Genomic DNA, 72089 nt, shown 5'->3' with positions numbered 1-72089 from the left:
AATAACAGGCTCCCTATGGAAACTGGGTTATGGCCAAATCCAAAATTCTGTATCATCAAAGGAAATGTCCGTTTTACAAGCAGTACAATAATGGTGATATTTTTCACTTTATCCTCCGCTGTCCACCTTTTGATAATGAAAGAAAGCGATTTATTAAACCATACTTCTACAGGCTTCAAGTCATTAAGTTCGCAAAATTATTTTCCTCAGATTCATTAACTATCTTAACACCATTAGGCATAATGACCGGAAAAGTCATAACATACTTTAATCTTCTTAGATAATCAAACATTACTAGCATTTTCAAAACAAGTAAAGAGATACTGGTGCAACAGCATTTTTAAACTTAATTTCAACAAAAAATATTTCCATCTCGCCTTATTATACCGTTTTATAAACAACTCAAGCGAAGGATTCCGCGTTACTTAAAATAGAACGGTTGTGTTCTGTTACTTAATATAGACTGGGTATATGTCACGCGAATATAGGTCACAGGCTACACGCGCATTAGCTTGTAAATAGATAAATAGGAACGTTACATTAACGCTTGATTGACATAACAAGAAAAATGGAAATAAAAATCGTTCGGAGTACATTAATTTCGTATCAGTCAACTTTTTCCGCCTATGAGCTTTTTATTATTTTATAAGTTTTCAATCAATTTGTCTAATTTGAATATATTTCCTAACACTTTCTCGGAAATAACATTTAGCTTGAAATTGTATACACAAGAAGAATCTCAACTTTTTCTTTTCTTTATGAAAGGATCCTCACTTTTCTAAAATCCGATCTTTGCTAGCCTATTTATGTACTACTTTTACCAATGTTAAATGTTTTCTTAATGGACAACGCCATATGAACACATCTACGGATGTTTCAAAATTCAAAATTGTACCAGTTCATGTTAAATGTTTAATTCTGCTTAAGCCGGTGCTAGGGGGCGTGGACGGTAGTTTGCACTTGACAGTACCGTCAATAAACAGGCTCAATCAAACCGAACTTGCAACATTTTCAATTTTGCCGTGTTGGGCTGGCTTTCTTAAGGGATTCTTATTTTCTCTATTTTATTCTTAATTTTTGGAATGTATCATGTCGCCATTTTTGTTAACTAATGAAAAATAAAGATATTTTGACTTTGACTTTGACCAAAAAAATCGGTAATATCCTTTTAAAAGAAACATGTTTAAAATACTCAAGAGAGAAATAGTGATATTCAATCATATTTCACAAAGATCTTTGGTAAAACGTTCTCATGTATTGAGAATATCTTTACATTAATGACCGACTAAATTTTATTTTACATAAGAAGAAATATTTTAATCAAGTAAAGTATTTCACATTTGCTGTAAAACTTGGTACTATGTTAGTGTTATTATATATTTCCCGAAACTCACATTTCATGTCTTCAAAAACGTATCATTTTACAGAAGCAGTGGATTTGCAATAATTAAAGCGATCAAATCTTTTGGGATTTCTTTCATTGATTTTGTTTGTCAGAAATATCTTTTAATCATAATTTTACCGAAACAAACTTTATTTTCAAATGAATTTAAATATATACATTCATGGTGATGCCTTCTTTTGCAAAGATTGCATCCTCTTATTTGTTTACAAGAAGAATCTCATTTTCAATACTAGAATAGTGTGAATAATTGTGGAGAATATATCAAAATATTCCATGTCCCAAACAAAAAAATAAGAGCATGTGATAGATAATACAAGAAATCAGTCATTTGATTTTGATACAATACCCTTAACATTCAATATTAAAAATGTTACGTGTCCCTGATCATTCTTTCCGTCATGTTAACCTACCTTAGATTTTAGGTCATGGAAATTTGTCACCCGTTTGTAGTAACATTATTAAACGTGTTGTTAAAAAAAAAGGTTATGACTCAACTGTATTGAAACATACTGCATATTTAATATTTAAACCCATTAACAGTTGGACGTTACGCTTACTTATTTCGATTACCTAAGAATAGACACTATGATTGTTTTACTTCCCATTCTACACTATCCTACAAAGATATTGTCGACACAGCGTACTGTGAACGTCGCTGTCCATGTTTATCTATTTCCCATATATATATAATAACCTGGAAAAAAAATACGGTACAATGTATATACATTGGTCATCTTGTTTTTGTTTGTATTGTTTTTACAAAGCACCAACACTGGAGCCGAAACAGAAAAGATGATTTTGGCTTTGAGAATAAAGAACTGAGTACTGCTCAACCCGGTGCTATGGGGGTGAGGGATGTTGCTCTTCTTCATTATCCCTCGTGTACATACTCAATCAAACCGAGTCTGCAATTTTTGTGTAATTTTGTTGTGACTGATGCTTCCGAGGGATCACTTTTCCGCATTTTTTACCTTGGGTGTTACAAACTTAAAGCAACACCGTGGGTCAAAACGATCTCAACTGCTGAAATTTATAGATACTTTCGATATTCGAGCCCATATCGTCTCCTCTTTCGATCAGATACGGATACATGGTGGTTGTTATTCTAATGACTTAACCCTCAAAAGAAAACCCCTCAGCCACAAGGAGGAAAATCTTGTTTTCATAAAATAGCTTATCATATGACAATTATGCTGATTTGCCTTTTCCTTAAAGCTTATCATTGTGGTCAGTAATGTCTTTCCGTTGTCTAAAACTGATTTAAAATGTATAGGTATACATTTCTAACGGTTTTCTGGAATTAAATTTCTTTCTGCCATAGCGTTTTGGTCAGAGCACGTGATCTATGGTTGAATTATTTTGTGTGATTCTTCCTATCAAAATACACGAGACTATTGCATTATCATCAAGCCAAAGGCACCATGTGCAATAATCAAATTTTTGTTGTATTTAATCAACCGAACATTATTGAGAAAAGATTGTTTGCTTGAACCCCAGGCTCTCTGACATTTTTTCTGCCTTCGTTCCTGTAATGTAATATTATTATGTTAAACATAAAGTTAAGAAGTAATTTACTTTTGTATGTTACTTGGCTGTTTTCTATCCTGTGATGTAGATGATAATATTACTTTCACTGTATGTTGCAAATTGAACATAGCGTTTCAAAGATGTTTTATTTGGAAAATCGTTATGCACTTCGTTATTGTTGTGAGTGCATGTTTTCGTACTTACAGGTCTTTCCAATTTGGTGTTGTTTTTTGTTGTTGTTTTTTGTAGTCGGGTGGTTCAGGTGTTCCTCAATTGAATAATGTTTAATCACCCTTAGGATATGTTGCCTGCTTTTTAATTTCATCGCTTGCGTATCTGTGATTTGCACTGTAATTGATCCCCTTTCAAAATTCCATTTATTTAGTTCTGCCCATTACTCGTTTAGTTTAATCAATATTTCATTTCAATTAAACATATATACGCAATATAATTACAATCATATGCAAAAAGGATTGAGTAGAAAGCTAGAAGCCTTTTAAAAATTCTCTCCTTTCTAGTGTCTCGTTTAGAACACAGGCATTTTTTACTTGGGGACAACATGCCGCTTTTCATGAATGGAACACATTATAACATAACATAGCATTTATTTTATTCATCATAAAAATTGATACATTTTATAGTCATGCAGTTCAAAAATAATGTTGTGTAAAGTGATATAAATTACAGTACGTTAGCTGAGAGGTTTTGTTGACAAGGATAACAATGGTATGACCTATCTAATAGAATTTGTATCAATACGTTACTCGTAAGTTGTTTTTTTTTTCCTTCTTTTAAGGATTAGAAAGATGCCGATCTTGTTAAAGGCCAATCATATCCCAGAAATGCTTTTATTTTTATTTCTCAAAAAAAGCTTTTCATTTTGAGTGTCCTTTAATGATTTTCTAAAAAAATGTTTCTGACTGGGGAAGTACCTGAGTGTACTATATTTTGATTCTGTCTTCTTTTTTCTTTTTTCTTTATATTCACAATGAATAGTGCGGCGTTCATGTCCTGCTTGCATACCCCTATGATTTTGGCTGAAATAACTGTTGTGTTGGGCCTGCGTTCTGTGAACATCGGCATACCTCGTTAAACTTTGTTCTTATTCATTTTTATGTAAGGAACATAAATGTCAAAATAGTAGATTCTTTTAATCTTGTATATGTTAATGATGTACATATAGAAAAATTGTTTGCTTCCAAATCCCCATATGAACAACAACAGTCTGTTTTATGCTAAGAAGCACTTTGGCCCTGACACAAAAAAAACTAGTACGATTGTGACAGTACGGTTGTGACAATACAATTGTGACAGTACAACAGGGCGATAGTGACAATACGAAAGTACGATTGTGACAGTACGATTGTGACAGTACGGTTGTGACAGTACGATTGTGACAGTACAACAGGGCGATAGTAACAATACGAAAGTACGATTGTGACAGTACGGTTGTGACAGTACGGTTGTGACAGAACGATTGTGAGAGTACAACAGGGCGATAGTATCAATACGAAAGTACGATTGTGACAGTACGGTTGTGACAGTACGGTTGTGATAATACGACTGTGACAGTACAACAGGGCGTAAGTGACAATACGAAAACACGATTGTGACAGTACGATTGTGACAGTACGGTTGTGACAGTACGATTGTGAGAGTACAACAGGGCGATAGTAACAATACGAAAAACGAGTGTGACAGTACGGTTGTGACAGTACGATTGTGACAGTACGATTGTGACAGTACGATTGTGACAGTACAACAGGGCGATAGTGACAATACGAAAGTACGATTGTGACAGTACGATTGTGACAGTACGGTTGTGACAGTACGATTGTGACAGTACAACAGGGCGATAAGAACAAGACAAAAAACGATTGTGACAGTACGGTTGTGACAGTACAGTTGTGACAGTACGGTTGTGACAGTATGATTGTGACAGTACGCTTGTGACAGTACAGTTGTGACAGTACGATTGTGACAGTACGATTGTGACAGTACGGTTGTGACAGTACGGTTGTGACCGTACATATGTGGCAGTACGGCTGTGACAGTACGATTGTGGCAGTACGGTTGTGACAGTACGATTGTGACAGTACGCTTGTGACAGTACGGTTGTGGCAGTACGGCTGTGACAGTACGATTGTGGCAGTACGATTGTGGCAGTACGATTGTGACAGTACGGTTGTGACAGTACGGTTGTGACAGTACGATTGTGACAGTACGGTTGTGACAGTACGATTGTGACAGTACGGTTGTGACAGTACGGTTGTGACAGTACGATTGTGACAGTACGATTGTGACAGTACGGTTGTGACAGTACGATTGTGGCAGTACGGCTGTGACAGTACGATTGTGGCAATACGATTGTTACAGTACGGTTGTGACAGTACAGTTGTGACAGTAAGAGTGTGACAGTACGATTGTGACAGTACGATTGTGACAACATCTCAATACAATTCTGTACTATACAATGTTATTCAATTTTTATTCTCCTTAACACTGAAAAATGATGGTTAAAAAGTATAGGCAATAACAATTTTGTATCCTTTCGGAATATAAAATATTTTAATCAAGTGATAACTCGTGTTGTCATTAAACGTTAAATGTCACATCGGTTTTGATTGATTGGTTTTACGACACACAAACACAGTATAAGTCATATGATGCCGAAAAAAATAGAGGCGAAGTAATGGTTATTTTCCAATAATATAATAAATAAAGGACATATCATTAGAATGACACAACTGTTTACTTCCGGGGGTTTTATGTTATATATTGCATGGTAAATCTCAAGAAAAATAGATGTCGGTAACCTTTGGTATTTAACTTGATACATTTAACGAGTATCAAATCACATTTTCAATTTCCATCAGAATTACATCTTTGTTTATTACAATTTTGTATAATCTGAAGATATTCTTAACTTTAGTCATATTATTTTTTATTATATAGACACGACTTTGGTCACTTATGAAAATACAAAACTATTAACATGTATTTCACAGGGGGAACATGAAATAAAACTAGCTTCACACTATTAAAATATAAAAGAACAGCCCAAAACGGCAAAATTACAAATGTCACGGGCCTGGAGTGCAAATATATATACCCGTTCATGAACATGCAATATATCGCCATCGCCCATAAAACCAAACATCAGATATGAAACCCAAGTTATGCAGTAAATTGATTTCCAATAGATAACTATATGAATTTACCTAGAAAATTCAATGGTTTTACTTCAACCATATATAACTCCACTGCATGCATTTAAAACTTTTATCTCACTGCTTTTTGAAGAAAAAAGTATGAATAATAATATCTGTCATATTTTGCAGTTCGGATCGGAATATCCGTCCCGAGGTGACCCGCCCGTTGGGCGGTACCGAGGCTTGTCGAGTTACCGCCCATGGGCGGGTGACCGAGTGACGGATATTCCGATCCGAACCGCAAACATATGTCAGATGTTTTTTCTTGCATATTCTACCATATTCGATTATATTTTAAATTCTGTACCTTTATTTTCAATGAAAATTTATATCATTACAACGGTAACTACGTTTTTACAGCGTATGAATTCATAACGGTAAAATGACGTCATCCTAACCGTGCCATTGACCAGCGCGCGACTCATCTGGAACCCCCCCATACCAGATGAAATTTCCGGCATGGGTAAAACTCACGGAAACGCCAGTCTGATATGCAAGAATTGTGTTTCTTGTTTGAAAGATTTTACTGTATGGCGGCATAATAAAAGCAGGATTTTTTTTTATTCTAAGTTATATTTTCTGACTACTGTTTTCTGCAATAACTTAATCAGAATAATCAGAATTAAATCTGCGATGGATAATTTGACATAATTTCCTTTATTCATCGTGAAGTAAATATATTTGAATATTTGTGACAAAAAATACTTTTAATAGTAATGTAAAAAAATAATATATTCTACTTGGAATTTGCCATTACGTACTATTGCTTTTCATATGTAAATTATAGGGAAATACTCTTTTTGTGCAAAATATCTTCTACATTTCTCAAAGGATTTCAAACAATAATAGTATGCGGAAGCCTTGTTTTTGTGACAAACTTGTTTCCTTACGGTTTATTATACCTGCGATATGATATCAAGATGTAATGGTCCTCTTAAACTGCTGCTTGCAAGTCGCATTTTCATCATCATTCACTTTCCTTAACGACATCTGTCTAACAGCAATGTCTTTGATGAAGAAAGTAATAGGAAACGCCAAGACATATTATTTTGCCATGCTCGGGTTTCACAAGTAATTACACGTTAAAGTTTAATAGAGACTGGGTAAAAGTCAAACCAATTGGAAGTGTTAGAAACAGACGATGCAATTGGAAACAAGCGATATAAAATAAGAAATAAACGATATTATTTGAAACCGACGATAGTATAAAAACCGACGATATTCTTAGAAACCGACGATAGTCTTAGAAACCGACGATATGAATAGAAACCGACGATGGTATAAGAAACCGTCGATAGTATTACAAACCGACGATAGTCTAAGAAACCAACGATATTATCAGAAACCAACGATAGTATAAAAAACCGACGAAAGTCTAAGAAACCGACGATAATATCGACGAAAGTATAAGAAACCGACGATAGTATCGACGATAGTATCAGAAACCGACGATAGTATCGGCGATAGTCTAAAAACCGATGATAGTATCGACGATAGTATAAGAAACCGACGATAGTATAAGAAACCGACGATAGTATCGACGATAGTATAAGAAACCGACGATAGTATCGACGAAAGTATAAGAAACCGACGATAGTATCAACGATAGTATAAGAAATCGACGATAGTGTAAGAAACCGACGATAGTATCGACGATGGTATAAGAAACCGTCGATAGTATTATAAACCGACGATAGTATAAGAAACCAACGATATTATCAGAAACCAACGATAGTATAAGAAACCGACGAAAGTCTAAGAAACCGACGATAATATCGACGATAGTATAAGAAACCGACGATAGTATTATAAACCGACGATAGTATAAGAAACCAACGATATTATCAGAAACCAACGATAGTATAAGAAACCGACGAAAGTCTAAGAAACCGACGATAATATCGACGATAGTATAAGAAACCGACGATAGTATCGACGATAGTATAAGAAACCGACGATAGTATCGACGATAGTCTAAAAACCGATGATAGTATCGACGATAGTATAAGAAACCGACGATAGTATCGACGATAGTATAAGAAACCGACGATAGTATCGACGATAGTACAAGAAACCGACGATAGTATCGGCGATAGTATAAGAAACCGCCGATAGTATCGACGATAGTATCAGAAATCGGCGATAGTGTAAGAAACCGACGATAGTTTCAGAAATCGACGATAGTATAAGAAATCGACGATAGTATCAGAAATCGACGATAGTATCAGATACCGACGATAGTATAAGAAACCGACGATAATATAGACGATAGTATCAGAAATCGACGATAGTATATTTCAAACATAAGCTTTAAAATATTTCTCCAGATCTCAAATGAGACACTATTGACTAACATTCTTTTCAACCTCTAAGATCACAATCATTTATACAAAGACACTTCATTATTTATTGATTCTTATCTTAAGCGCTTCCCCAGGAAACCCAACGCCATTACACTTAACAGTTTGACCACGCCAAAACCCCATGAAATGAAAAGATGGCCAGTCTGTTCAAGTCATACCCTTTTGGTTATAGAAGTTTTGACCCATTGCCAACCTGTTTTCTTTAATGACGAACCCTTTGCTCCTGAGCACCATGCCTTATTTCTATGATCAATAAATGTCTTTAAGTGACTGTATATTCTTATCAAATTGCTTAGAAAAAATTCCCTAATGGTGACAACCAACACAGTGAATTAACCACTTTTTGGTAAGATGGCGGTCCCAATTTATCATATGTCAATAAGCTAGGTGACACTTGCTGCCTTACTGAACTCCATATGACTGGTGTCGGGTTTGTCTTCTCATGGTACTTCTCTGTTGATTTAGTGAAAATTTTATGTGACTTGTCATCTGATTTGCATTCTAAAAGCATCCGTTTAAAATCAGCAAAAAGAAAAGCCATTTGATATTCTTCTTCTTCTTTTAAAATTGATTCTGCCATCTCTTCAGCAAAGTTTAACATCTCATCTTCATTTGTGAATTGCTTTCTTGCACTTAAGTTGTCAGTTCTATAGGATCAAGGCCAAAAAAATTTCTCTTGAGCCGCACCACATCACGAAAACATGCCATTATTATAATCCCGGACGAGCCCCCAAATGTTAGCCGGGTCAAATTGCTGATATGATACGGGAGTCTAAAAAGAAAAGAATATGTTGTTAATTCATTGCCTTTATTCTTTCTAATTAAAACATGGCGGAGACTGCGCCAAATTACCGCAAAGAATTACTAACGCAGAGAACGCTCAACATTTTTTATAGGGGTGCCTTCATCAACCTCACATACATGTATAAAAAATAAGCGATACAATAAAAGATAAGAGATTGTATAAAAAAAACGGCGATTTTATAGTAATACGAAATAGGCGATTAATAAACATATAATCTCTAAAGTAAGCGTTACACGTCAAAATTTAAAAATGTTGCAGGCTCGATTTAATTGAGCCTGTTGATGTTCAATGTAAGACAAAGAAAATATACAATTGTGTAAAACAACTTAATCATAAATTTGACAATATGGTATACAATCTCGTGCATACACAATGCCTCTTGTGAAAGACATTTTTTATACTTAACAAAGAATATAAAATTTCATATCAAAAAGTACTTATAACTTAAAAATGTTTTCTGCAATAATATAAATGTACTATTATATACATCCCTATTCCAGCTACTAAAAGTAATTCATTACTATAATAAGAAATAATGTGCATGCATTGTAAAGGCTATAAATAATCTTTTTACATAAAAAATACTATTGTATTATTCTTTTCTCGGCTAAATGATGTATTTTCATCGAATATTTACAGTATATTTTGCCAAGCCATTTAATGGTATGTAAGATTGCAACGGCATGTTTTCGTTTTAAAAAGTGAAAGGTCATTATTTTGCTTCTGTAATGAAAAGAACAACTCAAATGTTATCATTAAAACACTACTTGAGGTGGGGCGTGGACGAAAGCTTGCATTTACTACTGCTGTCCATGAACAAGCTCAATGGAACCGGACCTGCATCATTTTCGATATTGTCGTTTTGGGCGTTCCGGGGGATTCCGTTCATCTTTATCTTAACAAAGACTTCTTAAAAATCTAAATAAATGGGCATACAACATCTTGCTTTTCTAACTGTTTACTACAATGTCACAATAATGTCATCCCATGCCATTAAAAACCAAGCTTCAGGCATCAGAAGCCATAAACAACCTCACATAATTTCATATAAGAAAAATAGAATTATTCAGTCGGCCTTCAGGCGTATTGATGTTCCACTCACTTCTTGGCAACGTCGAGAGATGATTATTTATAACACAGCGATAATTTTACTTACACATGTCACATGCATGTTGGCGATTTGCTGCTCCTTAGGTTTAAAATTGACGTCGTAACATCAACAACAAAATAAGTTGAAGTTAGGAACTATTCCATATTGCATATACTATACTTGCATATTCCACTTTCGTCAATAAATATGCTTAATCTTATCAAACCGAGCCTGCAACATTTTCAAAATTATGGTTTCGGGCGTTGTTTACGGGTTCCGGTTTTGTTTTCCTATTTTGTCAAGCTTCCGTTTTTGAAACTGTCCATTATCTATCGCGATAAATCAATATGATGTAAGTAAGTGAACAGTGAATAGCTAAGACAGATTGCATTTGGGTCTTTACTGATGGTTAAAGCTGATCATTTCCGGTTCAAACAGGCTTGAGCGGTTATCAATTTTTAACATTTAAATGCTGAAATCAATGATCCCAAAAGACCAGAAGAATATATTGATTGCCAGCAATCCCAAATATAAACGAGAAATAAATATTTTCTATCATTGGACCTTATCATAGATATTTCAGTAAGATTTATTTAGATCTTACTTTTTATATTTAATGTTAACGCTAAGAAAAAAGTTTCGAACAATCTTAATAAAACAGGCAACTGAAACTGAGCTTCGGCCTCAAAGTCGATTTTTTAACATTTCTGCAACATTTTCAAAATTATGGTTTCGGGCGTTGTTAACGGATTTCGGTTTTGTTTTCCTATTTTGTCGAGCTTCCGTTTTTGAAGCTGTCCATTACCTATCGCGATAAATCAATATGATGTAAGTAAGTGAACAGTGAATAGCTAAGACAGATTGCATTTGGGTCTTTACTGATGGTTAAAGCTGATCATTTCCGGTTCAAACAGGCTTGAGCGGTAATCAATTTTTAACACTTAAATGCTGAAATCAATGATCCCAAAAGACCAGAAGAAATCCACAAATCTAAAGTGAAGTACAGGGCTACTATTAACAGTTGCCCAACGTCACTTGACTCCTGCTGTTATGAAGTAGAAAATTCTGGAAAAAAGGGTAAAGAAAGAAGCAAAATATATTGATTGTTAGCAATCCCAAATATAAACAATAAGTATATATTTTCTATCATTGGACCTTATCATAGATATTTCAGATAATTTTTTTTTATCTTACTTTTTATATTTAATGTTTACGCTAAGAAAAAAGTTTCGAAAATCTTCATAAAACAGGCAACTGAAACTGAGCTTCGGCCTCAAAGTCGAATTTTGACATTTCTTCAAAGCAACTAGAACAAAAATGAAGAGATTTAAATGTTTTTGGGGGTTTTTTTTGTTTTTTTTTTTTTTTGTTTTTTTGTTTTTTTGTTTGTTTTTTTTTGTCAGATAAAAATTCTGCGAATGTTTTTAAGTTTAAAATTGCACGGGGTGGGTGCTTCACGGTAACTTGCACTTTTCAGTTACTACCATAAACAGTCTCAATTGAACCGAGTCTGTGACATTTAAAATATTTTAGAGTTCTTTAACGCGATACTGAAAACAACTCCGCCAGAAAAGACTTCAAAACGAATTGAAAGAGAATTTTGATTTCTTTGGTCAAGTTAAAATAGAGAAAAACAGAAACCTTTTTATAAATTATTCTTGTTCCTTTCATTTTCGACATTGTGGTTGTTTTGCTTTGTGTTTTATTCCCGCCATACCTTTTGTGTACCAAAATCTGCAGATATGGTTACACTCAAATACCTTTTAAAAGCTTACATTTACAACAGAGTGCCTAGTGAGCCAAATTCTGTTAGAAAATTCGGAAATTTTAGACGTTATCCGTAAAAATTAAAGGATAAATCCCATAATAGATATAAGGAAATCAGCACCCTAATGGACCTTTTGTGTTGATTTACTAGCAAAAACCACGGGGTAATATCATATATAGAGTTAAAAGATGTCGATGCTTAATTACTCCTATAGTAAAACGACATCGAGAACCTATGTGGTGTTGTTTTGTTTTTTGTATGGATTTACTTACGCTCCCTTCGCAGCTTACTGAATACACTCCCGTTACTTCAGACAGTGAGCGATGGCGGAACATTCGACCGATGCGCAGGAGAGTAGGATTTACTGAGCACCAACACAGTTAAGGTCATATGGCGCCGAAACAGGAAAGATGTTTTAGGCTAACCTCGGGTGTTACAAACTTTAAGCAACACCATGGGTCAAAACCACTGCTGGAGCTAAGAGATGCATAGATTCCAATAATTCGAATCCATTAAGTCGCATCTTACGATCACGAAGCATTAAACGGTGGCTGCAATTACAAAATAATTTCAATAAAGCATTTATAAACTATTTATTACTTGTATAGCATTTTTCTTAAAATTTTCTTAAAATTATTTTTATCCTAATTATCTTTAATCACATCACCTTTAATTTTGTCACGTTTTTTGGTCAAGTTTTGAATACTGAAGACAACACAAAAAACAATCATATGGCTTTTTTATAATGTCTTTTTTTCGAGAAATACGTTGTACTGAGTATGAATTTAAGATCAATAAGGTAGGGCGCAAGCTTTTCTGTTGAATTGAGGGAAAAAGACATCTCAAAATAGTCAGCTGTTCTTTAATCAAAGGGAGAGTCATATTAACATCTTTAAAAATGCGGATCCTTTGAAGCTTTTGTTTGTGTCCCTTGTTGTTTTCTCGTCTACAGCAAGTTTCTTCCCTTTTGCCCCTAGTTTAATTTCTTTAATTTTGCGCGCGCCCCACCCCTTCCCCGATTCTCCTCCTATCCCCTTCCCCTTTGCCCTTATACTTTGCGGACCTATTTATCGATCATTTATTTGTTTTCTTTGATTTGATTTCCTTGTCGGTAAATACCTTGAGTACTGCCCGGTTGTTTTTGTTCGGGGTCCTCCTGGGGCCCTTGCTACTGGTTCTTATGGCTGGATCGTGTGTGACAGCCTTTACTTGTTGATCTTGGTTTTAAATATATTAAAATGTCGAGTAGTGTTTGCTAAATTATGTGACAGCAAACTATGTCGGGAAATTCCGTTACGGTACACTAAGGAAATTCATTTATTCATGTATGCCACAATTGTCATGAGTGATATTTTTACGTCAAATAGACTAAGGAAAAGGGAACTCTTACTCAGTCAAACCAAATATTGAAATGTAAAAATTGAAAGGAGAGTCTGGGAAATAAAGATAGTTATGAGATAAATAATGAAAGGCCCTAAACAGTATTCTGCAATACTTAAGGTGGAACTTTCACCAGGAACAGATTTGGCTGCTTCAGGTGTTGACTGTTTAGGTTTTGTGTCAGGAATAAGAGCCTTAACAGCATTTTTGTTGAAAGGAAATATTCCTGTATATTTAAAAGCTGATGCTACAGTTCTGCCTAAAGTTTTATTGAAAGCCTGCATTAACACCCTTGGGAAAAGATGTCTATGTAGTGTTTTGATTCCAAGATAACCTAGCTGGTGAAAATGTCAGCAACTTTTTGCTTCAAAATATGAAAATATCCTGCATCTAGGGGTTGTAAAAGATGGGAAGAATGTGCTGGTAGATATAGCAAGTATACAGTATGTCTACGTGCTGCATCAATAAATACTTTGGATACATGTGTTGCATGATTGTCTAGTATGAGAAGAACAGAACGCTTGTCACCAATATATGGTACAAAACTATGCTCAAACCATTGGACAAATAGATCTGTAGTTATGTAACTCTTTTCAGTTGTAACAAATGTCCAGCTATCAGGCATACCATCACAGACCATCCGAGGTAGACACTTAGAAAAGATAAGCATTGGTGGAGTGGTCTGACCTGCTGCTGATATTGCATTTAAAAGTGTAACATGACCAGAAAGGTTTACCATAAAGGGTTACACAAGGGTTTGTTTCCAGATTTTTTACCATACTTTGGTATGCATGCCTTGTACCTTTTGGCACAATAACCTTTTTGCTTGGATTTAGCTTGCCTGAAAATCCAGATTCATCGCAATCAAATAGCCGGGATGGTTCATTACTTAAATTCAATTCGTTCAGAGTATTTCCAAGAAAGTTAAAATAATCATTAACAATACTTTGAGACAAACTGACTCTATTTTGCTCAAGAGGGTGTGCTATACGCACTGATAAAGTGTGATGCCTCTGAAGAAACTTCCGTACCCATTTATCAGAAGGTCCAGTTGTAACATTAACCCTAGAATCTCCCCCTCTTTGCAAAATAATCTCTAGGGCAATTCTTTTAAGAACAGGTCTTGTCAGGGATACACCCCTTGAAGCCATATATGTTGCATAATTAACTACAGTCAATTCATCTGCAGCATCTAATAATGGACTTTAGTGTACTGTAGGGAATATCTAACTCATTTGCAGCGCTATGTAAAGAATATCCCTCTTTTAAAAGCTTTCTTGCCTTTTCAAACGTCTCAGATCATAAATGTTTTGTTGCCTGGGCATACTGATCACTCTGAAGAGGATGGTGAAAAATTACTAGACCTAGAGGTTATATTTAGTAACTTCTGATAAAAAAGGAAAAATGTAATTTATTTTTTTTTATTTAAAGCTGCAGTTTTCGTTAATTATCTACTTAGTTGTTAATATATCAATGTCTAACCAAAAAAGGCACCATAAATGCATCAAAAACGACAGATTTAATGGAAAAGCCAACTATTGTGGCGGTCCTTGAAATTGCATACAGAAAAACAATATGACAGCTGGTGTCAATATGACTGTTTATGACTGTTTGAAATATATCGGAACGACTAAACCTTTTCAAAAAGTAAGAACAATGTTTAATTGTTATTTTAAGTTGATTTTTATTAAGATTTTATTAAAAAGTCATACATAATTCGTTGTTTTTATTAGCATCACGGACTTTCATTTGTACTTCCGTTTTCGTTTTCGTCTGCTTTATTATGATAACAACTTCCGATAAACTCTTCAAAAACAAGGTGAGAAACTGGGACACTTGCAGCATCAAGAAACAACAACACATGATTCAGATAATATTTTTATTCATGAGTTTATATCATAAAAATAAAAAAAACTGGGCGAGCATGCGCCTGGGCGAGCATAGGTCCGGTGAGTCTAACCTGAATTCAACCATGTGATATCTCAAATTAGTGGATTTCATGAAGATTCAACTGATTTAAGTTACAGAAAAACTATTCTTTTAAAAGATTATGCGAGATTGTATTATTAATGCATGTTCTAACGGAACGCATTTCGAAACTGGATAGTAAAAAGAAGTCCTTAAAGACCTCCCAAAACAGCAAACATTGAAAATGTTCTTTGATGAAGCCTATTAATAGGCACGCTAACGACCACGCCCTAAGCAACGGCTTAAGTAGAATTTTCCATTTAAACGTAAATTGAGAAACATCCGCAAATTTGTTCATACAAGGCGGATTTCATTAAACCTTTAATGTAACACGCGCGTGCCAGTTAATGGTCCCAAAGAAAAGAAAAGCTAGTACTCTTATGGCAAACCAAATAAAACAGACCATTGAAAGGGATCGTAGCTTATGCTAACAGCACAAAATCAAAATACTTAAAATACAAAGGGCTCACAAATAAGCTGAAAAACAGAATCTTATTGCTGCTTCCCGATTATTCCTTCGGATTAATGTTCTTATTTTTCGTTAAAAGCTGAGGATCGTGTTTCGTGTTACTTTAGAAACATTGTGTTTTACTTGCAATGCTTAATGGAGTAAATAAAGTAAGAGGATAACGTCATTGTAGAAAGCTTATAGGTACGACGTGAAAAAGAAATAAGTGAATATTGAGACCTCGCCATACAATGAATTATTGAAAATGTTATTCAATTTAGCCTAGATTGATATGGCCTATGCCTTGTATCATTTACATTGACGTTTGAATCATTAACATTGACGTTTGAATCATTTACATTGACGTTTGAATCATTTACATTGACGTTTAAATCATTTACATCGACGTTTGCATCATTTACATTTACGTTTGAATAATTTACATTGATGTTTGAATAATTTACATTGACGTTTGAATCACTTACATTGACGTTTGAATCATTTAAATTTGCGTTTGAGTCATTTACGTTGACGTTTGAATCATTTACATTGACGTTTGAATCATTTACATTGACGTAAGAATAATTTACATTGACGTTTGAATCATTTACATTGACGTTTGAATCACTTAAATTGACGTTTGAATCATTTACATTGGCGTTTGAATCATTTACATTGGCGTTTGAAAAATTTACAGTGACGTTTGAATAATTTACATTGACGTTTGGATCATTCACATTGACGTTTGAATCATTTACATTCATGTTTGAATCATTTACATTGACGTTTAAATCATTTACATTGACGTTTGAATCATTAACATTGACGTTTGAATCACTTACATTGACGTTTGAATCATTTACATTGGCGTTTGAAAAATTTACAGTGACGTTTGAATAATTTACATTGACGTTTTCATCATTCACATTGACGTTTGAATTATTTAGATTGACGTTTGAATCATTTACATTGACGTTGAAATCATTTACATTGACACTTGCATCATAAACATTTGTTTTTGAATCATTTACATTGACGTTTGAATCATTCAAATTGACGTTTGAATATAGAGAATAATAGGTTGGTGCCGTGGATGGAGAACGTTTATCTGGCGAGGCGGAGGAATTTATTGGGTGAGCCGAAGGCGAACCCAATAAATTCCGGAGCAGAGCCAGATAAACTTTCTCCATCCACGGCACCAATCTATTATTCTATTTATCCTGTCACCGTTTTTTTTTTAAAGAATTTTATTAGGAAAAACTACCTTTAATCACACTATCGTATATGTTTCTATATAAACAAAAAAGGACCGAAGCGTGCATTATTCTACAACAATGCACTCGCCGTTCTTATTATCTCCCTGTGTATTTTCACATTGAGGGCGCCATTTTGTTTGAAAATGTGATAAATAAAAACAATTTTTTGTCGAATTTTGTTGTGAAAACTATCTAGAATGAAAGAAAATGGTCTAACTAAGAAAATGAATTCGAACACCAATATCTTTTATTCAGTCGTTAACGCTGTACAGACGTTTAAAGAATTGTTTACGTGACGTCACAATGTAGCGCAAAACAGCACGTGCAAAACAATAAAATCAAGTACGCTATTTTAATATCGCAAACGAGTTAAGTTTTACATTTATTTCACTTTTAATATTTTTTATTTCGCTTGAAAAATTATAGAGTGAAATAAAATAAACAAACAAAGTTTTATCAACGTTTCCAAAATTCGTTATTTTACACACAGAAGATTTAATTTTTTCTTGAAAAGTAGTCCGGCAAACATGCATACCACGTGATCAAGTGCCGTAGATCAGTAAAAATATACGGCACCTTGTTATCGGGCCGAAATTGATACAAGTGACAGGATAAAATTTAAATTGACGTTTAAATCATTTAAATTGACGTTTAAATCATTTACATTGACGTTTGAATCATTTGCATTGACGTGTGCATCATTTACATTGACGATTGAAACATTTACATTGACGTTTGAATCATTTACATTGACACTTACATCATAAACAATGGTTTTTGAATCATTTACATTGACGTTTGAATCATTCAAATTGACGTTTGAATAATTTAAATTGACGTTTAAATCATTTAAATTGGCGTTTAAATCATTTACATTGACGTTTGAATCATTTACATTGACGTGTGCATCATTTACATTGACGATTGAAACATTCAGACGGTTTAATAATGTTTCATAAATCTAGTGAAGTGTTGCAAGCTTTTTTGTCTTTTGACACCTTGTCAGTGATATGCAGGCTTACTAACCTCTGATCCTCTTTCAAAACTCCTTTTTATTTTTTATTTTGGCAATTTTTTTCTCTTTCGGGGCACACGCCTTTCTTTTATTTTGGGACCATACGCCGCTTTTTATGGAATGGCACTGACGTGACATATTGAAGGTTCTTTGATGACCGCCGCATGAACACATCTTCAAATGTTTTCAAATTAAAAGAGGAGTACCATTTCATGCTAAATATTGAATTCCGCTTAATAAGCCGTTGCTCGGTGGCGTATGAGCCTGCATTTACGTTTACCGTTCTTGAACAGGTTCTGGCAATCCGAATCTGCAACATTTTCAATTTTTGTCGTTTTGAACATTCTTTAGGGTTCCATTTTTATTTATTTTATCACATTATGCAATGGTCATAATCGCCATATTATATGTGTTCCATATAAAAAAGATAAGCAAAAATGTATACAAATAAGTCAAAGAAGCAAAATAATTAATCAGAAGTCATATCTATTTATTATAGAGACAATTTATAACACATAAAGACATATAAAATACTAATATCACACATTTTAGAACTATCATAATAAATAATTGCAACATACAATCACAGATGACATTATTGTTGTTCTATCAGAACAGAACGAAAATAAATGAAACGAAAAAACATATAGTGGAGTATATCATGGAATTGCATGATTTAACAAACAAAACAAACAGACATTTCTTAAAGGAACTCCACTGAAGTTCAAATACCTAAAACATTAAATTTGAATTTCTTACAATAACATCAACAAGGTCAGATGACTTTCACTGAACTCAGCCATGATATGATCCAGTCACACATGACCAACGATAAGGTACAAAGCGAGGCACCGTACATAAACTTGGTGAACATTACTTGTTCAATTCTCTTTTAAACTGGTAAGTTTTTAATGGTTTTATTGGTTAAATCTCACAAAGCCAGTAGGCCAGATTGGTCCATGATTAGTAGTAGTATTAGAATTAGTAGTAGTATTAGTATAAAGTTTTATTTATACTCTGCGCCGAAATTAACTATATGTCCGAGATTATCAGCGTCCATGTCGGTCCACTGTAGAAGTCACATCGGGGACGTCTTTTCATAGCCTATTCTTCTTTTGTTGGTGGTGAGTGGATATACGACAATAGGCATCGCGTTTCCTGACGGCAACATAACAAAAACGGCTCTTGTTAGAGCCACCCTCCCGAGTTAGTCACGACAGGTCAACCAATCGTCTCTGGTACTTGAGGTGACTTTGCCTTGACCTGGCGTGTGCCTTCTCCGCGACGTGCACGCCTCGGGAGGGATCTGGAGAAGTCCATGGGTCAACACATTTACAATATATACAATTACATGTGTCACATGACATCAATGGCATCAATGGCAAACTATTTCATGCGTAATAAACATTCTTATACAACAACAAGCTTTAAAAAAAGACTATACATTTTTAAAACTATCCTATTTTTTTTACAAAATAAGCTTTGAAACAGGCAATTTCTTTACATTTTTAGAACAATACTATTTACAAAAGAGGATAAACACAAAGGGACATAAAAACTCCTGTAAAAACGTATGTCTGTATATACAGTAATGTATTGTATTGGGAGAAGACATATGATTACTTTTGATACAATGTTTCATTATTTTCTGATTTTGAAAATTTACAAATGTAGTCATAAATTAAATATAACATGTTCATTCTGACATTTCAACAATTCTGGGTTTATTTATATAATATTGTGGTCTCGGGGCATTATATTTAGAGCAACATATTACAAAATGATATTCATCTTCAATGATATTACAGTGTCTACACTATCTATTATTCATATCCACTCTATCTCTTGACCATCTAACAGTTTCTACTTTAAGTCTGAGAGAAAATAAACGTATCTAGTAAGTATATGTCGGACATGTTTAGTTTTACAAAAAACATATACAAAATATTATCTCAAGTATGGGAATTAGCACAAATCTCATTAAGTTATATTGAGAAATATATTGAATTGGTTTCTGAGTCATGATAAAATATATAAGAAGCATAATAAAATTATTCTTAAAGTAGATTGTCTACATTTGGCACATTTTATTTAATAGAATTCCAGATATTGATAAAAAAAAATAGTAATGTATCATTTTAAAAAAAAGTAGTAATGTATCATTTTGTTATTATTATAAGATATTTCAGGAGAACAAATGTTATTAAGTATGGGCATTTACATGATGAATGATAATATTTTGTTCTAGAGCATTTTATTATTCGGCTGCACAGCCGAGTCTTACATGATATGCTTAACTGCGGAATGAAGTGATATATTTTGCGAGGCCTCAGTAAAAAATACAAGTACATAAAAACATTCACATATATCAACTTTACACTTCATGACAATTTTAAATTTAAATGAACGTAATGGAATTTTCGTGTCGTAACGCTTTCCCTTTAATTTTCAACAACTGTCCAGATCTTTCTAGGTAGCATGTTATTCGGTTCTTCTGCACAGCTGACCATTCCTTTGCAGCCATTTTACGCATGCGTAAAACCTCGGTTGTCTTCTATATTGATATGTTATATCGGATCGTGTATGTCACACGTGCCAACAACAAACATATATACTTAATTTGTGGTTTATTGTTTGATACTCCAATATTATCGAGGTAATTATTTATTGCACTTATTGTATTACAGACCTTCCATTATAGATCAATTCACTTTAAGACCTATATGTTTTCACTTTTTGTTTGATTTGTTTTCTACAGATAGGGCAATGTGTGAGATTTTCAGAACATTTATGACATATTTTATGATGTGCACATGGTAAAAATAGAATATCTGGTTCCCCTGTGACACAGAGTTTGCAATGTACAATCTCTGACAAACGCTGGTTCTCTTCTAGCATTTCTTTTATATCTGAAAAAAAAGAAGTACAAGTAAATCGTTTAGCTATATTTTCATAACAAAATTCCAAGAAAAATAATTTTAAATAAGTATTATTTAATTGTTTCTTTGTATCACATTTTTTTTATCAGTTTTCCATTTGCATGTCATTTGTAAACCAATCAGATGTTAGCACAGCAGTGACTGCCTTACCAGCCCTCTGATGTCAAAAAGCGGGGTCATTTTCCTACAATGTTTTTAGTCGCCTTATTTTATACTTTATTTTGAAGAATTGGATGTTGTTTTAATATCTTGTCTTGGTGGTGAAGTAATATTGTATTCTAATGCAAAAGGTCATGGAATTTTTTTCTTATTAAAGACCCATAATGCTTTAGATATGCTATCATTTTAATTTCTTTAAAACATTTTATTCTTTTGTATCATGTTTGTCATATAGATGAACTACTGTTTTGCTTCTGTTGCTCTATGTCAATTGATATAATTTAAATGAATTAGTATTTTGTATGGAAGTCAAAATACTACTTTGTTTACATTTTGCTACCTTTACAATACATCCCTATAGGGCTGTTCAGTGCTATTTCTTCGGTTGTTAACATCTATCAAACTTTAAATCCACTATTAAAACATTATTTATTCCATGTTTAACAGTTATAAAGAATTGAAAAATAGGATTTATGAGGCATAGTGTGCTTTTAATATACATACTATTTTTATTATCATGTTTAGCTGTAGCTTTAGCTTTGTTGCTATGATACTATATCAGCATGATTATTTATGGTATAACAGACCTTCAATTATAGACCAATCCACTTTAACTGAACTTCAAATGATTATGATGTATATCTGGTCTTGCTCTCCAATTTCTAAGCTTTGTTATGGTGACTTTCAGCTAAAGAATGGCAGTAATAATTCTCCTTGTATACAGAAATTGTTCGATTTTTGAAAACTACGTTGTTTTTGCATTAAATTCATATGATAATCTGAAAAGTTCCACTGTCACATATACGGGGAAACATATGAACACCTTTTTAAATATGTCCAATAATTGGCACTTACTTGTATTTGCAGATGACAATCCAGCAAACGCATGAGTTATTTGAGATGTTACATCATTGGGTGACCCTTGACTGCAAGCATGATGTTGATTTACCTTTGGTTTTGCGATTTGGTTTTTCTCTTGAGTTCTCGACACTTGTCCTGACGACACCTAGAATTATATGCATCATAGAGAAACTTGAACTTTTGTTGGTTTAATTCTTGATTTATTTAACGATTTAAATTAACGCACATTTACGCTATGTTTGTATAGCTGAAATGGCGTCACGCTGCAGTTATTACACTATTGTATTATTGTATTTATTAAATGCTTTTGTTATTTCGTCATTTTTCATGTTTAAATGTTATATTCTTCTTAAGCCGATTCTGAAGGGTGCATGGACGGTAGTTTGCACTTGACAGTACCGTCCATGAACAGGCACAATCAAACCGAGCCTTACCTGCAACATTTTCAATTTTGCTGTTTTGTACTTTCTTTAAGGATATATTTTCTCTATTTTTCTACAACTCTGTGCCATAGTTTATGTTATTAAGATTTATCATTAGATAACATTTAATTAATGGATTTTAATTGTATTCGTTTAACAATACAATCCGGTCGTTTAAAGCTAAATGGAAACATTTTTAACTTGGTTTTGCTACTGAAAATAAAGAATTGATATTTTATCCTTAAGTAACTGTGAAGAACCAAATTAGGATATATTTAAGTTTTAGTGATAGGAAATAGTACAAAAGTAATAAATGTATCCATGATTTTAGGCAGAAAATAATAGATAACAAATATTATACTTTTGAAACGGAAGGATCGGTCGATTGATATATTTTTGTTGTCGATCATCCGATTTTTCGGTAGATAGCAGAGATACACAGAAAGGTTCAATTCGGTAATTAACGTTGCGACTTACTATTGACTAATAAAAGGAATGTTATTATTGACTAATAAAAGAAATGTTTTCGGTAAAATGCAGTTATACGTTTATAATGCGAGTAGGTTTTTTTCTAATTCTTTAGCGGACAAAATGCCAGAGGAGGAGTTTCAAAGAAATACAAACATTACATCGAAATGCGCTGCCTTCAAAAGTGATCTCATGCCAAGTGAAATCATACCCCATTTATAATTTCTTTCCAAATAAATGAATAACTTCCCTATTGGGAACATACAGACAGGTTATTTTCATTGTTTACATGTTGACATTAAATATTTTTAACGCGTCATATAAGGAAAAGCTCGAATTATGTTGTGTATTACCTGTCTTCGGTTTAAGTACTACCTGGTGTAACTCTAAGGTCAATATTGGTTGAATGTTTTGATATGCAATACTTTCGAAATATTGTCATTCAAATAATTATAAACATTTAATTTGGCAATAACCGAAATGGACTACAGGGAAGTATATATTCAATCATATCATTGCATATAAAAACCGGTAATTTACAAACTTACTTGAAAGACAGTATTACAGGAAAGATTAAAAAAATTGATTGTATACAAATTGTAAAAAGTTTAATTAAATAACACCCCTTTACTCTAGTGTTACAACTACAAATTGTATTAAACTTTATTACATTGCTTTATTAACACCCGTTTACTCTTCTGTAAAATAACAAATTGCATTAATCTTTATTACATTGCTTTATTTACAATACTATACTCTACTGTTAAAACTACAAATTGTATTAAACTTTATAACATTCCTTTATTCACAACCCTTTAATCTACTGCTAAAACTATAAATTGTATTTAACTTTATTTCATTCCTTTATTCACTACACTTTAATCTACTGCTAAAACTATAAATTGTATTAAACTTTATTTCATTCCTTTATTCACAACCCTTTAATCTACTGCTAAAACTATAAATTGTATTTAACTTTATTTCATTCCTTTATTCACTACACTTTAATCTACTGCTAAAACTATAAATTGTATTTAACTTTATTTCATTCCTTTATTCACTACACTTTAATCTACTGTTAAAACTATAAATGTATTAAATTTTATTACATTCCTTTATTCACACCACTTTAATCTACTGTTAAAACTGTAAATTGTATTAAACTTTATTTCATTCCTTTATTCACACCACTTTAATCTACTGTTAAAACTATAATGTATTAAACTTTATTACATTCCTTTATTCACACCACTTTAATCTTCTGTTAAAACTGTAAATTGTATTAAACTTTTTTACATTACTTTATTTACAAACCTTTACTCTACTGTTAAAACTATAAATTGTATTAAACTTTATTTCATTGCTTTATTCACACCCCTTCACTCTACTGTTTAAACTACAAATTGTATTAAACTTTATTACATTGCTTTATTCAAACCACTTTTATCTACTGTTAAAACTATAAATTGCTTTAAACTTTATTTCATTGCTTTATTCACAACCCTTTACTCTACTGTTAAAACTATCAATTGTATTAAACTTAATTACATTCCTTTATTCACACCACTAGAATCTACTGTTAAAACTATAAATTGTATTAAACTTTATTACATTGCTTTATTCACAACCCTTTACTCTACTGTTAAATCTATAAATTGTATTAAACTTTATTACATTGCTTTATTCACAACCCTTCACTCTACTGTTAAAACTATAAATTGTATTAAACTTTATTACATTACTTTATTCACAACCCTTTACTCTACTGTTAAAACTATATATTGTATAAAACTTTATTACATTCCTATATTCACACCACTTTAATCTACTGTTAAAACTACACATTGTATTAAACTTTATTACATTGCTTTATTCACAACCCTTTACTTCCCTATAAGCTATAAATTGTATTAAACTTTTTTACATTGCTTTATTCACAACCCTTTTCTCTACTGTTAAAACTATTGATTGTATAATCTTTATTACATTGCTTTATTCACACCCCTTCACTCTACTTTTAAAACTATAAATTGTATTAAACTTAATTACATTTCTTTATTCACACCACTTTAATCTACTGTTAAAACTATAAATTGTATTAATTTTTTTACATCACTTTATTCACAACCCTTTACTCTACTGTTAAAACTATAAATTGTATTAAACTTTATTACATTGCTTTATACACTTCCCTTTACTCTACTGTTAAAACTACAAATTGTATTAAACTTTATTACATTGCTTTATCCACAAACATTTACTCTACTGTTAAAACTATCAATTGTATTAAACTTAATTACGTTCCTTTATTCACACCACTTGAATCTACTGTTAAAACTACAAATTGTATTAAACTTTATTACATTCCTTTATTCACAACCCTTTACTCTACTGTTAAAACTACAAATTGTATTAAACTTCATTACATTCCTTTATTGACACCATTTTAATCTACTGTTAAAACTATAAATTGTATTAAACTTTATTACATTCCTTAATTGACACCATTTTAATCTACTGTTAAAACTATAAATTGTACTAAACTTTATTTCATTGCTTTATCCACAACCATTTACTCTACAGTTAAAAACTATAAATTGTATTAAACTTTATTACATTCCTTTTTCACACCACTTTAATCTACTGTTAAATCTATAAATTGTATTCAACTATATTACATTCCTTTATTCACAACCCTTTACTCTACTGTTAAAACTACTAGTATAAATTGTATTAAACTTTATTACATTGCTTTATTTACACCCCTTCACTCTACTGTTAAAACTACAAATTGTATTAAACTTTATTACATTCCTTTATTCACACCACTTTAATCTACTGTTAAATCTATAAATTGTATTAAACTTTATTACATTCCTTTATTCACAACCCTTCACTCTACTGTCAAAACTACAAATTGTATTAAACTTTATTACATTCCTTTATTCACACCACTTTAATCTACTGTTAAAACTACAAATTGTATTAAACTTTATTACATTCCTTTATTCACACCACTTTATTCTACTGTTAAAACTACAAATTGTATTTAACTTTATTACATTGCTTTATTCACACCCCTTTAACCTACTGTTAAAACTATAAATTGTATTAAACTTTTTTACATTGCTTTATCCACAACCCTTTTCTCTACTGTTAAAAACTATAAATTGTATTAAACTTTATTACATTCCTTTATTCACACCACTTTAATCTACTGTTAAATCTATAAATTGTATTCAACTTTATTACATTCCTTTATTCACAACCCTTTACTCTACTGTTAAAACTACTAGTATAAATTGTATTAAACTTTATTACATTGCTTTATTTACACCCCTTCACTCTACTGTTAAAACTACAAATTGTATTTAACTTTATTACATTCCTTTATTCACACCACTTTAATCTACTGTTAAATCTATAAATTGTATTAAACTTTATTACATTCCTTCATTCACAACCCTTTACTCTACTGTTAAAACTATAAATTGTATTAAACTTTATTTCATTGCTTTATTCACACCCCTCCACTCTACTGTCAAAACTACAAATTGTATTAAACTTTATTACATTCCTTTATTCACACCACTTTAATCTACTGTTAAAACTACAAATTGTATTAAACTTTATTACATTCCTTTATTCACACTACTTTAATCTACTGTTAAAACTACAAATTGTATTTAACTTTATTACATTGCTTTATTCACACCCCTTTAACCTACTGTTAAAACTATAAATTGTATTAAACTTTATAACATTCCTTTATTCACACTACTTTAATCTACTGTTAAAACTATAAATTGTATTAAACTTTATTACATTCCTTTATTCACACCACTTTAATCTACTGTTAAAACTATAAATTGTATTAAACTTTATTACATTCCTTTATTCACACCACTTTAATCTACTGTTAAAACTATAAATTGTATTAAACTTTATTACATTCCTTTATTCACACCACTTTAATCTACTGTTAAAACTATAAATTGTATTAAACTTTATTACATTGCTTTATTCACACCCCTTCACTCTACTGTCAAAACTACAAATTATATTAAACTTCATTGCATTCCTTTATTTACACACATTTACTCTACCGTTCAAACTACAAATTGTATAAAATTTGATTGCATTGCTTTATTAACAACCCTTTAGTCTACTGTCAAAACTACAGATTGTATTAAACTTTATTTACAGTGCTTTATTTACACCACTTTACTTTAAAATTACAGATTGTATTAAACTTTTTTACATTGCTTTAAGCTTCATACCTTTGCAATACTGTTAAAACTGCATGTGTTCATATGCCTTTAAACTACGTGTTATATGCTATGATTATCATACAAATACACATATAAATTGTTTATTGTAAAACATCCTTACCGTTGGAACACTAGGTGCTCTTCTCTCTTGCATCGTTTTAACATAGTCTGCTCCTTTAAGTTGATTGATATACGGACATGTGGGGAAGTATGTAGCATGTTCCTGTATCGGGTCATCACCATTACTCCAGTCTTTGAGTCCACCGTCACATGCAAAACAGCGACAAAGGTCCCCGTTGCCCGTGAAAAACAATCCCGCAACAGCCAGGGTTTGGTGATTGATTCCGATGCTTGGAAAAGATTCAAAAGAAGCAAGCCTGGCTTCCATAGTTTGATACCTAGGTGAGCGGATCTGATACGTGCTACATGTAGGTTGGTCACTTTGGTTATCTTCTGAAGAAGTTAATAAAAAACATGAAATACGTGAACCAGTCTTCTTCTTCGACTTGAGCGATACCTCAGACTCGCTCTAGAAATCAAATACATGATGAGTCGTTCAGTATATAACAAAATATTGAATACTTAGCCTGTATCAGAGGTCATTAAATGACTGTTTAAATTTGATTTTTTTTATTAAACTTACTCGAGGCGTGTCAATATATCAAGGAAGTTACAGGGGGTTTAAATTAAACAATGATTTGCTGATTTTAGCATATTTTTTTTCTTTTGAAAAAAAAAAGTTATATCACCTACCTTATACCTCGAGAATTTTAAATTATCTGATTTAATATTTTTCGTAAGGTTTTTCGCTATAATGATGAAACAAATGTCATTTTTTATCAGTAAGAAAAAAGAAACTTTCGGATTTCATAGACCATGAAACTATAAAGTAACTCACCGTCAGAAGTCAATGCGTTCTGAAAATTAGACGAAACCATATATTGGAAGTCATTTTTTCTTTTTCGTTATATTTCACATAAATGATTTCAATTCAGAGAATCTTAAATATGAATTATTTACATATTACATTTAGTTATATTTCTTTATTATCATAAAATTAAAATTCATTATCATCATTATCATAACTTCCCTCCCTTGCATATTTTGTTTAAATCTGAAGGCCTTTGATAGAACTGTATAATCATTGCATTTTCTTTCCTTTTTCATCAGTTTCACAATTGCGAATATATGGATTTTCTCATTTCTCGAATGCACTAAATAAAAGGCTATAGCTATTAAATACTTTCAATATAATTAAGGGGAAGAAATCTTATACATTGTAGCGGAACCACCTCTTAAATGTTCCTGTAGTGGTAAAGTCCACTTAAAGCAAATCGAGTCTCAAGTATATATACAAGGACATAACATCATCCGAATACATTTACGGCATGTATTCGTACAGTCAACTATTGTTATCTCGAAATCGCTTTTCTCGAATTCTCGTTATCTCGATCAAATTTTGAAAATCCCAATTTAAGTTTCGTCTTTATCTATATAGAATATATTTGTTTCTATCGACTGTATATAATATTACTTTATCTGTAAATAATGAGAGCATATGATTTAAATACAGTTTCATATTTTTAATAATATGAAAGTGTATTCTCATCGTATACTGTCATTGTAAACTGTGCTATAAGAACCCCACTAAATTGTTTGGTTTCCGCAAATCTTGTGGCGTTATTGTTAATCACAAGTATGCATTGTTAAATAAAGACTTTGTCTTCTTATATTTTATCTTTTTAAGTTCCTGATCACATCATCTTCTATTTGAATACTATCCTTAACAGCAAAAATCCACTATTACTGATAAACTTTGTTTGTTGGTGGGCAACCTTTAAGACATTATAACTACGTGTTTGTCTGCGCGTGCGTGTGGGCGTTTATCAACAATATTATTACAAGTCTTGCTGTCGGTATACATGACTAAAATATTGTTTAAATGAGCCTAAACATAGGTCAGGGCACATCATGTATTCTAGCTTCCGTGTTTTCCTGAAGGATGTCATTCTGTTTTGCACGTGAAAAGATAATCCGTAACTATTACTTATACTGATACCCCTCGACACGGGGTCATTTTGAGTTTCTCTCTTTAGTTTTTTTCTTACATAACCTTACAAATTAATAATTACAAACCTTTAGGCGCTCAACTTCAGATTGTCCAAGCTTCTGGCGGAGAAAGTCACACGCGGACGAATATTTGATATGTTCTGCCAAAACGTCATCGTCTCTGACCCAGTCTTTAAGACCGATACCACATTGATAGCATCTTACTAGATCGCCAGTTCCTAAATAAACCGACCGGAAACAGGAATAAAAGAACTAGTCAATGAATAGAGAAAGATGGAAAACGTTGAGGAACACATACGATAAAACTGTAATACCATATACCATTGTGCTTAGTATATGAATAAGCACACTCTATCTTCTTAATGTCACTATCTCTTCATGGCCGATCGCACATGCTGTGTGACAGGCTCAAAGAAACTAAATTTAGTATGAAATGTGTGTTTATAAATAAGAATGATATAGATATTTTGGATATAAGGAGAATATTTCTTTTCCTGTTAAGTTCAGTCATTTTTTTCAACCGTCACTTACTGTCAATATAGTTAATATGATAATGGATTTTTTATTTCTTGTCTCAAGTTAACAAATTCATAAACTTTCTTCCACTTTAAACGTGACGAAGAATTTAAAAATGCATTTTCTTTCTACAAAATAAATGTATGATCATGACTGATTAGAAGCCTCTATATTAAGGTTTTCTGAGCTTATGACTTTTTTTACAATCTAAAACAAGTAGGAATACCTGTGTAAAAGAACCCGAACGCTACAAGGGTTCTTATTTCCGGTTTGCAGCTTACTTCCCATTTTTGAGACTGAAAACTTGAAGATCTTGTGGCCTGTAACACATAGTCGGGGTACTTCGGTTGTTTAGGTATGTATGTAGTATCATCTACTCGTGAAGTAGCATTGAAATGTATATTTTCTCTCCCGGGCCTGTACAGACTAGATAAATACCCATCTGTAGACACAGCTAAACTAGGATTGCCTGAGGACGGTCCACCATATGTTATCGAATCCGTACTTTGAAAGCGTGAAGCAAGACCTAGTCTATTTTGTGGCGTAAAATTTGTCGCTAAAAGAGAGCTGTCTACAGAGTCTATCCCGCTGTCTGTCGCCTGTATTGGCTTACTTTCTTTGACGACATTGCTTCTTTCGCTGGATGGGTACAGTGGTTTGGAATAATCAGCGTTATCAAGTGGGTACGCTGACATTTCAAACACGTCCACAACACTAGTGGAATGACTTTGTCTTGCAGGTACGGCCTTGCAGTCTGAAATTAAAACACTGAGTTAGTCATTTATTGCCCTCTGTAAACAAAATTTAGTTTTCATATATTAACAGTTATGTCAGCTTAAGGTTTGTAAAATAAATTATTATATCACATAAACAGCGGCACAGAAGTGTAATAAAGACATTTAGCGTTTGAAATTATTTTTTACCCAATAGGATCGCAGTATTTAAAATGAATCGTAACACATTTACTTTGGTAAATCGGCAAAGTGTTAATCAGTCTAGTAAATCGACTGTTTATAAAAATAAATAATTCAAAACACTAAGCCGCTTAAAAATTATAAGTACGTATTTACAAAAATAAACTTATTTTTGTAAATACGTGCTAATAAACTTTAACCTATACATGAAGGATAAAACTTGAAAGTTTTTAAGATCGAAGAGACTTTTACAACATAAATTATGACATTCCACTTGTGGTGATTTGATGGTTCTTAATAAATCCATTTTCCGTCTGAATATTATGGTTCTATAAAAAAGCAAATAAAATCCAAAATTTATATCACTGTTTAGAGTTTAAAAAAAAGATACGTAAATATATACTCATTATTGAATATTATGAAAATTCGTTTTCATCTTTTGACACAAGTATTTAGTTGAGCCACTTAAACATGCATCATAATTTTATGACTTATTTCTGGTTTATACATGTATATATACGTACTTGATTTTTGGTTGAAAGTCGTTTCCTTAATATGTGAGTCCTTTGTATCCGCTTCTAAACTATTTTGATAAATATCTTGAATGACTTTAATAACATCTAATACTTCGCTCTGTTTGTCAAGAAAATATGCTGGTATGTTTCGTCCGTGAAGCTTATTGATAAGTAAAATATAAAGTTCGTCGTCGGGACTTAGTACTATGTTTCTGTTCACTATAATTAGTCCCCGATGTTTTTTTAAAGTTGTTAAAATATGATCGTGACTAAAAACTCCTTTTTGCTGAGCATATCGCCGATTATTCAATGTACGCTGCAACTTTTTATTTCCTGGCAATTCGAAAAACGTAACACCATTTTGTTCAACCTTTATAACTTCCAATGGAGATTGTTTTTCTAACATTTTTTATATTGAAACATTCCGTAAGAAATTCTCAATACTTAATGATACTGCATGATAATAAGATTTAATATTTACTTAAGTACCGCAGGTCATTGGGAAAAAAAACCCATAAACACTCATTTTAACTTCCCGGTACAAAAAGTTGCGGGTTTTTATGTATTATTGCTCATGTGTATAGTGTTTAAACTCTTTTATAAAATCTAACATTACAGATAAAATAAGATACAAAAAAATCCTTGTACCGCATGAGTTATTTGAACTATAAAATTGAAAGGTATTATCGCAATATGAAAGGTTATTTTGACCTGTGTGAAACCACTCTAAGCATGATGGAAACGCACTACTTTTTACATGGCGGCTTGAATACGGAAGTGATAGAACAAAACGCAAATGAGGCCAGTTGAAAAATTAAACTTTTTCCATACCCTGTAGGCAAAATAGCCATTACATAATTTTACTCAAAACATGCATCAAACACTCCTTCTGACAATCCTTAAGTGGTTTTACAAACCAAGTTTCGTTCAACATGCGTGATAGTATTTCGTCCATTGTTAGTTTAAAACCGAAAGTGAAAGTAGTTTTGAGTATTTGAATAAATAGTAACACAGTCGAACTATCAATTGCACTTTCAATAGACAGTGATCCCCTAGAAGCAATAAATGATTTTAATTACTTGGAAAGATATAGTGTGTTTTATAAAATAAAATCGTCATTCCTACGCGAACTTCTTTATGTCAGAGTCATTTTTACCCTCATTTGGGGTGAGTAATACGTCGTACGACACAGGTCGATATTTGAGACCGGTGTGTATACAATGCCCTTAAATGGGCATAATGTCACTTTAACGTTATACTAGCGCGTCATAATTCTTTACAGCAATATTTTATGTATGTGTGGTCATCCACCCATTCAGGAAATTCCACATAACAGTCTGGTGATTTTATTTCTAAGACATAACTCTAGGGTATGTGTTTGTTTTGCATGAAAGATTGAAATAAAGTTCATCCTTTGTAGTGGTTTTCAGTCATATTTAACTATTTGCCGCGTAACAACATGATGTTTCATGCATGACATCATCAAGACATTGTTCTTGTTCCCGTGAAAAAAAAACAACAGAAAAAAAAACAACAGAAAAAAACAACAAAGTGCAAAGTGTTCACATTTTCAAATTTTATTGATAATCCTGTACTACAAATTCAAGAAAAAACAGGTATTTTGACGGTTAGTACGTAAAACGTTATTTGATATTTATAACAGATATAAGGAAATATGCGGGACTAACAATTCATTGATCCAAACATGCATGCAAAAGTAGTTAATTCTAAGTAACATTCGACAACTTTAACATCAGACATTAAAACACAAATCTCACACACAAATGACATAATATTACACAATTGGTACTGTACACTTACTTTGATTATGAACATGTATATATCATTGGCTCAAACAGATGAAACGTGAGTTGTTTTTCACCTTGTTAACATTATCAACAGGGACATGTTAGTACCATGACATAATTACTTACGAAAATTGTGATAAACGTGATTGAATAACTTTAACATTTATCTATCTTATCGATGTTTGGAAATAGTTTTGTTAAGTAAAGATTTGTTCAGATATACTGGATAATATGTGTGTTATTTGGACACACATCTGGAAATCATTATCAAATATTAAGACATTTCTGTTTGAGGAGAGGGAAAAGCACTGAACATAGAAATGTTTTGCTGATTTCTGCCGCAAAAAGAATGAAATTTTGATAACGACCTCGACATTTTTTTTGTAATAATTATTGTGTATGAAATGTGTTAGATATCAGGATATAACACTGGGTGAGGAAAAATCTAGGGATGTTTCTGCTAAAATTGATGGCGTTGCTGTTAGACCGTGACGATTATTTTTTCAGAATCGTCTGAGTTGTCGCCCAGACAACGTGTTTCGTGTCATTTATTATAACTGTTTTATCGCATTTTCATAAGTTTCTTTTCAGCATTTTAGAACGGATTCTGATCGCAAGACTGACCGCTTTTCATGGAATGGCACGGAAGTGTCATATTGAAGGTTTCATGATTACCGCCGTATGAATACATCTGCGAATGTTTGTAAATTCAAAATTTTACCATTTCATGTTTAAATGTTGACTTCTGCTGAAGCCGATGCTAGGGGGCATGGTGACGTACCGTCCATGAACAGGCTCGATCAAACCGAGTCTGCAACATTTTCAATTTTGCCGTATTGGGCTTCTCTAGCGGTTCTTATTTTCTCTATTTTAGTTATTTTACCAGTCATCGTTTTTCTTACGCAAGCGACATATTTGCAAAATATTTTATTTTTTTAACCGGTTTACGTAATCTATATTTTGTTGAAAAGTTTGTATAAACCATTTGCATATTACATGCCGTGGTTTAATGAACAGAACTGAACATATCTTTATTAACTCAATTTATATAATACATGTATAACACATACATAACTGATAAATGACAATGAAAACTGAAACAGTCACGTGCGGGTTATTATTGGTACATGACTTGTTTTATGTTCCCTAAAATTTCAAGTTTTACACTTCATTCCGTTGACTTGTTCTTTTACCATTTTGGGACCTATGAATCGGTCAGGGAATACGCGGTAATTTTTTTAAATAACCCTATTCGGCATAACGTATGTAAGTTGCTATATATAGAGCTCGTTTCACTTCCGCGTTCCACAAGTAGTGGCTTAGTTATACTGTTGATATACGTCTTGATAACATACATGTATACATGATTGTTTAAACTCATAATAAAATTCATTCTCAACGGTAATGAACTAATCAAATCTGCATGAAAAAAACCCTGAGGGAAATACCCTGTATTCAAGAAAGGCTCTTTTGTGCGGCAGTTTTAGCAAATGATTTAAGAGTGTGTTAAAAAATTTTGAAATTGTCGTTTAAGAGAGGTACAAAAATCACAGACATTTACAAAATATTGTTATATTTAAACACGAATGGGACATCTTTTAAAAATTGTTTGAAAACCAGTTAAATTGTTGTAAATGATGTCCCATTCGTGTTTAAATATTAAAATGTTTTTGATAGAGTGTATACAAGGGCGTTTTACGTTGGGGTCGGGGGAGCAGGATCTGACCCTCAAACGTCTGTGACAAAAATCGCTTTTGCCTTGAACAGGAATCAAATGAATATCTCATTCATTTGATCCGCGTGACGAAATGATGCCGTTAAAACTCGTAGTCTCTGACTTGATCGAGCTCGTTTATGGCAGACAATGAAACGTGCCACACAAACCGCCTCCCCTACCCCCCGAACCAGTTCCACCCACACCCTCCATTACAAGCTTAAATAGTACTTAATTTCCATCAATGAAGGAATCGGCCTCAGCCCACAGCTGCTAAAATTTTAATATCAGATTTTAATTTAATATTGATTTTAATATTAAACTCAGTGAGTGTTTAAAAGTCTTGAAAAGAATTTAATTTTCAGCTGTTCACATAAGAAATAAACAAATATATATAAGAAGTCAAAACAACGACCTTTTTTCATCAATAAGATAATTATTAAACTTCTAATTGGCATGAGGTAAGTTTGAAACACAATTACTGGGTGGTGTTTATAAGCAACCCATTGTTTTTATACCACAATGATCAAGGTTTGTGTGTGCATCAATAGAAGTCAAAGAAAATAAATTGTACTTGAAAAGAAATAATATTTATTATGAAAATGAATTAAGAACAATGAAAATAATATATGAATAAATGAAAAGCACTCTTATTGAATTTGTTTGGTTCACTGATGTTTTACAGTCTGTCGTACGCAGTAGCAAAATTAATGATCCTGAGACATATCACTGAACCAGTCTTTCCTATTCTGAAAATGGAATGGTTCCCGGTGAACAAGGGTTAGCAATCCAGTGGCAGGTACCTGATAAAACAACAAAAAATGAATAAATAATTGCATTCCGATAACGGAACAAGTTGAGGTATTCCGATTGAAATGGGAAGCGGTGCATGAAATACCGAATGACACTTTTAAAACGAAAAATATAAAAATAAAAAAAATGATCGATTTTTTTATCTGACTTTCCCGTTCATAGGCTTTGGGTACTGTCATATTTCTGACTAAAGTCTGTATGATTGGTATATTGCGGGATATAGAATCACCTCTCTGACTGAGTATAAATGTAAGAATGTAATGCCGAACAATAACGGAATTCCACAAATAACAGAAATATCTTAAACCTTATTCTATATAACCGATTTTTGTTTGGAGTATCGACAGTCACTGTTTCTATCTTTCACCAAAAATATATATGTTGGGATTCAATAAAAACTAAACCACCATGTTGTAAATACATTTTTGCAAATTTTGATACCAAAAAATAACTTGCTTACTGGTCTTAGAAACAGTATATATGATTAGTTATTAAGAATCATGAAAGGTTATATGGCCGTATATAAACGGTTGTTTGTTTATATAACCCGAGCCGCTAGTTTTTGGCAGTTTGTAGAGTTATAGTGATTTAGTATTTGTATGGAAGTAACATTACTAGTTTGTTTACATTTCGCTACTTTTATGACACATTGTATTACATTTATTGCTACTTTCTACATGTTACAAGCATCCTACTAGCCCTTAAATCATTATTTTAATGTTATAAAATTCATGGTTGAAGTAAAATTGTATTCGTTTCTAAGGCATGTTGTACCTTTAATTTATGATAATATGAGAAGAGTTGCAGTGACCTAATCGCACATGTAACATTATATATCTAGTGTAGTTATTCCGATTTGTGGTCATGTTAAAGGAACTCTACTGAGGTCCAAAAAGATTAAACATGAAATTTGAATTTCTCACATATATCATTTGGAGAATTGAATACAGAAATATATGCAAAAGTTTATTAAGAAGAATGCTCAGAAATAAATTGAAAATATTATTTTGTGCTATGCTTTGAGTGAAAAGCGTTGCAACGCTTTAAATTTCAGGTCAGTAATCACAATAAGAAGAATTATTCTGGATAAACGGAGTGAAATAATGATCTGATTTTCTTCACACAAATAATTCGTCTTAATCTACATCATATAGAACATCAATCTATATAAAAATTATATCCATTCCCGTCATGTCAAAAAAAACAACCTCAGTGGAGTCCCTTTAAATTAGTCACATCTAAAGGTTACCATTATTCAGTACTTCTCTGCATTAAGTTCACCACATTTTAAATTTCACAATACTCCGTACGCTGTTTGCCTTAAGGAGACATGCCACAAATTGTGGGAAAAAATCTTCACAAAATTGAATTCAGAAAAGAATATTTTTATAGTGTCAGAAATGTATAAATGTTCACAATTCAAATGAAACTTTGAAATGCACTTTTTAAAATATGTATAAACTAAGACTTGACTGTTTTACATCACAAAAAAGTCTACCCTGCTACTAACGAGGAAAGAGACATTTCTACATTTTTGCAAGTTATTAGTAATTTCTGAGAACTTCCTTTTGGCCTGATTTTATCACATTTGTCATTTCCTTTTCTCATTATAATAAATACATGTGTATTTAAGTTTTCATAGAAATTAGTTCAAATCTTGAGGTGTGCTCCTTTAAGTCAATGTGCTGTTAGCGGCACCCACATGGGATCCCATACAAACCAGAAAGGCATCGCAGTAAAATAACCTCAAGCCCTTTAAATTCTTAAAAAAACTTGATGTTCCTACTTGAAAGATGGAGTGTGGACTCGACAACATTTAATTGATACTTTGCAATGAATAAGGAACACTTATTTCGATAGTTTTAAAGAATCTAACACTCAGATATAAGTATTCAGGAATCCCAGTGACAATTATTTCCCCAACTTCAGATACATTTACATTGTATAATGCTTAACATGATTAATAACTAAATTTCCTCTGACATATGCTCTTAAATTACTCATATTAAAAAGATCAGTATGAATATAAAATTTCTTTATTTTCTTTTATCTTTTGTGTGTGTGTTTAAGTACATTTGTATTTATTTCAATTATTATTTTTGTGTGGTATAGTTTTTTGTGGGTGTTAATGTTTTATTTTTTTATTCTACTTATCTATTTTATTTTATTAGTTCTTCATTTTTTCTTTGGGGGGTTGGTGGTTGGGATTTCGGTTTAGTTTATTGTGTCTTCGAGTCACACTGGGAATGGTGATGACATACGGCAAGTGGGCAACGTTCAAGTTTTAAGGATACACTCAATATTGCCACCAAAGATCAAATTTAAAAAGCCATTTTAGTAGATCATTCAATCATAACATGATAGGTATCAAAGTGCAATATGAACTCATGGTTTTTTATGTCACGTTATTCGGAGTCTGTCATTCTCTTAGCGGAGTACTTTCATCAGTGATTTTTAAAATTGGAGAAATTACTATTATTAATGAAAGAATTATATGATAAATGGCCTTAAACTGTTCTGAAAGACACAAACATTCCAATTCCAGTAATTATATGTTCAAGGTAATATTTTTGATATATAAGGAACAAATATACCAGCTTTCTTTGACTGATTTGCAGATGTAATGCTGCCGCTCAATAAAAGCTTTTTATTCCTTGCACGTGCGTTCTGAAACCATATCTGAAATAATATGAAAAAAGGTTTTTATGCAAGTTTAAAACAAACGCGAGCTGTCTAAAAAGCTCCATTTTTCTCACAGTGCTGGGTTGTAAAGTAAATGGTGTAGATTAATTGATAATTTGACTTTAAGATCGCAAATACCTTCGAGGATTTGACCCGAAAATAAAAGAATGTGACCAGTAGAACTCATAAATTTACTTCTGAATGCAAAAATTAAAATTTTAGGTCAATACTTTTTTTATTTAATGACCACACTCATGTTTTCGTAAAACAGATCCTAGTGACCTTGACCTTTGATCTGTTCAAGATACAAGTTTATGTGGTATTAGTTATACATATTTTTGACATGATATATGGCCCTATAAAAAGGATTGCTTGTATTTATAACCCGAGCCGCTAGGCCAAAGGATAGATCAACGCCGCCGCTGAAACTGCATTTCCATCTTTACTGGTGAAAGAAGACCTCAGGTGCCCTTCCGTGCATTATTTCAGCCACGGGGTAGAACCACCGACATTCCGTAAGCTAGCTGTATAGCTTCCTCACATGAAAAAATCAAAAGTCGCTGCCGTAATTCGAAGCCACAGCGACTTCAACGACCATAACCACACGGCCTCGGTCGCCCCCACCCCCGCCCGTGACGGTCATAAAAAAGCAAGACCTGTCAACGAACAGCATGCTTCACTTTGCTTTGCTCAGAGCTAGATAGTGTAATATAAGGATTATGTCTCACTTAATTATTTTTTGTTATACTAGTATGTGCATACTTTCATATTTATAATTCGGTGTTGTTTTACCATAACCATTTCCCTCACGTTATTTGTCATATCATGTAAAGTTATATGATTAATGTAATTTATTATAAAAGGTGACTAATAGGTCCATTTGACCGGGTGCAAAACTCTTTGTTAAATTGTATTGTATTGTATAAATGTTCATTGCATAATTATGTCACTATAATAAATAATTTTCTACTACTCTCTACTTTAAGCAAAGTAGAAACTGGAGCGTAATTCTGTAAAGATGATTGATAACATGAATGAATACACATGTTAGGTTTGACGTGAATCGCTTTCATAGTTTTCTGAGAAAAATGACATTAACAAAAAAAAAGTTATCCAACGCCGACGCCGGAAGAATGTTACGACAATGACTCCATTTTCTCCTCGAAAAGAGGATCTAAAAATAAATTGTAATATAAATGAACTATACAGTTAAGTGCTTGAGCTTGAAAACAAGACAAACTGTGAAAACCTGACTGTATACATTCTGCGTATTAATTTCCCCTAAGTGTTTTAAGTGTTATTACTAACAGTTATTATAAACAATTGCTACTTATAGTGTATTAAGTGTATTTAAATTTAGAATTCAAATTAAAGTTGCATGCCTTCAGATGAGCAAATATATTTCAAATAAATCAAACCTGAGGAAAATGTACGTATAGTTTAAGAAAAGGTAAAAAGGTATTCAAGATTTAAGTAAAAATTGACATGCTATGTGAGATTAACGATTTGTTATTCCGTATTTATAACCATATTTATACTGCGTTACTAACGCAGAAATGACTTTCTAATATTGTATTTTTTTGATATTTTGGTAATTTACCTGGGTTGTGAGTGCTGTTGTAAATGTGTTAATTGCTTCCTTTTGGTTACTTCCCAATATTTTACTATTTTACCTTTATATACATTTTCAAATTTTCATGAAAATTAGCACGAATCTGGAGGCATGCTGCTTGAAGATATAAAGCCTCTCGCAGCGGCATATTCACATATACATATACTATATCAATATCAAGTGTTATATCAATATATAATATACATTCAGGCTTATATACATCGGCTTATTTTGAGTGTACACCGAGTGCAAGTCTTTGGAGGGACTTAGATCTATATATCAAATATAGCTTTGTGCTATATACTAGGGATCTAGGGGATTTCTAAGCTAATTGTACTACTATTGTCTTTATCTATAGTTATGAAAATAACATCAAGTACATATATTGAATGCATGAGAAATTGCACGAAGACTTACGTGTACAATGTTTTAGAGAGTTCAAAAATTATTTACTATTAGAAAAACAAAACATATCCAGGTGTCTCTATTGTAATCAAAATGGGTTTTATTTCATTTTTTAACAAGTTTTTTTTCCCTTGGTATTTTTCTTTTGTTTCACCATAACTAAACATGAGATATAATCAAGAAAAATGTGCTTTTAAATGATCTGTATGACTTTAATACAAACATTACAGATGTTTAGTGTAACGAAAAGTTATTGTATTCACAGCTAAAATGTAGTATCGCACGATCATTTAGCTTCCTTAAAATATTTTTTAAAATGCATAGAAATTATGAAATTATTAAACAGAAATGATTACCATCACTGTTTTTCTTGGATGTCCAGTCATATCTGCTATTCTTTCCATTTCTTCTGGAGAAGGGTTTGGATTTCGTCTGAAATTGTCTTGTAGAAGTTTGGTTTGAACTTGTGTAAAAGTTGTTCTCGGTCTCTTACCACTTAAGCCCCTCTCATCCGTTTCTGAACCACGATAGTCCGAGTCAACAGAAGATACTGGAAATATAGATACTTATGTCATTTCATTTTTTTCTATTCATTTGTTTATTCTTTTTTATTTACTTATATTTTTTTATTTTTTATTTTTGAATAATGAAATGGATAATTTTGGTATTTTTTCTGTGTTTTGACACCGTTATTTCTATGTCTAATTGATAATTGCACAACAAGTTTTTTTCTAGTTTACCTTTTAACTCAGCGTGTATGTAAAAATCCCAATAATACCACAAATCGCAGAAAGATTACGTACAACTTGTCAATATAACATAGATTGCGAGGTCCATTTTTATTATTCAATAATGATTAAGAGGGGGTGAGGGTGAGAGTTTATAAAGAATTTTACGTTCATTGGTTACATATTATATAAATATTAAGGGCGGCGTTGGCCTAGTGGTAAAGGTGTCTGCCTCTCAACCCAGGGATCATGGATTCAAGCCCTAATCGGGTTACGACCATGTATCTTTATATGACACCAGTTGTGGTTGGTTCCAGGAAGCGGACTCGAAAGTGTTATATTAAGTTGAAAGAACTTGTTTCACAATCGAGCTTAAATGAATATGTTTAAACCTTAACCATATCAAGGAAGTTTGTTTTATGTATATTTATTAATGAAAAATAGTAATAGTTTACATATCATAAATATTGTTAAGGTGACGCAACCATATTAAATATTTTTATGTATGTAAACTATGTATTTTAGGCCGGATGCCTAAGAACACAAATAAAGTTATTTGAATATAACTCGAATTTAAAATAGTATGTGTATGCACCATTAAGTGTTTTGCACATTATGCTTCAGAAATGAATAGATTTTAAACAAATAAATTTTACTTCTTTAGAAATGGCAAACATGTATTTTGTTATAGTTTTAGAGAATGTTAGATGCTTGTTACCTAAAGAAATTACCGATCAATGTGAAATAATTTGTTGTAAAAAAGCAAAAAAGTAATCAAAATTAGTATATCGACTTCAATACAAAATACTAATTCACTATAATTATAACTATACTTTTCAAAAAAGCAACAAATTAAAAAGATGGTTCAGGTAATTTGCCAATGAGTATCATTTTGGATTCTATAAAAGTACAGTTATACCAAAATTAAACAGCTTTTGAGTAATAAAAGTAAAGCAGTTCTGAGACATTATGGGCCTTTAAACATAACGATCATGTTACTTAGATAGCTAAAGAAACCATGATCAAGACACAAAACACTGACAACAATTTTGAGAAGTAATCTGTTTTAAACTTCGATTTCACAAAGGTGAATTTTCCTTGAGACTCGTGCAATATGACTTTTGTACCCCTTGATTTTACGCCAGATAGTCTGTACAAAATTTCTACCATAACGTTGAACGTAGAAGTTTTGTTTGTGCACAGGAACTTGAAATTCTGTCAATATTAACGATAATATCAAAAATATACCCCTATGTAGTATAAATCATGTTTATTTATACTATATAGGGGTATTTTTGGATTGTATCGTTGATATTGATAAAATTTCAAGTTCCTGTGTTTGTGATTAGGTCAGAATAACAATAATTATGCCACAACTTTTAGCAAGTCTTCCATGATGTTACCTGATATATTATCGTCGTCTGGCGTAGATGGTCCATCACAGTGATCTAAGCACATAACACCTTCCGGTCTAACTGCGCATGCGTCTCCAGTGGTTAGCTTCCGTTTGCATACATGACAGCAGAAGCAATCCAAATGGTAAATAAAGTCACGCGCTGTCCGTACCCAATCAGATGGCAGCAATGGCTCGTTACAACCAACACATTTTGGACAAAATCGGCTGGAAAAAAATCAAACTATAAACGCAGTCAAATAATTATTGTTGGAACTACTAGTTTTCCATTACGAAAAAATAGTGTTTTGATGTTTTTTCTTTATTTATATGCAAGTTACATTTTTGCCAACAAGTTCCATAACAAAATTAATTTATTAAATTCTTTGTAATATCATATAAATTGTTTTCCATCACTATTTTTCGACTATCAACATCAAAAAATGGCTATAAATGGTCACGATTAAACTAAACAAGAGCTGTCTGCAGGACAGCACGCTCGACTATTCTAAGTGCTTGATAGTAAAAGAGCCTTGATAATGTTAAATTTTTTAAGTTCACAAAAGGGCTATTTTTTTTTTTAAATTCATGTTATAGGCCTTAGAGAGAGTCTAATTATACAGAATTGGCTTGACTATTCGGAAGGTAATGTCACAAGGTTTTTTTTATTGAGTATGATAATACTAATTACCTATGAATACATAAATTTGACAGAAAAGGTAGAAAAGCTTGTTATTAAGATGTTTTATCAAGTAAATCACTGCTTTATTATTATGAATGCATAAAATTGTCCCAAAAAAGGCACCAACCCTTCAGTACTTATTGAGATAACAGCTTACAAGCAAAACTTTACCATGAATTTCTAAGTTGAAAAAGGGGAGAAAAATCAGCCTAAATGCAAGATAGAATTATGGATCTTTGTCAGTGACCTAAAATTATGACCCTAAATGCATATGTGAAGTTTAAATAAATATCTTTAATAGTTATTGAGATATGTAAAACTTGCATGTAAACATTAACCAAGAGACTAAGTAGAAAAGGGGATATGAATCAGCCTTAATGCAAGATAGAGTTATGGAACTTGGTCAGTGACATACAATTATGACCCTCCAATTATGACCCTAAGTGCATGTGTAAAGTTTAAAGTAAATATCTTTGAAGACCTTTAACCTTTAACCAAAATTTCTAAGTTTCAAAGGGGCAAATAATTATGCAAATATTGCAGACAGAGTTATGCAATTTTGCAAACTGATGTACATTGTTACTATAAATAAGTATTTTAAATTTCAATTGAATATCTCAAGCAATAATTGAGATATTTGACTTTACAAAAAAACTTTAACCAAAATTTCTAAGTTCCAAAGGGGCATAATTCTGTCAATATGGTAGACAGAGTTATCGTACTTGTCAATCTGATGTACATTGTTACTATAAATAAGTATTGTAAGTTTCAATTGAATATCTCAAGCAATAATTGAAATATTTGACTTTACAAAAAACTTTAACCAAAATTTCTAAGTTAAAAAGGGGCATAATTCTGTCAATATTGTAGGCAGAGTTATCCAACTTGTCAATCTGATGTACATTGTTACTATAAATAAGTATTGTAAGTTTCAATTGAATATCTCAAGCAATAATTGAGATATTTGACTTTACAAAAAACTTTAACCAAAATTTCTAAGTTAAAAAGGGGCATAATTCTGTCAATATTGTAGGCAGAGTTATCCAACTTGTCAATCTGATGTACCTTGTTACTATAAATAAGTATTGTAAGTTTCAATTGAATATCTCAAGTAATAATTGAGATATTTGACTTTACAAAAAACTTTTACCAACGCAGACGCCGACGCGGACGCTGACGCCGACGCCGACGCCGGGGCGACTACAATAGCTCTCATATTCTTCGAATAGTCGAGCTAAAAAAATGAAAAATCGCAGGTCACTATGTTTTTTGACTTCGTTATCAATAAACCTGTACTTTATCTGACTCTAAACAAAATACTTCACGTAACAAATGTGACGGGCCTGGACTTGGACTGGCAACAGCCGTAAGTCTAATGTTTTCTCAACTTAGTTCAGTACAGTTTCACTGCCAACGTCATCCAAACACTTTCATAGCAACGGACCGCGTCGTTAAAAGGTCAACACTCTTCTGAGAACCTCAACAAGTTTTATATAAAATCTTGAATTGTAATTTCTTAAGTTAAATATTCACAATAATTGCGTGAAAAAACATGGCAAGCTGAGAGAGTTAAGAGTAACTGAAAATCAATTGGTCTCATTTCTTCAAATGTGCATTTTGGAATAAAAACAACAACATCCGATTGCTCACCTTTGGTAGTGATATTTGCAATAGACTTGTTCGTCTCTGACAAAGCAAGAGGTATGGCTGTCCAGCGTACGAAGACATAAGCAGCATCGCAGGCACGACATGTGGTACATCGAGTCTCCAACCCGAAGCAGCCAGCGGTCATGTATCACTTTACGGCATCCCTCACAAATAGGTTTGGTCTGTATCTTTATTTATAAAAAATGAATATCAGGAAAATAACAAAACAACAATGAAAGAAACATGGGCATGTGTTTGGTTGCAACCGGCATAGAATATATCGCTCTATTAAAGGAACTTAACTGAGGCCAAAAAGCCAAAAGTTAAAAAATTCAAATTTTAAATAGATAGAGTGAAGCACTGATATGGAAAAGTCTGGAAAGGGTAATAAAAAACTATACTAACAAATTTAATGAAAATCTATTTGTACGATTCTTTTCCAATGTGAATGAAAAGCGTTGCCACGCTTTTCATTTTGGCGCCATTTTGCGTTATAAAAATGAATATACTGGGAAAAGGAGCTGAGGAAATGATCTGAAATTTGCACATAAGTTATTGCTTCAAACTTACATGAAATGGATTACAAATCTCTGGAAAAATATTTACAGTCACGCCATGCCTAAAAACCTCCGTGGAGTCCCTATAAGTCCACAAATACACTTTCATTATAAGCCCCTCCCTTAACCATGCCTATGTTTCTTTTGCTCAGATATTTTTGCAAAGGCTACCTGAAAATATTATTATTAACTCGAAAACGATTTTTTATTTGTGAATTTATGTATTATGTTTCATTTTTTATAATACAAGTGTGTCCATATGACATGAATGTCCTTATTTCATGTGCCTGTCACACTGACATATCTACATTCCTATGACCCTCTTGTTTATTCTTATACTTTTTTTATGAATGTGGTCAAGTTTATTTATGTACATATGAATATGCAAGAATATGTATTATTACTGTATGTAACATGGTTTACTGTTTGTTTACAACTGATTTGTCTCATTATCCCTTTGGTATATCTATGAAAACGTGACAATCACCGTGTTCTTCCGTGACATCTGCTTTAAAAGAACGATGTACTTTTACCAATTCATGCAATTTACTTAAATAACGTTATAAAGACTATGTAACCTACGATGTTCTTTTAGCTATTGGTGCAATTTACTTAAATAGTGTAATAAATGTGCATACACTTCCTGGTAAAATAAGTGTTAAAAAGAAAATAATAACTCTGTAAGACTGATCTTATCCTTCTTTTTAAAGACCCATTATGCCCCCAGAAATACTTTTATTTTCATTTCTCAAAAGCTTTTTATTTTATTTTTGGTGTACTTTATTAGTTTCCAAAAACTTACTCATTGGCCAATTATCTGAACCCCCCTTTTTTCTGTTGTATTTCGGCAATTACATTGCAGTACATTTATAGTGATTCAGTGTCTTGTATTGAAGTCAAAATACTACTTTGCTTACATTTTGCTACTTTGATGACACATAATCTTACATTTGGCGCTACTTTCTTCAGTTATTCAGTTTACAAGTAAAACACATGGCAATATGGCCTAAAACAATTATTCAAACGTTATAAAACCTTTGAGTGCCCATTCTAAAAAGGTAAAAAAATCGATTCTGAGGCATAATGTGCCTTTAAGTACGCATGTATATATATACTTTTATTGTTTTATTCTAAAATTTGAAATAGACGCGTTTATTAACGAACGGCTTCATGCAAGTTTATGGGGCGGAACTGTAGCTTTCAAAAATGATTTAGATGATTTATTAATTGTTGTCTCCCTTGAATTCATCTTTTCTATTACGTTTTTTTATTGTAACATAACCATTTACCAGGATAATATATAAAGAAAACATTCAATAATTCAAGAAACATCAAATGACACTTATCCTAATTAACTGTACATGTAGTTCAGTCTAACCAGGGTCTTTCAAATTACCTAATCTAAGCGTTTTTTTTTTGTTGTTGTTGTTGTTGTTGTTTTTGTTGTTATAATTTTAATTATTATGATCATTAGTATTGAATGAATGAAAGTCTCGCTGTCACTGTTAAATTTGGACTGTAAAATTTTACAAGTGGAAGATTACCTCATGGACCCTCTGTATATTATTGCAAGTTTGTATACAAATTATACCACTAGTAATCCCTTATATGGCTGGATAGCTTCATCACGGTGTTAAGAAAGCCTAGGACTTTCAACATGTTCAAGAGGTTTTGGTAAGAGGCAAGTAACTCAAAGACAGTAACCATATATGACTACCATTAATTTTAGTGATCTCTCGGTTTCACATTCGAAAATATTATCATACGAACAGCTAAGAATGCCAATTTATACTAGTAATAGATTACCCGTTATAAACAAGTGACTGCTTACGGCGATTTGGAACATCGTCTTTATTACATCACATGTGCATTTGTATTGGGGTCTGCGTGTAGCGTTCCAAGTTAAACATTAAAATATCTAATTAATCACAAGGGTACAGAAATAGTAATATCATACTGATGAATATAATACAATATGCTCCATAACATGTAATGTTTAATTGTTATCTGCATAGGCATTATATTTAAATGCTTTATGCAATAAACTTTTGAACTAAATTGAATTGAATTGAATTGAATAATACAGTAATACCTTCACTGGCCCCGATCCAGTAGTAGAACGGAATTGATCCAGCGGTGAGGAAGGGTTCGTCTGCAAACTATCAGATCCCGGCGAGTTAACAAAACTTGATATGCTCCGAAAGTCCATAACGTATGTCTCAATAATAATCAGGGCATTGGTGAAGCGCGGGAAAAAAGCACTACCAAAATGCACGTGAATTTATAAAGCACGTAACCACTCACCTTGACTGAAATATTTGGTGAGAAAATAATACGTTTTCGCGGTAACGTTATGCTCAAACTTGCAAGAGCAATAAATAAATTTACTATAAGTGATAAATCATGAAAAGCGTGCGCGTTCCTATTGCTAAATATGCAGACGACAGGTTTTGTTACACTAATAAGACCGGGGAAATAAAAGAATAACTGTTAACGGATTGTCAATCAGGAGGACGGTGAGATTGACAAGTTGTTGGTACTAAAATCCGACCCACAGGCCATAACGTATCATTCAATGTGACATAAAGACATATGAGCCGCGTCACGACAAAACCAACATAATGCGTTTACGACCAGCATGGATCCAGACCAGCCTGCGATTCCGCGCAGTCTGATCAGGATCCATGCTGTTCGCTTACAGACCCTATAACAAGTAAAGAAACTGATAACGAACAGCATGGATCCTGAATGCGCAGGCTGGTCTTGATCCATGCTGGTCGCAAACGCACTATGTTAGTTTGGGCGTGACACGGCTCATATAACCCTTTCTTATTGCCGTAACAGGTTGCTTATTTAATTTGTATTGTTCTAAGTGATTTAAATAAAATAAAATTCATTAATTTATTGGTATTTAATGATACTGTTAACGCTGAAGGAAGTATAAGTACATATAAACATAAGCTTTGAACAGGTGCGACTTTGTAAGCAATTATTGCTTTTTGGGGATGCGAACTAAGTAATCTAATTATAACAACCTTAAGCTTATTAAATCTGCATACCTTCAGATGCGCCAATATATATCTAGAAAATCAAACTTGAGAAAAATTGTACTAAGATTTTAAAAAGAGTTTTCACGTAACACATTACATTATATATGTGATTCATGGCTAATTTTGCGGTTTTATAACCATGCAGTAAGAGCTTTACATTGTATTTGTTTATTTTTGCTTTTTTGTTGTTGTTTTTTTTGGGGTTTTTTTGGTTTTTGTTTTGTTGTTTTTGTTGTTGTTGTTTTTGTTTCTTTGTTTGTTTCTTTGTTTTTAGGTCATTTACGTGGATTGTACATTATTTATTATTAACAATGTGTAATTACTTTCTTTGTTCATTTCACATATTATTTAACTTTTAAATAAATTTCAAAATTTTAATGAACATTAACATGGATCTGGATGAATGCTGCTTTATATGTAATTACAAACAGTGAGCTGTAAACTTTGTGCCAAATAATAACTTCGGCAATTTCAATAAATACTACATAGCTTGTAAAAGTGATTTTTTTCGAGATGCATGTACTTACCACTTAATTAATAAGACGATGAATGTCTGTTGTAATGATCTTTTAAAAAAAAATATGAAAACGGTTATTTTAGCACGAGGTTTTTAGTGTATAGATAATTGGTAACTTGTAAAGGGCGGGAATTCTGTTGGTACAGATGCATGAGATCCATGAATGAGTAATCTCCCCTTCCTTTAAGATTTATACCAACCCTATAAAATGTTTACCTGTGCTTTCACCCCAGTGGAACCGACCGGTTAGCTCAGTAAGTAGACCGTTGGACTGAACAACAGGCGATCCGGGTTCGATTCCCGTACCGTGCAGGTCACTTTCATTGTAATTGATCATGAAAGATTTTCTACGATCATTCGCACTGTACCGCTGATCTGGTATATACAGATGTTTCAGTACCTTGCGAAATTGAAATTCCTACAGAACTTGAAGGCAACTGGTACTGGCACACTGCTTGACAGCCTGTCCAGGAACGATGCGGTGGCTGAACTGTGCTCTGGTAAATTCAATGTGGCTAACTGCGGTAATCCGGGGTGAAAACTACCAACACCACTACCACTCAGCTCAGTGGTGTTATTTTTTTTTCTGGTCCTCCTACACAGTTATTATTAAAGACTGACTACCACTTCAAGTCAGTGCTAGAGGCGTGAAAAATGTTACATCTGTGAAAGTGGCAATTAATTCTTTATTGTAAAATATAACATTGAAAATGTAAAGTTATTTTTATTTTACTTCTCACTGACCAGTTACACTTGGATGGTCCTAATGTCACTTGAATCAAACCGAGTGTGCAATGTTTATCTTGATACTTTTTCTTTCATGTCACCAGAGGGATCTCATTTTAAATGATCAGAATTGTATGTAGTAACACGTTACATTTAAAATACCCAACATGAAAATAAAAATAATTCTTGGCATGCCTGTGGCATGGCACAAGTCTATGGATTCCTTTGAAGTAAGCGCTCAGTTGATGTTTATTGAAGGTTCATATTCTTTAAGAGCATATCATTTAATACACTGAGATAATTCAAAAATTCTAGTTTACGGCGTTATTATTATCGTATCATCATATGAACGACAGAAAATGTAAAAAAAGATCGGTACCATTCGGAATTCATTTCAAAGTGTACCGGAGTTTGGTGGAAAGGAAATGCGAGCTTAGTACAATGAATTCAAAGCAAGTAAGTTTTAAAAAATTGATGATTTATAGGAAAGAGGTCATCTGCGTTGCTTCCATGAGTAGATTTATATTAACCCTGAACATGCTGAATATTTTAAATGGACCTGTACCACTTCCATTTTTGGGACCGTCCATTATCATTTTTAGGGATATCAATTTGAATATTTAAAGTTTGTCAAGCCTGGTCAGACAGCACGGACGCGCAGGCTTGCCTGGCTCTATACTGGTGACAAAGGACTAATGCTTTCGGTTCAAGCACTTTAAGGGTTAAAATATAATTTCATTTGGAATGTTTTCATAATGGCTCCGATTGTATAAAAAACTAACTTCGAGCTCGTGACACACCACGTGAAGGACAACATAAGGTCAGAAACGTAAAATCTATATTTCATGGTAGATAAAAGAGTAAGCATATTTTGTTTTCATTTGTTGTAGTTGTCGATGTTGCTTATATTGCTGTTGTTTTTTGTTATTTTTGTTTACCTCTGATTTAATAGCCAATACAGGGGGAGGCGGGTAAAGAAATCCCCAAAACATGGGGCTCTAAGAATGACGGCTAGTCATCCCGAATTGATATTTAGTCACCAATGTAGCCGAACTAGGTTCAGGGCTCATTACCAAACATTCCAGCTTCAAGCGCTCCTACAGAGTCAGTGTACAGTCAAACTTGTGTTAAGGATCACCTCCGAATAAAGGCATCCATGTAAATAAAGACCACTCTTCGACAAACCTTCATTGATAAAAAATAAAACAGTGTAATCTCCGAATAAAGACCTCTTGTAAGTAAGTCATGTATGGTCACTCCTTTTGGGTGGCACAAGGAACACAAACTCAAGAAATTGCATCATTGGTAACTTAAAAATGATATCATAAATACTTGTTTAAGATGTCGTCGTTCAATATTCTCCTGGCTTTTTCCAAATACTGGTCATTTTTAAAATGGTCAAATACAAGTCTCTTTAATAATAACAACACTAGAAGTAAGTTTGATTTAAACTTTATTTTTGGATGCTGAGGAAAGATAAAGAAAGCAATGTCGACATCAATTTAACATTTAACTTTATAACAACAAGTAGTAAAGGGGGGACGTCAAACCGATCCCTTTACTACTACAACATTCTAAACAAAATTGTTGAAATTATGCATTTAATGCAGTCATAAAGATAAATGTTATAAATAGAGAGAAAGGGAGAAGATCATAAATTTTATCAGTGGATATGTCGGTAGTGTTGAAGCGGTGTCTGTCCGGGGAATAGTCCTGGTGCATGTTCTGGATTTAAGCAGCAGGATTACAACAAAATCCTGGTGTTGTGTCCTGACAAGCGTATCCTGTAGGACAGGCTGGATCAAGTGTGACGCATTCATTAACATCTGTTGAAAAAAATAACTAAAGTTAACTTATACCTTCATATAACTAATATAGTAATCATCTTCGCATATTTTCAAAACGTTTTGATAAATTCTCTAAATTAAACTTTGCATGATCTTGCAATGTGATAGAAGAAACATTTTTTACCAGAAATCATTGCGCGCGAGAATAAGTATCATAAAATTGACTAAATATTAGTTGATGTAATAATGTAATATACATGGTTGTTTAATCGTGTTGTATATTTAAATATCCTTACTATATGTACTTGATTAGAAATCAAAGCAAAATGTATCTAGCTTTATTTAATGCATTGACAATGAATTCACTAGTTGTCAGTAGTAAATCTGGTCAATTTTACTTTCGCCATTGTTGTAAGTTCAAATGTATGTTAGATGTTGCATTGACCACTGTCAAACGTATATTTAACACATATAATGATAACATAAAATATAGAAGTTTTCAGACAACATGTTTTCCATGTTGATGAACTTAAAGAAAAAGTTGTTGAAAATAAATCTGGTGCAAAAAGATACAATTTGTTAGCAAACTAGCTAAAAGCATACATTTCACCTCTAAATATATTTGTTGTTGTTGTTTTTTAAAAAGAAGATAAAGATCATTTTCTTACTAGCGCAGTTGCCGGGTGTCCCAGTTCCAGTATAGCCTGTATTGCAGGTACAGGAGAAACTTCCAAAGCTATTCTGGCACGAGGCATTTGTGTCACACGGTGATGGAGAGCTTGTACATTCGTTGATGTCTGTAAAATCACCAAGTAAGAATTCAATATGATCCACGGATGCAAGTGTGAATTTATAATAAAACACGTTTGAAATATCCTAAATATTTTTTTTTGCTATCCTCAATGTAAATTGACAGTGATAAGACATACATTTTGTATATAAGATTACATTTTTTTATATAAATGTTTTGATATATGGCAATATCAATTTAATCTATATAACCTTCATAATTATACTAGTATTACGTAATAATTTATATAAATATATATACTGAATTTGCCCTGCTTTAATAATATAACCAAATAATATAACATACTGAATTTGCCCTTCTTTAATTATATAACCAATCAATATAACATAATGAATTTGCCCTGCTTTAATAATTATATAACTAATTAATATAATGCAATGCATTTGCCCTGCTTAAAAAATGCAAAGTTTTATTTTTTAAGAATATAAAGATACCCAAATTGAGCCTTGTCAGACTGCACGGACAAGTATGCCTGGCCTTTTTGGCCTTACACTGAACATACAGCGGTTATATAACCTCTTTTTGACTGAAAATATTATAAAAAGTGGTCCATATATGTTTTATACACCCATGAATCAAACATTATGTGAGTTTATATGATCGGTAATCACCTACCGTTGCATGTTACTCCGTTTCCGCTGAATCCGGCGTTACACGCGCAGGTGAAGCCTCCTTGGGTATTCGTACATTGTGCGTTCGCACTACAGTTGTTGGATCCATCGGTGCATTCATCAATATCTAATGAAGGTTAAAAGACAGATGATAAAATATTATTAAAGTCTCTTTATAAACAGTCATGTTGCAGAACGGGACACCAAGACAAAGTATACAATTGATTAAAGGCACCTTATGCCCCAGAAACGAACTACCCGTATTTGGAATAAAAGTAACGAAATGTAAACAAAGTAGCGTTTTGACTTCCATTCAAAATACTAAATATATTGTCAAAAGCAACAGAAGGTCAAGATTGGTCAGGTAATATACCAATATGTAGCTTTTGGGGAATCAAACCTGGTCACCAAAAATAAACAGCTTCAGAAATAGAAATAAAGCATTTCACAATGGGCCTTTAAACACTAAAATACCGCTTCTTTATCTATAAAAGAGTCAGTGGGCCTTTAGATAGGATAATATTCACGATGACGTCAGAGGAAACTAAGTTTTTATCGCGAGGAAAATTTTAGCAAAACGCGCATTACATAAGCTCATCCCCAAAGTTTACAGTGCCATTTATTAAGAACGTTGTTGTTGTATAAAGAATCCTTTACTTGTACCTCTACCGCTTAGTTATAGGACAGTGCGATATAAAATGATAAATAATACATAGCATTATAATGACTGAGCAGTAAGCCCGCAACCATTTAGCGTACTTGATTCACTGTTTCGGGCTGACTTGGGTGTCACTATATTGCTATTATTACCCCCACCCCCCACCCCTTGTTGTTATTACTTAAATAAAACTCGGACAGCCGACATTTCATACATTTCTGACACCGCTTGTATAGTTATATCTTTTGTAATTTACAAAAGAAACAATATTAAGTAGTAAATCTATTTAAAAATATGCAAGTAATTTATGGATTGTTATGTATTAATACAAACTATTCAAACTGTGTTTACTTAATGGCTGAAATGTGTACTTAAAATCTCCCAGAGTATTTGCCAAACAATACAGCATAATGCAAATTTATATAAGATTTTTGTAAAATGAAAAAAAAAATCAAAAGAATATATGGAAAAAAGTGAACTTACTGCATATAGAAAGACAAGTCGGTCATACAAACAAGTCGTTCATACAAACAAGTCGGTCATTTAAACAAGTCGGTCATACAAACAAGTCGGTCATACAAACACGTCGTTCGTACAAACAGACAGAATATTACCTGTTGAACACGTTGGCCCTGTGAATCCTGATCCAGCACAATCACACTCTACATTGCCATCTCCGTTTAAGAAACATTGTTGTGGGGTAATGTTACACGGACCTGGAAATATGAAGATCTGTCATTTAACATAATATTATCAAACTTTGTAGTGCTTAAATTTATACTTAAATCATAACAAATAATAATAACAAATTACATAAGTCACACTGGTCTTGTTTGCCAATCCTCGAACTATTTCAGTGTGTTTGTATATGCTTACTATATAAATCTATATTGTACAAATTAAAATGACTAACATATAGTCATCTGTTTGCACCTTCTTTACGCAAAAAGAATAATAATAAAAAAGACTAAGACATAATTATTACTTTATAACTTGGTAATTAAAATTAACTGAAGAATGTTATCTTTGCTGGCAACAAAATAATAACTTTGAATAAACAAAGACGATCTTTGTGGAAGTATTTATTTTAGTAGAATAGATCACAATAATTGAGCCGTGTCACGACAAAACCAACATAATGGATTTGCGACCAGCATGGATCCAGACCAGCCTGCACATCCGCGCAGTCTGATCAGGATCCATTCTGTTCGCTTACCAACCCTATTACAAGTAGGTAAACTGATAGCGAACATCATGGATCCTGATCAGACTGCGCGGATGCGCAGGCTGGTCTGGATTCATGCCGGTTGCAAACGCACTATGTTGGTTTTGTCGTGACGCGGCTCATATATTAAATATCTTACAGTTGAAGCATTTAAATTGACTTGGATTCTCAGAATTGCCTGGAGGTGCACAAAATTGGCCCGATGGACAATCCTGTTAAAAGAATTTATATAATGATACTCTATATATAGCTCATAAACGTCATGTGCTATTTATAGCTGTACCATTCTATATATAGCCGTAATAATTAGCAAGGTTTGTGCTTTATCATTCATCATTTCATTTTTAAGAACACATTTAATTATACAAATATATAGCATAAATATTAAATGAATCTTAAATTAGTGGAAATTTGATATAAATACAAATATTAGAAGATTTACTGTAAAACATGAAAACTTTATATTTAAAAAATCTAAAATGACAAAGTAAATAAAAATTCATACATTTGGAAAATTCTTATCGCAATTTTTAGCCGCCTTTGCCGAAGCAATACACGCAAACAACAGCACCTATAACAGAAAATGTTACAATTAGGTAGCCCTATATGTTCCCTATAAAGTACATCATGTAAACTTCCATATGCATGGTTTGTATATAATGCCTATTTGAAGCGGCATTATCCTCCAAAATAGTGTTATAAGTGCTATATCTTCACTTGCAGACTGCTGTAAACGACTTCATTTACAACTAGTGCATGGAAGCTCTATAAAATGTTTCAGGTGAAATCCTCTATGCACAAAGAAAATTGGTTGGCTACCATCATGTTTATGTGTCAAACATTGTATTATAACGTGCTTTTGCACGGGATATGGGGATCTGCAATCCAAATATAAAAATCCTAAATCCAAATAATTTTTAAATAACAACTTTATTACTTGTATAATAGTCTGATGGTGAATGTTGTATATGCAATATATTTTAAAACACAAGGAATTGTTATAGTTATAAAATAATTGCATGAAAGAAGGTCAATTGTTCAATTTTAAAATATCAAACTAAAAACACAATTAAATACATGTAAAGCTTAACACACGCTTGCTACATAAAACATTGGGGAAAAGCAAAGTTGATTTAACAATTGATAGATTCACTTGCTTGGCAGTGAGAGAATTGTACCGAGATCTTGGTCGACATATAGCCCTAGCTAACAGAATAACACAATTAAAAATGAAGCAATCTCAGTTAACATTCTATTCTTATAAACGTGCCATTATATACTTATTTAAATACTTTAGCTTAATCTACAATATCTGTACAGAAATAAGTTTAAATGATGCTTTTTCGTAAAAATAAAACAACGAAAAACGTTATAAAAAATAATTAAAATGTTAAATTGATATATTACAACTGGTAGGAATTATCTAATTATTGTTCATGAACTTATTATACTAAACTTAAAATTACTTTAAATTTTACTAATAATGCATCAAATTTAATTACTTAAATCAAAAGTGGGAATGTACAAAAATCAATAGCACGATCCAAGATCTCAAAAAACTCATGCTTTACAAGAATATATATATGTATATTACATATTCAGAAAAGATCTTACTTAATAACCTTACTACAAGTATTGAAACCCTAAAGATAAATCTTACAGGATATTATTTTATGGTATATAAAGGTCCAAAAAAGGTTTCTAGTTTAACAAAACATATAATAAAAACCTTTATACACACGAAAATGATAAAACATAATTACCCTGGCAATCCAAATTATAAAATTCCTAAATCCCAAATAATTTTAATACAACTTTAATTACTTGGTATAATAGTCTGATGTGATGTTTGACGCATCGAAAAGTCTGGTTACTTTAACAAGGAATCTGCGCTTTAGTGTCAAAAGCGTGTGAAAATACGAGCCAGATTCTTGTCCTCCAATTTGAAAGCATTAAATTATCAGTTATCACCCTTATTTATTTGATCTTTTTCTTGGCCTGTCCCGTCACAACTTAACACCCAGGCTTGCCTGTACAGGATATTATATTACTATTATTAGATTATTGGCCAAAGCTTTAAAGATCTCAATTATCACTTCGGTGTCACCTTAGAGTAACATTGACAGTTGTAAGAAATCTTTATCACTTATCTACCTTTTTAGGGATTCTCATCCTTGTTTTGTATCAATTCTTAACAATAATAATTGTTGGACATTGCAGTGAACAAAAATCTAAAATTTATTTATAGGTGAAAAAAACTATAATATCTCTACTTTAAGAAAGTAATATTAACTATAGCACCCAGTACATAAATATTACATATCTTATACATTGCTAAAAGCAGTATTGAATGATATAAAAATCACAAATACTATGTCTTCATTCTTAAAAAAAACACATATTAATATACATATTTTATAAATTATGATCTATACAATGAGAAAACGAATTGCAATTAATTATCTACATCCAGAAAATAAACATCATAATACATGCTCCGGACCCCTTTAACTTTTGGGCCCCCCAAATTGAACATGAAATCAGAAAAAAAACAATGTTTATTAAAACAGGTATATTTAAGAGGTGAAAATAAATGTGTATGTAAGGATACCCAATACATACAAAAATACCTATATACATCATACAACATGCAAAGAATATATAATATAACAAGCATCCACTATGTCATTAAAGTTTATACTACACACTTTTTATAGAGTTTGAGGCCAGATGCAAAGATTGTACCTAGAATTGTACTTACCCAATTTGGACTAAGGTCAAAAGCTTACGGACCCGAACGTTTCACTTCGTCACACGCAATATGGGTGGCCTTTATGTTTAATGAAGCTCATTCACATTATACAAAAGACTAGATTTCTCGTAATCATTTTACGACTTTTGAGACTTGCCATAGAAAGTTCAATAAAGTTACCGCTATCAGGCATCAGTTAAGACCTACTATTTCCTGAATTTCTTCAAATACTTTAAAATCAGCCGATGAAAAATTCAGCCTTTTTTCATTTTTTACCATGACACCACATATTTGAAAGTGAGATATGTCTCAGTGGTTTGCCCCTGATCTTACAGAAAGCGGACCAAAGACGGTACAGGACAAAACAGGACGCAATGATACAAAGCTCGCATGTTGTTAATCATAGCATTAAAATGTTTCGATATCAATAGGCTTCTTTAACAACCTGTAAAAGGACACAATGCAAAATGCAAGCAGACTAACAAACTAATAGGCATATTCCCGTCAATATCAGATATTCAATGGTTGCAGGAGCTAACATCGGCTAGGCTGGATTAGTTGTAAATAAAGAGGATGGAGTGGGTAGCACTTGCAGTTTGAACTTTTTGATATTGTCACTTTAACCAGATGTTTCTTATTCTTAATTACAAGACAAATGTACAGTACCTCCGGTAACATGGTTGAAAATATTAAATAGATTTAAGTTTGCCATTCAGATTCCTATATCTAGAGTCCACTAAGATGTTCATTTAACGGATTTGAAACACAGTATCAGTTGTATCAGCTAAATCAACCATTCTAGATAAATTAAATTGCTTTAGCATTCATTTTGCCTACAACAGGTGCATCTTATTTCAAACACATTTGAATTAGGAGGCGACACTTAACAGTTTGCCCAAATAATGAGTCAGCCAAATATTTCATCATGGAAGTTCTGTTCCCAGAATTCTGTAAGCGTATAGTAGATTAAATAGAGCAATAAAGATATCATTTGTTTCATCATGTGGCACGCACTATAGCCTCCTGTTGGCAAGAGTAAATGTGTGACGCTTCATGACACAGATTCTGACAGAGAAACTCATTATACAAAGTTCACACCTTTATCTTTTAGGTGATCTTGATTCTATAGGACAAAGGTCGTCCTATATAATAAAATGCATTAGAATCTAACTCAATTAATTTTGGTTAATAACGATTTGAACAATCTAAAGTTACCAGAGAGATGTATGAGTTCTTTTCCATTGCTAAATATGAAAGTCAAAACTTGCGGAAGTTAAAGTGTTTAAATGGATTTTCATAAGCAGTGATTTACTAGTCCATGACCAATTTTCTCGTAAAGCATTAATTCAGACGCCATACTAATACTCGTCGTCTGAATTCTATAGCAAGTACATACGGGAATCTAAAATCGGACTGTGCAATTGCGTAGAAAGAACAGTTAACAGAAACTGGCAAGCTAAAAATACGATAAATATTATAAAAATTGAGTAATTGCGTCCTTTGAACCAGTAACTCTGGAAACTTTACTAAATATAAATACTTATTATTGAACTCTTCCACTTACAAATATATGCACATTGAAGAATAACCTTTGATCTGACAAATTTTATAAGTTAAATTGAAATCATATTTAGTAGACACAAGTTGGAATCAGACATAGGTTTGCGTGCAATTATATTAGATGGTATGATAATAGGGCGATAACTCTCCTTGCTTAAACTTACAATACCCATTTTATTCTCTAGTAAGGTGATTTAAATGCTTAGTTGATTAATTTGAGAAGCAAGGGTTCCAACATTTTCTTGCTAACTATATTGAAATTTTAGTAGATTCATTAAATAGGTTATTGTATATAGTTAATTTCAATTGTTATTTTTTAATTCATCAAGTAAATTTTCCATATCTTTATTGGCTGTCATAGCCATAAAGGACGCTTAAATGATTTACCATGTTGTTCTACAAAAGAAATTTAAATTTTGTAAATTTTACATTGTAGAGCATTTACATTTCGACTGCTACACTACGTTTACGTCCTTCAGCCAATGTTCGATGTCAAAACATAGATTTGATTACTGGTTGGCACACACATGAAGAGGCACATAGACTTCTACGTCTTAACGATTCATTCATCTTCTTGTTTCCCGCTATTAGCCTTATTTATTGACATCTATCTGTATCGTCATACGGACTGATGTTCCGCCCTATGTATTATTCGAGCAGTACATGACTCCCATATAACCATGTTTCGTTGTCTTATGACAATTCCTATTGTTGGAAGTACATTATCTTTGCATTCAATGTATGTTCCAATGTTTTTGCAAGATGCAGATCTGCTATTTCCTTAATACAATGCCATAACTTGTAGTCGGATAGGACTGGATTACACGCATGCCGGTCTGTCCGACGAACAGAAGAGTAGTTAACGATCTCCAATTGCAGCATGCCCCAAACTTTTTGCTTCTCTGAAGGAGACCTACAAATAAATTGAAAAAAACATACATGTTAGTTCAGCCAGGTTCTGGATAGGTGATCATCCGATACCACTCATATCACATATATTAGACAACAAAAATTGAAAATTTGTTAAGGTTGGCTTAGCCTACATGAAAAAGAATTTTGAAAGGATTTATTCTAATATCTGAATACTTTATGACAAAGAACCAACGTTGTATATTTTCAGAGAACTAAAGTCGAGACACCTCAGTCAAACCTAATACCATTATCAACCTTCTAATCCTTGCTCCTCCCAGTGTGTTCTGTTCGGATGTCACCATTGATGTGAATGAAATGGTTATTCTCGGTGCCTTCTCTTAATGAATACTCTCATATATCTTCAATCAGCAAATTTATCTTTGTCATATCCATCTGCAGATTTTTTCGACACTCGGTATTCCTCCCATTTATGTGGACTCGTTCTCTAATGACTTTCCCCGTAACTGTAAAGGACTCTACCTCATCAAACACGATCAACTTTAGTGTCATAAGCGTTGTTGTGCTGGAAGTGTTGTTTGCCATCGTAGATCCTCCTAGCAATTTGAGCATTCTTTGGGCCTTACTGTTTGGGTTTTCGATTTCACATTATAAGTTTTAACCTTGCTGCATTAATAATTCTTTATTAGAAGTTGTATTACGATACAATACTACCAGCGATAAGTAACAATTTGGCCAAACCTGAATAAGTAGAACCATTGTTTACGCATGGTTGGAAACCCTTTCTGTCTTCTGTTCTTCAAGTACCCAATCATCCTTCCTTAAAATTTGGTGATTTTCCTTAGTAGCTAACCTTTTCTTGGTTTTTTCTTGTAAAGTATATTGTTCTCCTGCATTCTTAGCCATCCTAAGTTTTGAAATTTGGTCGAAGACATATACACTTCTAATCCCATCTCTTGCTTTGGAACTAAGGGACTGAATATCTCAATTGGAGGTTTCACATTTCCTTCCACAACAATTAAATACGAAGGGTCGAGAACCTGAGTAGATTGTAGTTGATGGAGACATACGAATCGCACTCATTGCCTATGGAAGTAAAAACGGAATGCCAATTGTCTTTTTTCTTATTAAACACTCATGCTCTGAGAATTTTCCCCAGAGTTGATTTCAGTCTTCTCGCAGGTGGAATTGGTCTCGAGGGTGATATGCAGACTGTAATGCCCTTTTCTATACCTCGAGACATTTCACACAATGCCATTCACCAATCTTGACTAAATTTCGAACCTGTCTGAAACCATAATTCTAAGGTGCACGGTACCTGGAATTACTTTGGCTGAACAAGTGTTTGTACTGTACCTGCTTCCCATGTTTTCCATTGGTAAGCTTCGCACCATTTGTTAAACTTCTACAACCAGAAGTTATATATAGAAAACCCTCTTTTGATGGACAGAGGTCAAACATCATCCCATATGCCCATCTATCAAATATCTTACTTTACAGGCATGTTGGATAAGGGTGCCTTGATGTACGTACGTCGTGTCTATACTTTTATCCTCTGACAGACATCACATCCCTCGCACATGATTTTCCAATATCCTGGAAAGCTTTTGGCCAAAAGTTAATTTGCACCTATGGCAGCAATGATCTTTGAATTCCCAAGGTGGCATCCCCCTGCAGCACTCATCCATGGTAAACTTATTACTAATAAATCCTGACGAAGTTCAGTTGAACTGCATACCATCGTATGATAATCCCTATCTTCTAGTGGAAGTTCATCCTTACCTCTTGTTTTCGATAAAACATGATATAATACGCCTCCCGAGAGTTGGTAGATGGTCCACTTTCAAAATAGTTTTTCGTGCTAATGTGTCATCCGTATGTGGAAGAATACCTTTCGTCTAGAAATCTTATTATATGTTTAAAATCCTTCACAATTCTTTTGGAAAACTTGCTTATTTCATGAGTTTTCCAGGGAGCGTTGTATGCTTCTATTATCATACTGTTGGTGGAAATTTCTTCGCGATTATGTTTCAGAGAGAGCTAGCCTTTAGTATCTTCGATCTCATATCCTGTTCTTTATTTCATTTATTTCGGCGTATTCTTTATTAAATACTTGCTAATTTCATTACACGATGGACGGTTAATCAAAATACTTCTAGCCTTTCCAATTCATCGGGTTCTCAGAGTGTTCAGGAATCCGAGGGACGATGTCTTTTCTGTTTCTGATATTTACCAGAATTGACAATATCGGACCAAACTGACAATTTAATTGTTTCAACATGTGCGATGCTAAGTGCTTTCGTCTATAGTTCACGGGCATGCCATGTACTGTGTCTTAACTCAGAATCCAGCGTCACTTCGGTTCGACATGACATTCACGTCGAGACAAGGCATCGCCTTCTGATTTGCCCTACCTTTCCTATGTAATTACTTCATATTCATTTCCCTTGTAATTCAACCGACTCCTCTACCAGTCGGCTAGAAGTATCCTTTATCTTGTGTTACATGCACAAGCTTCTATTTATCGTGTTACTACAAAAAAATTCCGATGAGAGCAGATTGTCCGTTAGTTCTATATAACTTCCAGGACAAGCTAAGCATTCATTTATGTACAGAACGCCCCCACTTCCCTTCATCGAAACGTAGAGCACGCCCCGTAACTTAATCACCCCTTCTTTGCATCAGCTCTTTTTGGACCCAATATATAGGCAAGAAGCAGTTCTGAGGCCATTGTGTAGTATGAAAGGTCCTGTTCAGTCAGACATAGAATGGATCATTGGAGCTCGATGACCAAACCTCATGCTTATAAGTGTCAAAGCTGTCTGGTGTTTGCTTCCATACGAAATTCCTATTCCTTTTGTAACAAATCTTAAGTGGGACAGTATTGAAGGTTTCACCAAATTTCCCTATAGTGTTACAAAGGCCAAGATGAAGTACCAGAGCCTTATTTGTCGAACTGGAATTCATCTACAGCATTGTTCATATTTCTCAATTATCACACTTCGATTCCATTTTAGAAAAAGAATCATGACCTTAGATATTTAACTTTTTCTAGAGCAACAGTGACACTTTGCAGTTTGAGTGTGAGTTTGCCTCAACGGAGTTTTTGAAAAGATAAATCCAAATTGCTCCTACAATGTTGCTCATGTTTGACTAAAATACTATATATCGTCATAAAGCATAAAGCGCTGTTTCCAATTTCATGACCCCAGAACTTTCTGTCATCGCTTTGAAGACATGGCGCGTTTTCTTTAAACCAAATAGCATTTCGGTTGATTCATAAATACCGTAACTGTACGACAAAGCTGCTTCGTGATGAACGTGTTTCCGGTCAAAGTGACTTGCAACATCCTGATGCCCATATCTAATTGGAAAAGTACTGCGCTTTGAACTCTCCGATACAGTCAAACACGGATTCTATTGTTGGCAAAGGAAAAGCTAAGAACGTGTTTTAAACGATTAAGGAACGATAGTCAATTGCAAATCTGAACGTATTTCACGCTTCTTAACCAAAACCAACGGACTGTGCCAAATAGAATTGATTCCCTAAATTATTTTATTTATCAAGCATTTTCTGACCTTCATCATCTATTAGTTTTTACAGAAAAAATAGGATTTAGCTACATAAATACATTAAGCAGTCGGACGGGGCCTTCCTCCAGGGTAAACTATCTATTGATATGGTTGATACTCCTTTTGCCATCACCTAAGTCCTTTTAAGGATGTGAGAAAATATATCTTTATTTATCTAGGAAAGACTTTCATTCTCTTTTGTTGTTCTTTGGTTAAGTCAGACTTGGAATGGGGTCAAAATTTACATCTTTGTCACCTATCTCTTGAAGTTCAACAATTATGTTAGCACAACTAAGTAACTGTTAACAACCATCTAGCACCAAGCATTGGACTGTTAAAAAAATTCATTTAGTATCTAGTTCTTCAATTTTAAGTACCATTTTCTTTATCAACACCGTTCAATATTCCGACAACAGTATTAACAGGAGAAACGAGATTCATTCTGATAACTTCATTATACTAATAAAAGCTCTAACGTTTCTTTGAATATTGACAAACATTTAGCACCACGCAGGTTCTTTTTGGGAGAAGGGAGTCTGTTGGTTCGATTAAAAACGGTGCCATTAAGTTCTTACTGCGAGAAACCTTAACATTTACACACATTTTCTAGAATTTTGCCAGGAAATATTAGTATTTGATTAATTCGGGCCAGGCCCAGCATCAGATCTGGGAAAGCTTTACACCTACTAATTGTCATTTTTGTTTTTACAATGGAAACCAAAATTTTCTGCAATAATAATGTTACCCCAGTTGCGTGCATAAGTCCAGCCAATATTACAGTTACGGCAAATGCCACGGTACACGTGAAAACTTTAACTATATATACAACTTGTTTTTGCTTATAAAGAAATTATTTGTTCTCAACATTTCCCAAATATTCTATTTGCTGTACCACCACACCCTGGGAAAACTTACGGAAATTCAGAATTTTGCAATCTGAATTTTCAAAAGTATCACATCTAAAATGATTTAAAAGCACATTATGGTCTGCTCCCGCTTCAATAAGCATTGAGTTTTCTTACCCCAACCACGTTACCTTATGACCCAGTAATTCTATTTTAAACCGGACATTGATTGCCTATAAGAGCGACGGCTAGAACAAGAAGCAATATTATTGTTTTAGAACTGCGCCAGCTTTATTTTACTAATCACATTACGGCTTGTTCTTAAAGTTTTTTAAACCCTTTCTTGCCTTTTACCCAACAGGTCTCTGTAAGTAGAGTCGCTTTCCTGAATGCACCAACAACACTAACGGAACATTCGTGGACCATATTAATACCACAACGGAGACAAGTCAGGTTTTTGCCGGGTACCAATATTTGCATTTATAAAAATATAGCTACAATTCTATCATCACACTTCCGCAGGTCGGACCATTGTATGGTTTTTTGATGATTGTCTGTGGTGCCTGTTGTTCGTTGGTGGCATTGCCGTCCGGCGGGGGTGCTGCTTCTCTGTTGTGGGTTGGTTTGGAAATATAGCGGATAATTTGTTATGCGTAAAAAAGATCGCTGCTGTTTACGGAAAAAATGGTTTTGATAACCCCCCCTCACAAATTGTCCATTTAGACTTCACGTGACCGAATTTTATGTATTGTTTGAGGAGTTGGCGTCTTGTTGAACATAATGTGTTCCATTTGTTAGCCAATTGTTTCAAACACTTTTAGTTGCTGTCTTCACCAAATCGTTGTGGTCAACTGGGGTTGTAGTTACAGAAGCTTTACATTTTGGAGATTGATGTAAACTGCTCCTCTATGAGCAACGCTTGCTTTCTAGCTTCTTCAAGGTTTACATCTTGAGCTACACTATGTCTGTTGTTTTAGAACAAAGCCCTTTATAAACAGTCCACTTTCTGTCCTTCACATTAAATCACATGTTTCACGCACGTTAGAAAATTATAACAGTATTCTCAATCCTTCTTCACCTTACTAATTGCTTAATTGAAGGATGTCATCTTTGGTCAATTGCTACTAAAACGACTACCTTAAAACGTTGATTTAGAGACTTTTAGTCCTTAGACTTGAATGGTCTCTTTGCGCAACTGATGACAATCCACACCCGCATTCCTTGCAACAATTTGATAAAGTCAACATATTTATTGTCTCTTCACTCAGCTTTCTCACCTCCAAGTCTTTCAAACTTCTCCGCCTACGTATCTATTTCCACAAATCCATTGCCTTGAAACGGTTCCAACTTTATATTACTTAATAACTTGATGCTGCCATTGGAGCAACTTTGGCACAGGCGTTACTGATGGATTGTCTGTAGACGCTAGTTAGATACGAGATAAATGTTGCAAGGTAACAACCGAATTCCGGCGACGTGGTGGTTTGGATTGGACGCTACTTCACGGTGTTGTTGGTTGCTGATGCTTCGCTTTCACCCAGCACTCCCTACGAGGTTATATCTGTTAGCTGGGCATTCGACAAATACCACTGTAACCCACCACTTATTATAACGTGCTTAATTGCACGGGATTATGGGATCTGCAAATACCACAATATTATAAAATCCTAAATCCAAATAATTTTATAAATAACAACTTTATTACTTGCTATTAAATAGTGCTGATGGTGACATGTTGTATATGCAAATGATATTTTAAAACACAAGGAATTGTTATAGTTATAAAATAATTGCATGAAAGAAGGTCAATTGTTCAATTTTAAAATATCAAATAAAAACACAATTAATACATGTAAAAGCTTAACACACGCTGCTACATAAAACATTGGGAAAAGCAATTGATTTAACAATTGATAGATTCACTTGCTTGGCAGTGAGAGAATTGACCGAGATCTTGTCGACACTATAGCCCTATGCTAACAGAATAACACACATTAAAAATGAAGCAATCTCAGTCTAACTTCTATTCTTAAACGTCTGCCATTATATACTTATTTAATACTTTAGCTTAAATCTACAATATCGGTACAGAAATAAGTTTAAATGATGCTTTTCGTAAAAAATAAAACAACGAAAAAACGTTATAAAAAATAATTTAAAAATGTTAAAATTGAATATATTACAACTGGTAGGAATTATACTAAATCTTATATTGTATAACTTATATTACTTAACTCTAACATTACTTAACAATTTACTTAATTATGCATAAATAATTACTTTAAATCCAAGAGTGGAAGATGTTACAAAAATCTCAATACCCAGCAGATCTCAAAATCATGCTTTACAAGTAAAAATGTATATTACATACTCAGAGATAAAATTTACTTAATACCTGTATACATTATGAAATAAAGATAAATTCTTTACAGGTATTATGTTATGTATATTAAAGCAAAACATGTTTTATATTTACAACTAATAATTAAAATAATTACACACGAATATAAGATATAATTTCTTGCAATCAAATATAAAAAATCCTAAATCCAATAATTCTTTACAATACAAACTTATTACTTGCTATAATATCCTGGATGCTCATGTTTGACCCATGAAAAGCTCTGGTTAACATCTCATATACAGGAATCTGCGACTTTTAGTGCTCAAAAGCGTGAAATACGAGCAGGATATCTTGTCACTCAAATTATGAAAGCATAAATTATCAGTTATCACCTTTGTATTCTTGATCTTTTCTGGCATGTCCGTCAACTTAACACCTCAGCGCTTCCTGTACAGGATTATTACTTATTAATTTTGGCCAAGAGCTTTTAAGATCAATTATCACCTATCAGTGTCACCTAGAGTAACATTGACAAGTTGTAAGAAATCTTATCACTTATTACCTTTTAGATTCTAATCTTGTTTTTATTAATTCTTAAAATAATAATTTGGAATTGCAGTTGAAATCTAAAATTGTATAGTAGAAAAAATATAATTATCTCTACTTTTAAGAAGTAATATTAATTAGACCAGTATAATATAATTATCTGTACTATAAAGCAGCGCTGAAATGATACAAAACACAAATACAACTGTTTTCATTTAAAAAAACAATACATAACATTACATATTTTTATAAATTACATGATATACATGAGAAACGAATTGCATAATATTACATCCAGAAAAATAAACATTATAATAATTGCATTCATAGAAGAAAAAAAAACAACACTTCTTTAGCATAACTCAATTTTAAGGTAGAGTCTATGGCAAATTCAATACGTGAGTCTGACCTTCACGATAAAACCAGACAGGATAAAATGACCCGAAATTTAAAAAAAAAATGCGTAAATCATATGAACACATATAATTTAATGTCAATTAACAAAACCAAAATTACCTTAGAGAAGACAGGTAAAATAGAAATCATGAGAACTAACATCATTTTTATTCATTCATCAACTTAGAAAACTTGATTGAATTAACATTAGTACTATACTCTCTAGCACAGGGGGCCCACACAGTGTTTGGATGGTATATGCTGCTTGATAGTGACCTTAAAATGAGATTTTAGTCATAACCTTATAATATGTATATAAATATAGACTAAATAATTTCATTATACATATTATAAAGAGATATGACTAAAATCTCATTTTTAAGGTCACTATTCAAGCAGTATATACCCTGGTCTCTAACTATGTATTTATTTTTCTATCAGTTCAAAGAATTACAATTAATAGATAATGGATATTCGTCACCGAAGTGAGCTTGCAAAAGTTAATAACACAGTGCGAAAACGGGTTCCGGAGCGGTGCATGAAATACCAAATGACACCTTTAAAACGGTAATTATTATGTGTAGTATAGGTTTGCGTATATATATAAAAAAAAAAGTATTTATGAAATTTAATTGGCCCAGCCGTTCGACTAATTTGATGATTTAAATGCTTATTAATAAACACTAACCAATTAAGTGTTTGAAATTATTTTTTATAAAACTATCGACTTTAAAGACGGATTAAATTTAGCCGAATTACTAAAGTAAATGTGTTTTGATTCATTTGAAATATTGCAATTCTATTGTACAAACATATATGAATCCAATTTGATTTAACTGTTGACAGTTTTTTATAAAAAATATTTCATAAAATAATTATAGCTTTATACCCATTAACGTTCCTGGAAAGAAAAACTAAAAATTTAATACTTTACTCAAACTACCTATATTTTAAAGAGTGACACTAAATTTCAAGCCCTTTGATTTAATAATTTCTTCCGATGTAAATCTAGTGACATTTGGCAACTGTTATGATTTGATTTCAATTTCCCGCTAAATTATACTTTCTTTCTTTATCTTTTCAAAGAAATGAAATTACAATTTAATAGAATTCTCTTTTCTTTTATGGTAGAATAATATGAAATAATGCAAAGCCTTTGAACGGGGAGGTCGGTCAAAAAATCGTCTCGGAATACCCCTCCTATTATCATTGATTAACATTGAAAATGGCAGCAACCGACTAGAACTGACACTGAAAATTTCATTGATAGGTTAAGAATTCTATACATTCTTTAATTGTTTTTTTTTATTTAAGTTTCTTTTAAATATACACCTGTAGCAGGGCAAGCCAAAGCCCGAAGCCACTTCGCGGTCCAGGCCTTTGACTTCCCGGTTTTATCTGGAGATATTAAAGAACTTCGAATACGAACTCATGAACAACAGTCAGTAGAAAGCATGACATGGTATCAGACAGTATTTCATCTCATGTGTACCAGTTCCTTCCCCGTGAAAATGTTTGAAGTGCCAAATGTAAAAAAAGAGTAATCAAATTGTCATAAGAAATCTACTCATTAAAAAAAACAAACATTCAAAAGAACTGCAATAAATATAAAACAAAATAAACAATAAAGACTCACCGCTGTCCTGAGCACTAGTGTTCCTCCCATGTCCACAAATGAAAATACTGACACAAGTGATAGTTGTAACAAGTATTCAGCAATGATAAAATAGCTGCGTGTCAGTCGCTATTTATCAGATGATTTTAATGAGAAATTATTGATCTAACTTGTTTTTAGAAAACTTGCCTGAGTTAGAAATTATACGCCTGACCCTTACACCTGTTGCCCGGCCCTTACACATGTTACCTGACATAATTTAAATGTCAGATAAGAGAACCGTTTTGTTCTATGACGCTCGCCTGAGTTGTAAAGCTAATAAAATAATTTGCAGAGTATTGTGGTTTGCAGACCTGTGGCAACACAAAATTTTTACATTACAATATGTTTGACAAACCTTTCATGTGTGTTCAAATCTAATATAACACGGGAAACAAACAACAACTACTACAAAAAGAAGCATAAGTGGATATACAATAGGAATACCTCGGCCATTATTCATAATAGAATAAACTCCACATAAAACGCTTTACCGCTTAGAACAATGCTGTTACCGCGGTCCGGACTCTTTGTGTTCACAATAGTTGACTCTCGGATAAAACGATATCCGGATAAAGCGATAAAAAATCGGCAGGAGTCCTGATACATCCGTATAAGCGGGAGTTACTGTTAATTCATGCGAAGTTTGACCGGGTAAATGCCTGAAGATGCGAGTGGCTGGTTATAATATTTAGCAATTAACAGCTCGCCTTTCGTGCCTTCGGGCGACATGAAACCCTTATTAAGCATAGACTAAATATAATAATAGGTGTGTTGATTTCGGCTAATTTTCCGATTTTATTACCATATTATATCCCCTACATAACGGATAAGGATGACCACTCCTGCATACCAGCTTATCGTGTATATGTTACAGCTAAAATTATTGATTTGTACAACACGCACTCACTTACTCATAAAAAGTCCTTTCTGAGCTCAAATCTATATATTGCTACCATTTCTTCGCGTGGATTCGCAATGTGTAAAAACAAAGTAAAATATACTGTAAAAGATATAACTAATAAACTTATCCTATAACGAAAACAATAAAACTTTCTTTTAATTTTTCCCAAAAACCCGATAGGGAACGGTACAGTATTCGCGTTTTCGTACAGTAGTATTTTAAGATGTGAGGATTTTATGAGAGATGTAGTGTTTCTTATTCACCTCCATACTACATAAGTTTAGTTTCTAAAAGATGTTTTTGTGCTTTGCTTGTAAGGAACAGAATCCGGTATCTAGTCATATATTTTCTTCAGACCCTGCACCGCAGATTTATCTCTATATTGTCTCATAAATGTGCAGATTTGAAGGTTTAAAATTTTGAATCGAGAGACCAACGCATTTTTTTCCTCATTCCGACATTATTTAAGCATGCCTAGAAAAAGTAAATCTACAAAACGTTAGTCCTTTGTGTTTAGAAACGTTTATAAAAAGTAAATGACCAGTTGAACCTATTTTACTGTTGGTAAAATGAGTTTGAAAAAAAACAATGTTACAGTATAGAGCGAGGTTAATTTTGAAGGGTTACAGCATAGACCTAGCGACTTCGATCCAATTTTGTTACAGTTTATACCCAGATTTTCGGTTACAGTTTAGATACTTGCCAAATTTCAAACAAATTTCGTGTATCCATTATTTTTATGAAATAACTCATACCTTTCTATTTAATACATTCTTGAAAGGTTGTATTACTTTTTTCTTCAGCAGAAAAGTTATAGTATGCTATTTTTCTTACTTTAAGTTTCAGATTGAGACTTTTTGCAGAATAAGTAATGTCCTAAGTAAGGACTGTTTTTCACGACAACAACAGTAACTTTTATCGAATTGTATTGAGAGAAGAATGATTATTGCTTGATTTCATTACACATTATATAATGCCTATTAGTAATAAAAATAGAGAAATAAGATCCTTAACAGAAGTCCAACACGGAAAACATGAAAATGTTGCAGGGATCAGTTTGATTAACCTATTCATGGACGGAAGTGTTAACTGCAACGCTACCGTCCACGCCTCCTATAGCACCGTATTCAGCAGAATTCACATTGAACATGAACTGGTACACTTTAATTTTTTAACATATGTGGATGTGTTTCATATGGCGGTTATCATGGAACCTTCAATGTGACACGTTATTGCCATTCTATGAAAAGCGGCATATTACCCTAGGTTAAAAAATTTCGTGTGTGTCCTAAACGAGAATACAATGAGTGAAACTAAATAAAATGAAATCGGAGGTTATGAAACCTGCATACCATAGATAAGCTGTCAAAAGACACAATTAACAAGCAGGCAATACCCTAATAATGATTAAACAGTATTTAAGTGAGCAATATTTCAACCATAAATTTTATTTTAAGTTGGAATTTCCATCTACAATAATGATTTTGTAAGTATTTAAAAAGGGTTGTTACGTTTGGCTTTCTTGGATTTTAAGTTTCAACGACACTGAGGTCATGTGAAAACATTCCTGCTTTAGTGTAAAGAAAGACCCCAGATACACTTTGTGAAACATTTCAGACACGAGCGGGCACCTGATTAGAACCACCGACCTTCCGTAAATTAGCTTGATAGATTCCTCACATACAAAGAATCCAAAGTCATGATTGGATTTCAACTAACAGCAGTAAATGAAAGATAATTTGAAGTCGACGCCTTATCCCGACTCTGCCACTATTATGTACCTCATCAGGCTCACTAGAGAAGATATTGTAATTGTCTTTGACCTTAATTTATACTCTATATTTTTC

At 32.8% G+C, this 72089-nt stretch overlaps 3 protein-coding genes and 1 long non-coding RNA gene across 4 annotated transcripts; all 4 read right to left on the bottom strand.

Moving 5' to 3' along the window:
• Positions 1 to 18703: 18703 nt before the first annotated feature.
• Positions 18704 to 21874, bottom strand: LOC132755533 (uncharacterized). The gene is made up of 2 exons (XR_009629227.1): positions 21840 to 21874; positions 18704 to 21146 (listed from the first exon to the last, which is right to left on the bottom strand). It is a non-coding gene; the product is annotated as an uncharacterized LOC132755533 (long non-coding RNA).
• A 206-nt stretch (positions 21875 to 22080) lies between these two features.
• On the bottom strand, positions 22081 to 32313 carry LOC132755530 (uncharacterized). Its single transcript, XM_060746405.1, has 6 exons — positions 31382 to 32313; positions 30170 to 30697; positions 29494 to 29645; positions 28256 to 28274; positions 27479 to 27810; positions 22081 to 22341 (listed from the first exon to the last, which is right to left on the bottom strand). The coding sequence occupies exons 1-6, from the start codon at positions 31776 to 31778 to the stop codon at positions 22081 to 22083; spliced, it is 1689 nt and encodes a 562-aa protein (XP_060602388.1). The 5' UTR covers positions 31779 to 32313.
• A 3214-nt stretch (positions 32314 to 35527) lies between these two features.
• On the bottom strand, positions 35528 to 47804 carry LOC132755536 (LIM/homeobox protein Awh-like). The gene is made up of 6 exons (XM_060746409.1): positions 47506 to 47804; positions 44860 to 45044; positions 42538 to 42755; positions 40763 to 40956; positions 38302 to 38386; positions 35528 to 35697 (listed from the first exon to the last, which is right to left on the bottom strand). Exons 1-6 carry the CDS (start codon positions 47620 to 47622, stop codon positions 35639 to 35641), a joined length of 858 nt encoding a protein of 285 aa, XP_060602392.1. The 5' UTR covers positions 47623 to 47804; the 3' UTR covers positions 35528 to 35638.
• Positions 47805 to 51142: 3338 nt separating this feature from the next.
• On the bottom strand, positions 51143 to 69458 carry LOC132755534 (protein kinase C-binding protein NELL2-like). The gene is made up of 7 exons (XM_060746408.1): positions 69321 to 69458; positions 55304 to 55369; positions 54938 to 55010; positions 54188 to 54289; positions 52920 to 53042; positions 52162 to 52290; positions 51143 to 51532 (listed from the first exon to the last, which is right to left on the bottom strand). Exons 1-7 carry the CDS (start codon positions 69348 to 69350, stop codon positions 51438 to 51440), a joined length of 618 nt encoding a protein of 205 aa, XP_060602391.1. The 5' UTR covers positions 69351 to 69458; the 3' UTR covers positions 51143 to 51437.
• Positions 69459 to 72089: the final 2631 nt, after the last annotated feature.

This window comes from Ruditapes philippinarum, unplaced genomic scaffold (genome assembly GCF_026571515.1).
Source record: "Ruditapes philippinarum isolate M1 unplaced genomic scaffold, ASM2657151v2 ctg1860_1_1_1_1, whole genome shotgun sequence".
NCBI lineage: Eukaryota > Metazoa > Mollusca > Bivalvia > Venerida > Veneridae > Ruditapes > Ruditapes philippinarum.
The sequence above is the reverse complement of the archived record's forward strand: the minus strand, read 5'-3'. Positions and strand labels throughout refer to the sequence as shown.

What these genes read in the sequence shown, in the direction of transcription:
- LOC132755534 (XM_060746408.1), bottom strand. Translation starts at nt 69,350, where the DNA reads ATGGGAGGAACACTAGTGCTCAGGACAGCG. An exon ending in GCGATAAGAATTTTCCAAAT is followed by an intron (nt 55,011 to 55,303) that starts GTATGAATTTTT and finishes TTCTTTTAACAG; the next exon opens with GATTGTCCATCGGGCCAATT. An exon ending in AAACGGAGTAACATGCAACG is followed by an intron (nt 52,291 to 52,919) that starts GTAGGTGATTAC and finishes GTGATTTTACAG; the next exon opens with ACATCAACGAATGTACAAGC.
- LOC132755530 (XM_060746405.1), bottom strand. Translation starts at nt 31,778, where the DNA reads ATGTTAGAAAAACAATCTCCATTGGAAGTTATAAAGGTTGAACAAAAT. An exon ending in GACTTTCAACCAAAAATCAA is followed by an intron (nt 30,698 to 31,381) that starts GTACGTATATAT and finishes TTTTAATTTCAG; the next exon opens with ACTGCAAGGCCGTACCTGCA. An exon ending in GAGCACCTAGTGTTCCAACG is followed by an intron (nt 22,342 to 27,478) that starts GTAAGGATGTTT and finishes ATATAATTCTAG; the next exon opens with GTGTCGTCAGGACAAGTGTC.
- LOC132755536 (XM_060746409.1), bottom strand. Translation starts at nt 47,622, where the DNA reads ATGGACTTTCGGAGCATATCAAGTTTTGTTAACTCGCCGGGATCTGAT. An exon ending in CTGGATCGGGGCCAGTGAAG is followed by an intron (nt 45,045 to 47,505) that starts GTATTACTGTAT and finishes TTATAAATAAAG; the next exon opens with ATACAGACCAAACCTATTTG. An exon ending in AGACGACGATAATATATCAG is followed by an intron (nt 40,957 to 42,537) that starts GTAACATCATGG and finishes CTATATTTCCAG; the next exon opens with TATCTTCTGTTGACTCGGAC.